The sequence below is a fragment of the Mustelus asterias genome, chromosome 14 (genome assembly GCF_964213995.1).
Source record: "Mustelus asterias chromosome 14, sMusAst1.hap1.1, whole genome shotgun sequence".
Taxonomy (NCBI): Eukaryota; Metazoa; Chordata; class Chondrichthyes; order Carcharhiniformes; family Triakidae; genus Mustelus; species Mustelus asterias.
In genome coordinates, this window is record NC_135814.1 from 100,461,272 (window position 1) to 100,533,360 (window position 72,089).

The 72,089-nt window shown below is 47.3% G+C and overlaps 1 protein-coding gene across 2 annotated transcripts; it reads right to left on the bottom strand.

The window, feature by feature from the left end:
- Positions 1-3,729: 3,729 nt before the first annotated feature.
- asb18 (ankyrin repeat and SOCS box containing 18) lies at positions 3,730-54,002 on the bottom strand. 2 transcript variants are annotated; one of them, XM_078228978.1, is made up of 6 exons: positions 53,715-54,002; positions 42,945-43,064; positions 20,441-20,708; positions 14,525-15,029; positions 10,159-10,272; positions 3,730-5,671 (listed from the first exon to the last, which is right to left on the bottom strand). In XM_078228978.1, exons 1-6 carry the CDS (start codon positions 53,956-53,958, stop codon positions 5,486-5,488), a joined length of 1,437 nt encoding a protein of 478 aa, XP_078085104.1. In that variant the 5' UTR covers positions 53,959-54,002; the 3' UTR covers positions 3,730-5,485. The 2 variants fall into 2 exon arrangements, with proteins under 2 accessions (XP_078085104.1, XP_078085103.1); XM_078228977.1 differs by lacking the exon at positions 42,945-43,064.
- Between the last annotated feature and the right edge of the window lie 18,087 nt (positions 54,003-72,089).

Here is a 72,089-nt window from a genome sequence, read left to right on the forward strand (position 1 = left end):
TTTTATGTAAGAGAGGTTCATGACTTCCCTCTTCGCCCTGCCTCTCATTCATTCTGAAACTGGGGGGCGCCCCAAAACAGCAGCACGTGGAGCGGTCTAACAAATCCAGCCCCCTGCGACCTCCACCCTCTGAGATGTCCCGTCGTTGCGGCTACGTGTGGAATTAATTCGCCTTCTAAGCGGTGCAAAGTGCAAACTCCCAAGTTGGGCATTATCTTTTTTTTAAAAAGATATGGTACCATCAAGCGAAGACATTCTAAATGCAGTGTTATTCAATTGGATATGACGGATTGAAACACATAGACTCGATATATTACTGCGAAATGAGTCATGGGTCATTTAAAAAGTGAATTTAATCGCACAGTCATTAGACAAATAGTATACCAGACACTTTGGAAATTGTAAATCATTATCCCAAACGCATCAATATAGGAACCGGAATCTTAATGATTTATGATAACATTAGAAAATGTTCGAGGAGAATACGCTTTTTTTCTCATCAAAAATTCTCTCTCAAAATATTTGCAATTTGCTGCATTCTTTGTAATGCCAGGCATTCATATTAATGCTAATGTATTTTAAATTGACAAAGTGGTTTGCCTCTTCCTTGGCGTGTTAAACATTATTAGAAAGACGAGATGGCGAGGATAAAATAGAATTACTTTTTTGTGATATTCAAAACTGGTGTCATTATCCTGCCTCCCCCCCCCCCCCCCTTGTCAATCCCCCCCCCCCCCTTCCTCCCCACATTCAAGTTTAATTTGCCAGGCTCGTTTTGTTAAGAAATAGGCTAATTTCATTAACAATAAACGGTTAACGTTTCTCACTTTGGAAAAGTATTGCAGAGGTGTTGATTTTTCTGAACTCATAGAGCGTAGTTGACACCACCTAAATATCGAGAGGGCCGTGGAAAGGATCGTTAAGCAATTTTTTTTTAAAAACAGGATTAATTCCCTCCCCCACCTCTCAGACCTGACCTTTGGTCCCCTGTGTCTCTTTTATCTGGGGAGTCAGGTAGCTAGACCTGCATTTGAACAGTCGATCAGAATCTGTGCAGACTGGATTCTTCACCCGTTAGCTTTCCTTTTACAGATATTCCCCGTTAATAGCTGAATTTACACAGGGGTAACCTCACACTTCCTGATCCGTGGCTGTGTATGAGAGAGAGAGCAGGAAAAGGTTTACAGTCTCATCTCACCTGGTCAATACCTGTAGCGAATTCTTTCCTCCAAATCCATCCCTTAACGGTGGTATGCACACATTTTATATATTGTGCCAATATGCATATGTTTCATATCTCTATGGGGATGTGTCATGTTGTCTTTGCCCAGTGACAGATCCAGTGAAATTTGTTTTAATTTAAGTGTTTAGGTGAGCTTAAGTGTCATAGGCTTAAATGCAAAGTGTGGTAAATTCAGTAGGTCATTGCAACATGACAGGACTGGAAAGAATCTGCTTTTTGTGTGCGCGCGTGTACACAGGTTGTGAAATCGCACCAAAGTGTGCAATCTCCATTCACTCCCTTGCAAGAGTTATCTGGTAGCAACTCCCAACTCTGTAACATCATCGCCCTCTGCAGGGCTGATAGTGCACGACAAGAAGGGCACGGGAGGAATTTGGGAACCATATAGCACAGTGATGGGCAGCAATCTGGTCTCAAGTAAAAAAAAATGTTTATGGTTTATTTATTATTAAAAGGTATGGATAAAATAGACGTGGAGCGGATGCTTCCTCTTGTGGGACATTCTAGGACGAGAGGTCACAGTCTTAGGATAAGGGGCAGCAAATTTAAAACAGAGTTGGGGAGAAACTACTTCTCCCAAAGGGTTGTGAATCTGTGGAATTCGCTGCCCCAAAGTGCAGTGGATGCTGGGACAGTGAGTAAATTTAAGGAGGAGTTAGACAGATTTTAAATTGGGAATGGGTTGAAGGGTTACCGGGAGAAGGCAGGAAAATGGGGATGAGGAACATATCAGCCATGATTGAATGGCGGAGCAGACTCGATGGGCCAAATGGCCTAATTCTGCTCCTATATCTTATGAACTTATTCGTGTCACAAGTAGGCTTACATTAACACCGCAATGAAGTTACTGTGAAAATCCCCGAGTCGCCACACTCCGGTGTCTGTTCGGGTACACTGAGGGAGAATTTAGCACGGCCAATGCCCCCTAACCAGTACATTTACTGGACTGTGAGAGGAAACCGGAGCACCCGGAGGAAACCCGTGCAGACATGGGGAGAACATGCAGACTCCACACAGACAGTGACCCAAGCTGGGAATCGAACCCGGATCCCTGGCGCTCTGAGGCAGCAGCGCGATCCACTGTGCCACTGTGCTTAGTGAGTGGGCAACGTATGTGGCCCCTCCTTTATCTCAGTGAGCCGCAAGATTGAAATCGGACTTGTTCACTCACCGTGACCCCATGAATAAGATTAAATCCATTTAATACATGCCGAATATTTCATAACCAGTTATAGAAAATGCTGAATCGTTTATATATTAATAACTGTCAACAACTTCAAATGGTAAAAACAAAAGAAATATTGACATTTTGGACACAGAGGGAGCGCGCGGCTCTCACAGTCAATGTTGTGAGCAATCAGCACCCACCTCACCTCACTCGCCCTCGCTTTACGTGTGAATCACTTCAGCCAGACCGGCAGGAAAAAAACTACATGGACGGGAATCAGTGGAATGTGGCAACACTGCACCTGGGCAACGGTCAACAAAATGTCCCGTGGGGGCCGCACTCAGACCCCAGATGGGCAGCATGTTGCCCCTGGGACACAGGTTGCCCAACACTGACATAACGTGATCACTGGTGGACTCCCAACAGCTCATTGCAATATGACAACATTGTAAATGGACAGGATTTCCCTTCAGTTAGAGAGAAAAATTAAATGTTCCAGCAGAAGTACAGAAAATATAGACAAGGAGACAAAATATATCTTTTTCTCCCCTTATATTTACTAAGTTGATACATGGGTTAAAAATCTTACGGTGTTTGTGATCACGCAATATAAAATTCTACGTTTATTTCATAAATTGGAAATTTAGGGCAGCATAGTGGCACAGTGGTTAGCACTGCTGCCTCACAGCGCCAGGGACACGGGTTCAACTCCAGCCTCTGGTGACTGTCTAAATCAAGTTTGTACATTCTCCCCATGTCTGCGTGGGTTTCCTCCAGGTGCTCCAATTTCCTCCCAGAATCCAAAAGATGTGCAGGTTAGATGGATTAGCCATGCTAAATTGCCCCTTAGTGCCCAAAGATGTGTAGGTTAGCTGGATTGGCCATGCTAAATTGCCCCTTAGTGCCCAAAGATGTGCAGGTTAGGTGGATTGGCCATGCTAAATTGCCCCTTAGTGCCCAAAGATGTGCAAGTTAGGTGGATTGACCATGCTAAATTGCCCCTTAGTGTCCAAAGATGTGTAGGTTAGCTGGATTGGCCATGCTAAATTGCCCCTCAGTGTCCAAAGATGTGTAGGTTAGGTGGATTGGCCATGCTAAATTGCCCCTTAGTGCCCAAAGATGTGTAGGCTAGGTGGATTGGCCACGCTAAATTGCTCCTTAGTGTCCAAAGATGTGCAAGTTAGGTGGATTGACCATGCTAAATTGCCCCTTAGTGTCCAAAGATGTGTAGGTTAGGTGGATTGGCCATGCTAAATTGCCCCTTAGTGTCCAAAGATGTGTAGGCTAGGTGGATTGGCCATGCTAAATTGCCCCTCAGTGTCCAAAGATGTGTAGGTTAGGGTGATTGGCCATGCTAAACTGCCGCTCAGTGTCCCAAGATGTGCAGGTTAGGGAGAATTGGACATGCTAAATTGCCCCTTAGTATCCAAAAATGTATAGGTAGGGGGATTAGTGGAGTAAATATGTGGGGTTACAGGGATAGGGCCTGGGTGGAATTGTTGTCCATGCAGGCTCGATGGGCCGAATGGCCTCCTACTGCAGTGTAAGAATTCTATGATTAATCTCAATACTGATGTTTTGGCAGCTCTGAACCCACATGTTATTTACATGCACAGGCATTTCATACAGTACATACGCTCCCAGACATGTCACTCCATCACTGTGCCATTTGTTACGTTACATTCATGTTTGCGAAAATGTTGAGGTTCAAATATTTCTCTCTTTCCACTTGAATGGAAAGATGCTTTACTTGCGTGACCACATCAAACCCTCCCATGCCAGCGAGAATGGGAGGGTTGAACAGAGAACGCATCTCTCTCTGAAATCAACGTCAATAGTGCTTTAACCTCACCCCCCTGGGAAAACATTCACTGTGATTTCTCCTGGACTGAAGGGCCATCTTGATTGGCGTCTCCTGGTGATTCATGCTATTGGCACTGCGCTGGAGGGTGGGCGTTATGTGTGGGGCAGCATATCCTTGAGCTGGATGCTGGGGAATCTCTGGCAGGAATGAAACTCATCCCAAGCAAGAGAGATTCCAACTTTTGGAGGGTCGGAGCAGGGTCAGGATGGGAGGGAGAAGTGGGTTTGGGGGGAGGGTTGTAAAAATAGATTTTATCATGACCGGATGGATTCACTGATGATGGCAGTATCATTTGAACTAATTCTAGCCTCTGTACCCTACCTGTAGAACCATCTTTAGTCAAAGGTCTCTTGGAGTCCTCTTGATTCCCAAGTTTAAAGTTGATTTATTAGTGTCATAGGTGGGCTTAAATTAACACCGCAATGAAGTTATTGTGAAAATCCCCTAGTCATCACACTCCTGTTTGGGTACACTGAGGGAGAATTTAGCACGGCCAATGCACCTAACCAGCACATCTCTGTGCTGGAATGTGAAGCTTCTTCTGAAGTTAGGAACAGGAGGAGCGAGGTGGCAGTTTAGTGGTATTAACAGCCCAAAAACCCAGGGTAAGATCTGGGGATCCGAGTTCGAATCCCACCATGGCAGATGGCGAAATTTGAATTCAATATAGAAATTACATTCCTATGTAGATAAAGGAATATCAATAAATTGCAATAAAGATCTGGAATTAAAAGATGACCAAGAGACAGACAGGCCTTTAGGGGAGGAAATCTGCCAATTCTTATTTGGTCTGACCTACACGTGGTTGACTCTTAAATGCTCTCTGTAATTGAGTGCACTTAAGGATGGGCAATAAATGCTGGCCCAGCCAGTGATGCCCAGTGAATGAATTAAAAAAAGGCTATTCAGCCCCTCAAGCCCGTCCTGATAGCTGCTCTGTATCTTAACTCTGTTTACCTGTCTAAGTTCACTTACTCTAAATCTTGTTCTGAGCAGATTCCATCTATTAACTTATTAAGTTGCTTAATCACCTTAAACATCACAACTGGATCAGCCCAAACACTAATATAAAAGTGAAATATGAGCGTAGTCTATTCAGCCTGACTTCCTACTTTAACCCTTTTAGTCCCAGTTCCAATGTTGGAGACTCCAGAAGACTCTTCCTTTGCGTTTGGCATGTCTTATGCTGAATGAGATGGTGGGTGGAGGATTAATATACCAGGCTCTCTGGCTCCAGGAGTAGGTACCCACGTAAGCATTTTGGAATTGGCAGCCTGGGGATGAGGGTATGGCACTGCTTGTCAAACAGCTTCCTGGCAGCGAACCGGCACAGGTGTTGCAGGGAGCGAGGACTGGAAGCCAAAGCAAAGAGGGACTCATAGAATGGGCGGTGAAGCTAAGGAAAGAGAAAAGAAACACCAGCAGAGTTAATATTTACTCTCAATTCCATGGAAAATTGTCTATCTACCTAATCAAACCCTACTCTGAAAAACCCCAGGGGAAAACACTCAGACTGTCACAGTTGTGACGATACTGTGCCTTTAAGAAAAGTATTTGTGTCGTGTTTCTTGTGCAGGATCTGTTTTAGTAGTAAGTTCTATTTATTGGTGCCGTTTTGTCTGTACCTGGCAGCTTCTGTTGATATTGCAGCCGATTAATTGACCTTAATTGCTAAAGTGTTTGTTTTTATCTGGACTAATGCAGTTCTGTTATTTTAGTGTTTTTCCCTAGGGTTTTCAGAGTAGGGTTTGATTCGGTTGATTGACAGAAAGAGAATCATGTGACTGGACAGGACTAAGTTTACACAGAAAAATCAGCTGTTTAGGATCTTTAGGGAGAGGTAGTTCTCTCTGTGTTTCTGTCCCTCTCTGGATTTGGAGCTGAATCTGCCAGAAAATGAGTCTCTTTCTCTGAGATTCTGTTGTTTGTGGACGGATCTTTCTCTGGAGGCTGCTGTGTGAGAGTCAGAAGACAGGTGTCTTTCTGTATTTGTCCAGAGGGGTTAAAAGGCTAGAAACATAATACCCATGTGAGCATATCTGTTTTTGTATTAACTGAGTCTGAAGAAGGATGTACGTCTGTGGGGATATTGCTCACATTGGAACTATGGAGATAGACAGCTGATAAGAATTATACCTTCTCATGTTTAAGTATTTCAATTGGTAAAGTTATGCTAATTCTTTTTGTTATATTTTAATGGTGTTGTTAAATAAAGTTTGTTTTGATAAAAGCTTCCCAGTGGGGAATCAAATCATACCTGGAGTGAAACATCTTATCATAGAATCATAGAATCTACAGTGCAGAAGGAGGCCATTTGGCCCATCAAGCCGGTACTGACAACAATCCCGCCCAAGTCCTATCCCCATTACCCCACATATTCACTCTCCGAATCCTCCTGACACTAAGGGACAATTTAGCATGGCCAATCCACCTAACCTGCACATCTTTGGAGTGTGGAAGGAAACTGGAGCACCCGGAGGAAACCCACGCAGACACGGGGAGAACGTGCAAGCTCCACACAGACAGTGACCCGAGGCTGGAATCGAACCCGGGTCCCTGGTGCTGTGAGGCGACAGTGCTAACCACGGTGCCACCGAGCCGCCCATGCTTATGCTCAATCTAATGCCAAAATCAAAAAATGTTGGGGTCGAGGCTAACTTTATAATGTACCTCGGAGTTTCTGATCTGGTCCCGAACACGGGTCCTGGCATATCTGACTTCTGTGACATGTGTGTCACAGAACATGAGATATTCATCAAAGAGCTTCTGAGATGTTTAGGGCTGTTTCCTTTTCTGGATCATTCCACCCTGTGTGACCTTCAGGATATAGAAACATAGAAGATAGGAGCAGGAGGAGGCCATTCGGCCCTTCGAGCCTGCTCCACCATTCATCACCATCATGGCTGATCATCCAACTCAATAGCCTAATCCTGCTTTCTCCCCATAACCTTTGATCCCATTCGCCCCAAGTGCTATATCCAGCCGCCTCTTGAATACATTCAATGTTTTGGCATCAACTACTTCCTGTGGTAATGAATTCCACAGGCTCACCACTCTTTGGGTGAAGAAATGTCTCCTCATCGCCATCCTAAATGGTCTACCCCGAATCTTCAGACTATGACCCCTCGTTCTGGACACTAGCAACAGATTTTACCACGATAAGATTAGATTGGGTGTGAAGTGGTTGTGCAAGTAGTTAGCACACTGTCTTTGACTTGTGGGAATTTAGTTGGTTTCTAACCCAGACTTGTGAATAAAAACTGTTCCCTCTCTGTTGATTCTTCAGACCCTATGCAGAATGAATGTGGGCAGTATTAACACAGTGGGCGAGATTCTCCGACCTCCCAGCCATGTGTCTCCCGCCAGCGGGAGGTAGCACCTTGTTTGTTAGCAGCGGGATTCTCTGGACCCGCCATTGTCAATGGGAATTCCCATTGACGCCACTCTGCATTGACGGGAAACCTGTGGGCCGGGTGCGCTCCCGGCAGGACCAGGAAATCCTGCCAGCTTGAACGGCCAGAGAATTCCGGCCGATGTTTCAGTGTGAGTCCCAGAACAACCCACAGTCCTCACATTGGTCAAGCTCTTCATCCTGCCCGACTGTCTGCCTGTTGACTACATTTGCACCCAGATGTCCTTGGAGAGGGAACATGCACTATCCACTATGTCTGAGGCTTTCAATTTGATTTGATTTGATTTATTATTGTCACATGTATTAATATACAGTGAAAAGTATTGTTTCTTGCGTGCTATACAGGCAAAGCATACCGTTCATAGAGAAGGAAAGAGTGCAGAATGCAGTGTTACAGTCATAGCTAGGGTGTAGAGAAAGATCAACTTAGTGTGAGGTAGATCCATTCAAAGGTCTGACAGCAGCAGGGCAGAAGCTGTTCTTGAGTCGGTTGGTACATGACCTCAGACTTTTGTATCTTTTTCCCGACGGAAGAAGGTGGAGGAGAGAATGTCCGGGATGCGTGGGGTCCTTAATTATGCTGGCTGCTTTGCAGAGGCAGCGGGAAGTGTAGACAGAGTCAATGGATGGGAGGCTGGTTTGCGTGATGAATTGGGCTACATTCATGACCTTTTGTAGCTCCTTGCGGTCTTGGGCAGAGCAGGAGCCATACCAAGCCCTGCAGGGGCTGGAGTTCTCCATCAGCCTCGGAAACAATATTTTAATTTAACTCTAGGTGTTTCCTTTAGAGTTTTGTCTTTTGTTACATTTCCCCCTTTAAGGGGCTGTCACATTGTTTAATTGGTACATTGGGTAATCAGTCTGCCTCACTTTATTGGTACTCCGGGGGGAGAGTGTAAAGCAACCTATTTCTTTGCACCTATCCTCTTCAATGTGGCGGCTGGGAGATTTAGAAATCCTGAAAGGGGTTTGACGGGAGAAAAGGTGGAAACGGAATGCTTCCTGGAGCAGCAGCAAAATGGCTCTAATTCCTCGCAAAGGAAGTTGAGGATGCAATAGAATCATAGAAACCCTACAGAGCAGAAAGAAGCCATTCGGCCCATCGACAACAATCCCACCCAGGTTCTATCCCCGTAACCCCACATATTTACCCCACTAATCCCTCTAACATACACATCCTGGGACACGAAGCGGCAATTTAGCATCTCCAATGTATGTAACTTGCACATCTTTTGGACTGTGAGAGGAAACCGGCGCATCCGGAGGAAACCCACGCAGACACGGGGAGAACGTGCAGACTCCACACAGAGACAGTGACCCAAGCACGGGAATCGAACCCGGGTCCCTGGCGCTGTGAGACAGCAGTGCTAACCACTGTGCCACCGTGCACAGAAAATGGAACAGAAAGGACAAATGGTATTCTCCAGTATTCTCTGCTGCTTTTGACAGCAGCATTGGGGCAGATTGATAAAAAATAAATTACTGCAGATGCTGGAAATCTGAAATCAAAAGTAGTAGAGGCGGGTACAATTCTGCCTTTTAAAAAGCGTTTAGACAGTTACATGGATAAGATGGGTACAGAGGGATATGGACCACATGCGGGCAATTGGGACTAGCTTAGTGGTTAAAAAAAAGGTGGCATGGACAAGTTGGGCCGAAGGGCCTGTTTCCATGCTGTAAACCTCTATGACTCGAAAACAGCAAATGCTGGAAACTCTCAGCAGGTCTGACAGCGTCTGTAGAGAGAGAACACAGCTAACGTTTCGAGTCTGGATTACTCTTCGTCAGAGCGTGTGCGCGCGGGCGCGTGTGTGTGTGTGTGTGTGTGTGCAGATTGAACTTTGCTCCCTAATGTGGGGGTACAGTGGGGGAAGAGGTGAATGTCTCAGTTCATTAGTTAGTTCATTAAATGCCTATGGGAGTGAGAGCAATAAGGAGTCATGCTCGAGTAAAGTTTTTAACTTTATTTATTAGTCACAAGTACGTTAACACTGCAATGAAGTTACTATGAAAATCCCCTAGTCGCCTGTTCGGGTACACTGAGGGGAATTTAGCATGGCCAATCCACCTAACCAGCAGACTGTGGGAGGAAACCGGAGCACCCGGAGGAAACCCATGCAGATATGGGGAGAACGTGCAAACTCCATACAGACAGTGACCCAAGCCAGGAATCGAACCCAGGTCCCTGGTGCTGTGAGACAGCAGTGCTAACCACTGTGCTACCGTGCTATTCATACACTGATGGGTTGCACAAAAAGAGGGTGGCAGGAGGTTCATTGGCATAGCCATAGGTACAGGTGTGGCTAAAGGGTGTAATCTCTCATGTAACTAGCGTGTAAGGTAGGTAGGGGCAGTTCCTTGAGAGAACCAGCATAGGAAGAATGGGCAGAAAAGCCTCCTTCCAGGCTGCAAGATTCCATGACTTTCTTTACACCAGGACAGGTCGGAGAGCTCTGGCTCTGAGTTGGTACCTGAAATAACTCCTCCGGGACCGCCTCCACCCATTCCTCAGTCACGTGGATTTGTTGATATGAGTTGAACAAGACTTCAATGGTTTTGGGGGAGCCAGCACAAGTCTTTAGAACCTAGAAGGAAGGAAACAACCTCTTGAAAACACGTTCAAGCCACCGGTTTATCTATTTCTTGCCCAGATTCTGACACGGTAGATAATATTGGCCCCTCGCTCAGGGATGTAGGCCACTGTCTGCAAGAGGCAGTGCTGATTTACACCCCTCCTTTCCGATAGATATTTCTTCACACTGGATTCCATCGGTACCAGGCACAGCCCACTTCCTTGGTGTGTGAATTGAGCCAGCAGACCTTGTCTAATGGTCTGAGTGTGGCAGTAAATATCACAGAGTCTGAGCATCCCCTTACCCAAAGGAGCCCTGGCTGAATGGCTAGCCCTCTTGCCTCAGAACTTTGGCTGGTTCAAATCCCTTTCTAATCCAGCGCTGTGGGAGTGCTGCACTGCTGGACTTGCTGCCTTTCGGATGCAATGTTAAACCTGAGGTGATAGTTCAGAGAACGAGTGTCTCCCTGGCCAATACTTATCCATGATGTGGAGATGCCGGCGTTGGACTGGGGTAAGCACAGTAGGAAGTCTCACAACACCAGGTTAAAGTCCAACAGGTTTATTTGGTAGCAAATACCATAAGCTTTCGGAGCACTGCTCCTACGTCAGATGGAGTGGATATCTGCTCTCAAACAGTGCAAATCTTGATTTCTGTGTCTGTGCACTGTTTGAGAGCAGATATCCACTCCATCTGACGAAGGAGCAGTGCTCCGAAAGCTTATGGTATTTGCTACCAAATAAACCTGTTGGACTTTAACCTGGTGTTGTGAGACTTCTTACAATACTTATCCCACATCAGACCATAAGATATCGGAGCAAAATGAGGCCATTCGGCCCCTTGAATCTGCTCCGCCATATAATTATGGCTGATAGGATTCTCATCTCCATTCTCCTGCCTTCTCCCCATGACCCTTGATCCCCTTATTAATCAGGAACCTATCTATCTCTGTCTCAAAGACACTCAATGACCCGGCCTCCTTTGTGGCAATGAGTTCCACAGATTCACCGCCCTCTGGCCGAAGAAACTCCTCCTCATCTCAGTTTTAAAGGAACATCCCTTCACTCTGAGGTTGTGTCCTCTGGTTCGAATCTCTCCCACTGGTGGAAACATCCTCTCCACATCCACTCTATCTAGGTCTCTCAGTATTCTGTAAGTTTTAATTAGATCCCCCCCCACCCCCATCCTTCTAAACTCCATCGAGTATAGACCCAGATTCCTCAACCGCTCCTCATATGACAAACCCTTCATTCCTGGGATCATTCTTGTGAACCTCCTCTGGATCCTTTCCAAGGCCAGCACATCCTTCCTTAGGTATGGGGCCCAAAACTGCTCACAATACTCCAAATGGGGTCTGACCAGAACCTTATACTGCCTCAGCAGTACATCCCTGCTCTTGTATTCTAGCCCTCTAGAAATTACTAAAAAAAAAGATTGTCCAATCGTGATCATGTCACTGTTTGTGGGATCTTGCTGTGCACAAATTGGCTGCTGTACTTCCTACATTACCACTGTGACTACAATTCAGGATTATGTATTTGATGTCCTGAGGTGGCGCTATAGAAATGCAGGTCTTTCTTTCTCTGAGTATCCACATGTGGAGCTGAGATCTCCCAGTTCCCGACGTGGGACCGTTCCTGGGCGGTCGGAGTGTGACGGGCGTCAGGGTTTTTCATGAGGTCACCAATTACTCAGCCACCTCCGTGTTGTCCATTCGATCGTGGATGGCGGGCACAATCTGGAGGCGGGAGCTGGTAGTGGTGGGTCCCGTTTTAAGGGCATTCGAGTTGGAGAGGGTCAGCCTTGAGGGGATAGTGTATTAATGTAGTGGCCTATCGAGGGAGGGAGGGTGGGCGGGAGGGTGGCGGCCCCATGGCTCAGTGATGCCTCCTGGAGGTCATGCCAGAGGTGGCCCCATCCCTCAATACAGCCACAATCACAAACTCTTTAGATGCAGGAATACCTGGCACCTTATAGTCACCACGATTAAGCTTAGGCCCAAGTATTCCCACTCCTTCAGCACTCCCAGTAAGACATTGATTTCCTCAGTGATCTTCGCTCCTCTTTGTTCTTCACCAACACCTTCAATGTCTTACGTCCTCCCAGCTCCCTCATCTGCTGGGACACAGCCCACTCTCCCTCGAGCAATCGCTCAAATTGAGGAGGACATACGCCACAGAGTACAGCCCATGTTAGGAGCTTTGCCTGTGGAGTCTTTTGCCAGTTGGAGGCTGTTGTGCTGCAGGGACCCCACGGTTCTGGCTGACGGAAAAACTCCCTCACTTTATTATTCATCCGTGGGACAAGGGCGTCGCTGGCTGGCCCACATTTATTGCCCATCTCGAGTTGCCCTTGGAGGGCAGTTGAGAGTCAACCACATTGCTGTGGCTCTGGAGTCACATGTAGGCCAGACCGGGTAAGGACGGCAGATTTCCTTCCTTAAAGGACATTGGTGAACCAGATGGGTTTTTCCAACAATCGGCAATGGTTTCATGGTCATCAGTAGATTCTTAATTCTAGATATTTTTTTATTGAATTCAAATTCAAAAATTTGTGGTTATGGGGATAGGGCCTGGGTGGGATTGTTGCCGGAGCAGACTCGATGGGCTGAATGGCCATCTTCTGCACTGTAGGGATTCTATGATTCTATGAATCTATGGTTGATGCTGAGTAGATCAGTCATGGTTGAGGCATTAGTTGAGGCATCAATATAGCCTTAGTGTCCCTTGTTAGACAGAGAGAAAGGAGGCCGGGATTATTGCCCCCTGTCGCACTTCCTGTTCTAATCTCGGGTGGCAGTAGGCTCTGACGAGCTCCTTCACCAATCCTCAACTTAGTTCAGATGAGATCTCTTCAGAGAAACGTAAGATCGGTTGAGGCCTTTCTATCCAGGAAGATTCCACAGGGATAATGATGTGAGCTTGCTAGTTTTCACAGCATGAACCAATGTGTTTGGGATTAACAAGCAAGAACATTGTGAAGAAGAATTAAACTCAAACACCATTCTTTGAATAGAGGCCGTAGCGTGTGGACCCGCTAATAACTGGGCCGAGATAGCTGGCTAGACGGTAAAAAGGAAATTTTGAGACATACCAAAGAGTGAAAGATGTTTTGATTAATCTACAATGCAAGATAACAGAGACAGATGCATCGGAAGTCAATGTATTAACGTCTGTACGTAACTCTCAGCAAGTCCCCGTGATCCATCACCCCTGTATTCATTAACCAACATTGAGTTCTTGGCCAGGTAATGCCTCGATTTTAAAATTCTCTTCAAATCCCTCCCTTCTCTATCTGTAATCTTGTTTTCAAATCCCTCCCTTTCCTATCTATAATCTTGCCCAGATCTGTCATCCTTCAAGATATCTGCATTCCTCTAATACCCACCTCCATCCTCCATTTTAATCGCTGCACCATTGGTGGCCATGTATGCAGATGCCAGGGGCCCTTAGCTCTGGAATTCCAGGGGGGTGGGTGGGGGTGAGGGCGGGGGTGGGGGGGTGGGGGGGGTGGGGGGGTGGGTGGGGGTGGGGGCGGGGGTGGGGGGGTGGGTGGGGGTGGGGGTGGACCATGCAAAAGTCAATTGACGTAAGGCGGGATTTTCCAGTCTTGGGGCGAGCGTGGCCAGAAAATTGTCACTGACCTAATATCTCCTTATGCATTTGGTGACAAATGCAGTTTGCTATCTCACCTGTAGAGCACTTTGGGACATTTTATGACATTGAAGTTACTTTTATGAATTTAAATTGCTGTAGTGAAAGTGCCATGGTGCGATAGTTAGGGTGAGGCATTTGATTGGCCAAATTAGCCTTAATTTAGGTTTCTGTATCATGGCTGCCCATCTCTGTGTAGTCCCCATTGTAAGAAGTCTCACAACACCAGGTTAAAGTCCAACAGGTTTATTTGGTAGCAAATACCATAAGCTTTCGGAGCACTGCTCCTTCGTCAGATGGAGAGGAAATCTGCTCTCAAACAGTGCAAACAGACAGAATCAAGTTGCAGAATACTGAATACTAATCAGAATACAAAATACTAATCAGTATTCTGCAACTTGATTCTGTCTGTTTGCACTGTTTGAGAGCAGATTTCCACTCCATCTGACGAAGGAGCAGGGCTCCGAAAGCTTATGGAATTTGCTACCAAATAAACCTGTTGGACTTTAACCTGGTGTTGTGAGACCTCTTACTGTGCCCACCCCAGTCCAACGCCGGCATCTCCACATCATAGTCCCCATTGGCCAGTGTACACGACCCCCAACCATTACCTTGGGAAAGGCAGCCGGCCACACCTTGCGGGACCCATAGTTGAGTAAGGTCTGGACAGTGCAATGAGGGTTAAGCTCTCCCTTGAAGGGCGCAGTCTGGATCACGTTGGCCAAGGGTGAGCACCCATTGTAGTCAATGGCGTTGACGTCAGCATTGTGTCTCAGCAGCAGCTGCACCAGCTGGAGGCTGGCATTCTTGGAAGCCTTGTGCAGCGGACTCCGCTTCTCGTGGTCTACGGAGTTGACGTTGGCACCGTACGTGATGAGGACCTTGCAGACTTGGAGGTAGTCTTCCTGTTCCTCCGGTCGCCAGGCGCTCGCGCAGGCGCTGGCCAGCGGCGACTCTTGGTGGATGTTCAAGATGTTGACGGTGGCCCCGTATCTGAGATAGAGGTGGATGTGATTGTGGAGGCCGTGTTTGGCCACCATGTGCAAGGGGGTTTCCTGATCCTCCTCGCTCAACTGGTTGACATCTGCACGGTACTTCAACAAGAGTTTGGCACACCTAGGAAGATAGGAAACGGAGAATGGGTTACTCCCTTATTTCATTATTTCCTGATGCGCGTTATCACACACGAGGCTTGATGCTCAGGAAATAAAGGCTTTTATTTGCTGTAACAAGGCAGCTACTAATTATATACACGATCCCAGACTGAGGGGTCCCAGACAGAGCAGAGACCTTTATACCTCTCCCAGGAGGCGGAGTCCGACTGGGATGTACCACAATAACTATAATACAAGGTGTAACAGCCCAACCCTAACCCCAACAGCAACAAGTAGAACAACCCATCCCTAACCCCAACAGCAACATATATACATACTTGTAGTACTGGCCAGACCCTGGCTCAGTACTATCTAGTGGGAACCAACGATGGTTCACCACATTTCCCAAGCTTTGGAATTTTCTCCCTACTCTTCTATTGATCCTGTGTATGGTTCGCTTAATTGATGCAATTAAGATTAAGATTAAGATATTTCTGCCCATGTAATTACATTTATATGCTAAGCATCAAAAAAAGCTAACCCGGCTTTAACTTTCATAAAACTTTCATAGAATCCTACAGTGTAGAAGGAGACCATTCGGCCCACAATCCCACCCAGGTCCTATCCCCATAACCCCTTGTATTTACCCTAGCTAGTCCCCCTGACACTAAGGAGCAATTTAGCGTGGCCAATCCACCTAACCCGCACACCTTTGGACTTGACTACATTTTAAGACTTGAAAGGCATGCTGGGTTAGCTAGAAAATTGACTGCATTTTTGAAAAGTACAATGCAAGCAAAAACAGGCCTTTTTAATAAGCGAAACAAAGTTTTTCATGAGCAACAGCTGTGAGGCAGCGAGATGAGGATGGATATATTGTGGAACTGTGAGTTCAGCTAGAAGTCTGCTTTCGAGACCTGTTCAATCTGTTTTGGAGTTCTGTTTTGATCAGTACAGGACTGGCAGGAGAAGCCAGTCTCTCTCTCTCTCTCTCTCTAGTTTTTTCTCTTTCTGTTTGCTTTTGTAATGATTTAATGTTAAGTTCTGTTCAATAAAAGAAATTCATCGTACTAGGACCATCTTCGTCTATTCAAAGGAATGAATGGACCCTGCACCTTTCCAATGTTAAGATGCTTCTTAAAACTTACCATGTTGACTAACCGGCGGCACGGTGGCACAGTGGTTAGCACTGCTGCCTCACAGCACCAGGGACCCGGGTTCGATTCCCGGCTTGGGTCACTGTCTGCACGCTCTCCCCGTGTCTGCGTGGGTTTCCTCCGGGTGCTCCGGTTTCCTCCCACAGTTTGAAAGACGTACTGGTTAGGGTGCATTGGCCGTGCTAAATTCTCCCTCAGTGTACCCGAACAGGCGCTGAAGTGTGGCGACTAGGGGAGTTTCACAGTAACTTCATTGCAGTATTAATATGACACTGATAAATAAACTTAAAAGCTTTTTTGCCTACCTATCTTAATACTTCCTTTATTCTTTCATGGGATGTGGGCATCCCTGGCAGGGCCAAAATATGTTGCCCATCTCTAATTGTCCCTGAACAGCCAGACCCTGCAGTGGGCAGTTCGGAATCACATATAGGCAAGCGGATTTCCTTCAAGGACATTAGCGAACTAGATGGGTTTTAACAAGAATGGCTTTGTGGCCACCATTACTGAAACAAATGTTATATTCTAGATTTTATTAACTGAGTCTCAGCTGCTCCTGGTGGGGATTTGAACCCATTTTCCCCACAGCATTAGTCTTAGTTTTTAAAATTCCTAGCCCAGCGATGTTACCACTACACTGCCACCTCCCTTACGCAGCTCAGTGGCACATTTATTTGGGAACAAACCAATGAAGTATCTCAAGATATTGATGCTATACAGAGGTAAGTTGTTACATTTATGTTGTATCGAAATTGTGTAGGAATTAATACCAAGCGCATCATATACTTAATAGAAACATAGAAACTAGAAGCAGGAGGAGGCCATTTGACCCTTCACGCCTGCTCTGCCATTCATTTTGATCATGGCTGATCATCAAATTCAATATCCTGATTCCCCCCCCTCTTCCTCCCATATTCTTTGATCCCTTTAGCCCTAAGAGCGATATCTAATTTCTTCTTGAAATCGCACAACATTTTGGCCTCAACTACTTTCTGTGGGAGTGAATTCCACACACTCCCCACCCTCTGGGTGAAGAAATTTCTCCTCACCTCAGTCCTAAAAGGTTTACCCCTTATCCTCAATCTATGACCCCCTAGTTCGGGGTACCTGGACGAGCACTCAGATCCTGCGCGGATCAGCTGGCGGGGGTATTCACAGACATCTTCAACCTCTCTTTACAACAATCTGAGGTCCCTATCTGCTTCAAGAAAACGACCATCATCCCGGTACCTAAGAAAAGCCAAGCAGTGTGCCTTAATGACTATCGTCCGGTGGCTCTGACATCCATCATTATGAAGAGCTTCGAAAGGCTAGTCATGGCACGAATCAATTCCAGCCTCCCGGACTACCTGGATCCACTACAGTTTGCCTATCGCCGCAACAGGTCCACAGCAGACGCCATTTCCCTGGCCCTGCACTCAACCCTGGCACACCTAGATAACAAGAACACCTATGTCAGACTCCTATTTATTGACTACAGCTCAGCCTTCAACCATTATTCCCACAAAACTCATCTCCAAACTCCGTGGCCTGGGCCTTGGCACCTCCTCTGCGACTGGATCCTGAACTTCCTAACTCGCAGACCACAATCAGTAAGGATAGGCAACAACACCTCCTCCTCGATCATCCTCAACACCAGTGCCCCACAAAGCTGTGTTCCCAGCCCCCGACTATACTTCTTTTACACCTATGACTGTGCGGCCAAATTTCCCTTCAATTCGATTTTCAAGTTTACTGACGACACCACCGTAGTGGGTCGGATCTCAAATAATGACGAGACAGAGTACAGGAATGAGATAGAGAATCTGGTGAACTGGTGCGGCAACAATAATCTCTCCCTCAATGTCAACTAAATGAAGGAGATTGTCATTGACTTCAGGAAGTGTAAAGGAGAACATGCCCCTGTCTCCATCAACGGGGATGAAATAGAAAGGGTCGAGAGCTTCAAGTTTTTCGGTGTCCAGATCACCAACAACCTGTCCTGGTCCCCCCATGCCGACACTATAGTTAAGAAAGCCCCACCAACGCCTCGACTTTCTCAGAAGACTAAGGAAATTTGGCATGTCCGCTACGACTCTCACCAACCTTTACAGATGTACCATAGAAAGCATTCTTTCTGGTTGTATCACAGCTTGGTATGGCTCCTGCTCTGCCCAAGACCGCAAGAAACTACAAAGGTTGTGAATGTAGCCCAATCCATCACGCAAACCAGCCTCCCATCCATTGATTCTTCTACACTTCCTGCTGCCTCGGCAAGTTAAGGACCCCATGCACCCCAGACATTCTGCCACCTTGTTCCGTTGGGAAAAAGATACAAAAGTCTGAGGTCACGTACCAACTGACTCAAGAACAACTTCTTCCCTGCTGCTGTCAGACTTTTGAATGGACTTAACTTGCATTGATCTTTCTCTACACCCTAGCTATGACTGTAACACTACATTCTGCACTCTCTCGCTTCCTTCTCTATGAATGGTATGCTATGTCTGCATAGCGCGCAATAAACAATACTTTTCACTGTACATTAATACATGTGACAATAATAAACCAGATCAAATCAAAATCAAATGAAAATTCTGGGCTCCCTCCACCATCGAGAACATTCTTTCTGAATCTACCCTGTCTAACCCTGTAGGAATTTTATAAGCTTCTATTAGACCCTCTCTCACTCTTGTAAACTCCAGTGAATATAATCCTAACCGATTTAATCTCTCCTCATATGACAGACCTGCCATCCCAGGAATCAGCCTGGTAAACCTTCGCTGTACTCCCTCTATAGCAAGGACATCCTTCCTCAGATAAGGACACCAAAACTGCACACAATACTCCAGGTGTGGCCTCACCAATGCCTTTCCATTGCTTCCCTTATTGAGGAAAGACAGTTTTCGAAATTTGGAATAATGGGCAGGCACACAGATTGTCAGAATGGGGCTTCAGCTATTCGCTGTATTCTGTTATGACCTTGGTGATGGGACAGAGAGAGAGACACAGTGGCATTGTGAATAGTGCTGATGGAATGGTGATATTGCAAAGAGATATTAATAGGTGAAGCGAATGGGTACAGCAGTGGCACATGGATTTCAATCAAAAATGCTAACAGAATGCTGGCCTTTGTATCGAGAGGACGAGAATACAAGAGTGTTGAAGGACGGCATGGTGGCACAGTGGTTAGTATTGCTGCCTCTCAGCGCCAGGGACCCGGGTTCGATTCTGGCCTTGGATGACTGTCTGTGTGGAGTTTGCACATTCTCTGTCTGTGGGTTTCCTCCGGGAGCTCAGGATTCCTCCCACAGTCCAAAGATACACAGATTAGGTGGATTGGCCACGATAAATTATCGCTTAGTTTCCAAAGATGCGCAGGTTAGGTGGATTGGCCATGCTAAGTTGTCCCCTCGTGTCCAAAGATGTGCAGGTTAGGTGGATTGGCCATGCTAAGTTGCCCCTTAGTGTCCAAAGATGTGCAGGTTAGGTGGATTGGCCATGCTAAGTTGTCCCCTCGTGTCCAAAGATGTGCAGGTTAAGTGGATTGGCCATGCTAAATTGTTCCTTAGTGTCCAAAGATGTGCAGGTTAGATGGATTGACCGTGCTAATTTGCCCCTTAGTGTCCAAAGATGTGCAGGTTAGGTGGATTGGCCATGCTAAATTGCCCCTTAGTGTCCAAAGGTGTACAGATGGGTGGATTGTCCATGATCGAAGCGCAGGGTTATGGGGACAGGTTGGGGAATTGGGCCTAGATAAGGGTGCTCCTTTGGCAGTTAGGTGCAGACCTGATGGGCCGAATGGTCTCATCTGCACTGTAGGGATTCTATGATCCTATGATTAAGTCACATTTCAGCCACACAAAATCCGAGTTAGACCTGGAGTAGTGTGAGCAAGCCTGGGTGTCACACCTTAGGAAGATTCTGCAGGAGGTGTGGTGTAGCTTACCCAGAATGATGGCCAAAGTTTTAAAGTATGAAGGGGAAAGGGGTAAGGTTGACAGAGAGAAACTATTTTGGCCCGCTGGGGAGTCCAGGTCTAGAGATAACAATAAATTAGAGGCAGACCTTTCGCGGGTGATATTAGGGAACACTGCCATACACAAAGGTCAATAACGAGGGGGTATAATTTTAAGGTGAGGGGCAGGAGGTTGAGAGGGGATTTGAGGAAATATCTTTCACTCAGAGGGTGATGGGAGTCTGGAATTCACTGCCTGGAACTTTCTTTTCCCTTTTAACCCTCTAGCTGCCACCATGTTGCATTAGGACGATGCACCAAGCTCAGACCAACACCACTCACCGGAAAGACTGTGCCGTGTCACAGAGGTGCAGCGAGGTCAGTCCCTCCTCCGTCAGCAGCCTGGGGTTGGCCCCGTATTCGAGCAGCACCTCCGCGCAGTCGGCGTGCGCATTCTCACAAGCAGAATGGAGGGCGCTCTTGGTTCCCACCACCATATTGGGCCTGGCTCCCCGTTGGAGGAGGTACTGCAGGCAGTCAGTGTAACCGTGGCTCGCAGCGATGCACAGAGGACTGGTCAGCTCCTGCTTGTACTCCAGGGACCAGAGACCTACAGTGAGAGAGCGAGAGTGTTAACACTCATGAGAGTGAGTGGCCACCACCCCCATACCATCTCTGCCTTCACTTCTAAGATTGCTCACAGCAAAAGATGGCTTCACTAACTCAAATTTTCAGGTGCCCTCTTTTTAAAATCTATTCTTCCATGGGTTGTGGGCATTGTTGGCAAGGACAGCATTTGTTACCCATTCCTAATTACCCCTGAACTGAGTATTTTTTTATTCATTCATGGGGCATCGCTGGCTGGCCTACATTTATTGCCTATCCCTAGTTGCCCAAGGGCAGTTGAGAGTCAACCACATTGCTGTGGTTTTGGAGTCACAGGTAGGCCAGACCAGGGTAAGGACGGCAGATTTCTTTCCCTAAAGAACATTAGTGAACCAGATGGGTTTTTCCGACAATGGCTTCACGGTCATTAGTAGATTCTTAATTCCAGATATTTTTTATCGAATTCAAATTCCGTCAACTGCCGTGGTGGGATTTGAACCCGGATCCCCAGAATGTTAGCTGTGTTTCTGGATTAATAATCTAGTGATAATACCACGAGGTCATCACCTCCCCTAAGTGGCTTGCCAGGCCATTTCCAAGTCAACCACATTGCTGAGGGTTTGGAGTCACATGCAGGCCAGACCCAGTAAGGACGGCAGATTTCTTTCCCTAAAGGACATTAGTGACCCAGATGGGTTTTTCCAACAATCAATATAGCTTCATAGAACCCCTACAGTGCAGAAGGGGCCATTTGGCCCATCAAGCCTGTACTGACTCTTTGATAGGGTGTCTCAACCAGGCCCTCTCCCCCGCCCTATCCCTGTAACCCAACATGGCGAATCCCCCTAACCTACACATCCTTGGACACTAAAGGGCAATTTAGCATGACCAATCCACCTAACCCGCACATCCTTGGAGTGTGGGTGGAAACCGGAGCTCCCGGAGGAAACCCATGCAGACACGGGGAGAACGTGCAGGCTCCACACCGACAGTGACCTGAGCCGGGAATCGAACCCGGGTCCCTGGCACTGTGAGGCAGCAGTGCGAACCACTGTGCCACCGTGCCGCCCTAGGTCCCTGGCACTGTGAGGCAGCAGTGCTAACCACTGTGCCACCATGCCGCCCTAGGTCCCTGGCACTGTGAGGCAGCAGTGCTAACCACTGTGCCACACTTCATGGCCACCATTATTTAGACTAGCTTTCAATCCCAGATTTTATTAACCGAATTTAAATTCCACCAGTTGCCGTGGTGGGATTTGAACTCAAAGGTCCTCAGGATTACTAGAGCAGTGACACTTTCATGCCACTGCCCCCCCATAATTCACCCCCCAAGTACCTCCCTGTGTGAGTTTGGGTAATGATTGAATGTGACTGGTTCAGTATTGCCTCATCCTTGTGTTCAAGTCTCTCCATGCCGTCCTGTATTTCTGTAGCCTCTTCCAGCGCCTACAATCCTCCAAGATCTCTGCACTCTGCCAAATTAGAATGGAAGACTTATCTAGATAGCCATATGAACGGAGTGGGAATGGAGGGATACAAAAGAATGGTCTAGTTTGGACCAGGGAGCGGCACGGGCTTGGAGGGCCGAAGGGCCTGTTCCTGTGCTGTATTGTTCCTTGTTCTTTGGAACTCATTCGAATTCCAACCGGTCAGCATTAGCTGAGTCAGCGCAAGCTGGGAATCGATCCTGGAAGAGTGACGCTGTAGTGGCCATGGGTGATAGGTCCCACCTGCACATAGGGACAGGGGTGAACCATTCAACCCCTTTGAGACTATATCACTATTCACTAACGCTGTGGCGCTTGTGCGAAATAACTTCATTTATCCGCCATAGTCCCGTAATCGCTAATGCGCCTTAACCCAACAAAAATCTATCAGTCTCAGCGTTGAAATTTTCAATTAACCCCCCCCCCCCCCCCCCCGCAACCCCTCCCCCCGCCACCCGCCCCCACAACCACTCCAACCTCAACAGCTTTGAGACCAGTGTTGGGCAACTGCATCCTGGGGGTGTCACATGCGGCCTATCTGGGGTCTGAGTGCGGTCCCCACGGGACATTTTGTTGACCGTTGCCCAGACGCAGGGTAGCCACATTCCGCTGATTCCCGTCCATGTAGTTTTTTTCCTGCCGGTCTGACTGAAGTGATTTGCATGTCAAGCGAGGGTGAGTGAGGTGAGGTGGGTGCTGATTGCTCACAACATTGACTGTGAGAGCCGTGCGCTCCCTCTGTGTCCAAAACAAAACAATTTATTTTGTCTTTGCCATTTGAAGTTGATAACAGTTCTATTAATATATCAATGATGAAGCATTTTCTATAACTGGTTATGAAATATTCGGCGTGTATTAAATGGATTTAATCTTATTCATGGGGTCACGATTAGTGAACAAGCCAGTGGCACAGTGGTTAGCACTGCTGCCTCACAGCGCCAGGGACCCGAGTTCGATTCCCGGCTTGGGTCACTGTCTGTGTGGAGTTTGCACATTCTCCCCGTGTCTGCGTGGGTTTCCTCCGGGTGCTCCGGTTTCCTCCCACAGTCCGAAAGATGTGCTGGTTAGTTGCATTGGCCGGGCTAAATTCTCCCTTGGTGTACCGAGCAGGTGTCAGAGTGTGGCAACCAGGGGATTTTCACAGTAACTTCATTGCGGCATTAATGTAAGCCTACTTGTGACACTAGTAAATAAACTTTAAGTTTAAAAAAAAAGTATTTTGGACTGTGGGAGGGAAAACGGAACACCCGGAGGAAACCCACGCAGATACGGGGAGAGTGTGCAAACTCCACACAGACAGTGACCCGAGGCCGGAATTGAACCCGGGCGCTGTGAGGCAGCAGTGCTAACCACTGTGCCACCGTGCCACCCACTTAAACAGGTGCACTTGGTTCAGTTAGTTTTGTGAATGGGACAATCAGCTTATTCTTCTCATACAGCCGGGATGTTGAGCAGTCCTAGTAATTAAACACACCAGGATTAGTGTAAGTGTCTGCCTCGAATAATCCTCCAGTTCATTAGCATGAACACTGTTTAATTATTATGATACAGAGCCCTTGGGGCACTCGCCAATTTTAAGTAAATTAATTGCGTTGCAATTTAACACTACAACAGCCTCTGTGCTAAACAGCAAATTGTGTTATGGTGTGAGCTGTAGCCTGGATGTATATTTACAATGGGAGATGTTAACAAGATATATACTGAGCATTTACCTTCCCTATCAGAGAGTGACAATAAAATTGCCACAATTCCTTTTTGACAATTCCTTCCAGAAACATAGAAATTAGAAGCAGGAGGAGGCCATTCGGCCCTTCGAGCCTGCTCCACCATTCATTTTGATCGTGGCTGGTCATCGAATTCAATATCCTGATTCCCCCCTCCCCCCCATTCTCTCTTCCACCTTCTTCCGTCAGAAAAAAGATACAAAAGTCTGAGGTCACATATCAACCGACTCAAGAACAGCTTCTTTCCTGCTGCCGTCAGACTTTTGAATGGACCTACCTCGCATAAGTTGATCTTTCTCTACACCCTAGCTATGACTGTAATACTACATTCTGCGCCCTCTCCTTTCCTTCTCGATGAACAGTATGCTTTGTCTGTATAGCACAGAAGAAACAATACCTTTCACTGTATGCTAATACATGTGACAATAATAAATCAAATCAAATCAAATCATTATCCTTGATCCCTTTAGCCCCAGGAGCGATATCTAATTTCTTCTTGAAATCACACAACGTTTTGGCCTCAACTACTTTCTGTGGGAGTGAATTCCACACATTCACCACCCTCTGGGTGAAGAAATTTCTCCTCACCTCAGTTCTAAAAGGTTTATCCCTTATCCTCAAACTATGACCCCCTAGTTCTGGACTTCCCCATCATCGGGAACATTCTTTCTGAGCCTACCCTGTCTAATCCTGTTAGAATTTTATAAGTTTCTATGAGATCCCCTCTTGCTCTTCTAAACTCCAGTGAATATAATCCTAACTGACTTGTCTCTCCTCATATGACAGACCAGCCATCCCAGGAATCAGCCTGGTAAACCTTGGCTGTACTTCGTCCACAGCAAAAGCATCCTTCCTCAGATAAGGACACCAAAACTGCACACAATACTCCAGGTTGGCCTCACCAATGCCCTGTACAATTGCAGCAAAAGATCCCTATCTCTATACGAGACAAGTTTTTCACACAGTGGGTGGTGGGTGCCTGGAACTCGCTGCCGGGGAAGGTAGTGGAAGCAGATACGATAGTGACTTTTAAGGGGCGTTTTGACAAATACATGCATAGGATGGAAATAAGGGATATGGTTCCCGGAAGGGTAGGGGGTTTTAGTTAAGTCGGGCAGCATGGTCTGTGCAGGCTTGGAGGGCTGAAGGGCCTGTTCCTGTGCTGTAATTTTCTTTGTTCTTTGTACTCAAATCCTCTCACTACAAGGGCCAATATACCTCTTAAACCCCTTTCTCCACTCCAATTGGTCCTCCAATTCTAGTGTCAAGTGTGTCTCCCTCACTATAGATGGCCCCAGCTTCAGCTGCCTCGGCCTCTGGTCTGGAAATTCATTCCTCAATCTCTCTCCTCCTTAAACCCTACCTCCCTGAGCAAACCTTCGACCACCTGCCCTAACAGTGTCTGTGGCTCATTGTCAAGTGATGTTTGATATTCATTCTGACAATGAAGTGAATTGTGATGAGCAGTATTTTAATGCTCCTATTGTAAACGTGAGGTATCCTGCAAATGTGCCATGCTTCTGAAAAATAGCAATTGAAGTTCCATTCCGATTGAGTATTTGTTTTGGAATTCTGTTTGAATTTCTTTTTACACGTTCTCCCCGTGTCTGCGTGGGTTTTCTCCGGGTGCTCTAGTTTCCTCCCACACTCCAAAGATGTGCGGGTTAGTTGGATTGGCCATGCTAAATTGCCCCTTAGTGTCAGGGGGACTAGCTAAGGTGAATGCATGGGGTTATGGGGATAGGGCCTGGGTGGGATTGTGGTCGGTGCAGACTTGATGGGCCGAATGGCCTCCTTCTGCACTGCAGCGTAGGATTCTATGATTCTATGAATGACGATCTTGATTCCATTTGGACTGGGATTCTCCTCAGAGTGGGATATTGCCTGGATCAGGAGTAGGCCTCAGGCTTTGGCCTGCCTCTGTTGTTGAGCTAAGGGGCCAGGGGTGAGTGGAAGTGGTTAGGCCAGGTCCCTTCGCCTGCTAACTTGGGCTTCAGTGGGGTTGTCAGCTGTGGTTATATTTATTTTCCTGGAGGTTTCATCACATGACCCCTCCCCCCCCACCCCGCCCCCCCCCCCCCCCCCCCCCCCCGCACCGCCCCAACCACGCTCCAGCCATTAGTCGGCCAACACATCCATCCTTGTGAGACATTGTCTTCCCACACCAACTGGAAAGCACACTCATTACCTAATTGGATGATGCTTCACTGTCAGTCAAACAGCCTTGATTCCCACATTTTTAAACCTGTCTTAAAATCTTGTAGATGGAAATCTTCAAAGATAGTGACAAATACACCCAATCTTTTTTTAATATCTTGACGGTTTTGCTCCAGGGACAGACGCAGCAGTGTCCTGGAGAATCATCTTCAATTTCTGGAGACTCCAGACAGATCCTGGAGAGTTGGCAACCCTAAAAGTCAGTAAAGTGTGCGACTGAAGGAAGGAGTAAACATGCATTTCTGTAGCGCCTTTCATGACCCCAGGATGTCACACGATGCTTCACAACCAATGAAGAACTTCCAAAGTGCAGGACAGCCTTGGTTGAATGTGTGGAGTTTGCACGTTCCCCCAGTCTCTGCGTGGGTTTCCTTTGGGTGCTCCAGTTTCCTCCCACACTCCAAAGATGTGCAGGTTAGGTGGATTGGCCATGCTAAATTACCCCTTAGTGCCCAAAGGTGTTCAGGTTAGGTGGATTGGCCATGCTAAATTGTCCCTTAGTGTCCAAAGGTATGCAGATTAGGTGGACTGGCCATGCTAAATTGTCCTTTAGTGTCCAAAGGTATGCAGGTTAAGTTGATTAGCCATGCTAAATTGCTCCTTAGAGTCAGGGGGATTAGCAGGGTAAATACAGGGATAGGGTGGGATTGCTATAGTTTTGATGGGCTGAATGGCCTCCTTCTGCACTGTAGGGATTCTATGAAATGTGTAAATTATGTCTTGATAAAATGGGTCATTTAAAAAAATGTAAATAAACGAGAGACAAGGATCAGTGATATATATAATGGTGATGTAACACAGATCTGGACTTAACTGAGAATAAGGGACGATTTTGAATGCCACCTTTTTATATCCTATTTGCGTCTGATCTGTGTTTTGATTCTTCTTAATGCTGTCTCTAACTCCATGACACTCCTGCTCTGTACCGCCCTCTACAGCATTCCAGTGGAACTTCGACAGCCTCAGCAGTCACTTGTGTTTGGAGTCAGCATTGACACTTTGCTGGGTCCCCCACCTCCCCCAACCCCACCTCGCGCTTTCCCCGCATCCCCGGGATCGCCAGCGAGATAATTGATGTTCTGTTCAACATTTGAGATGTGTGGTGAGCGTACATCCAAAGGTACAGGGGGGAGACCTACAAACCCTGGAAACTTGAAAATAATGTGGGTCGTTTTAGCTCAGTTGGCTGGACAGCTGGTTAGTGATGCGGAGGGACACCGACAATGTGGGTTCAATTCCTGTACCGACTCAGGTTATGGGTGGCACAGTGGTTAGCACTGCCACCTCACAGTGCCAGGGACCCGGGCTTGATTCTGGCCTCGGGTCGCTGTCTGTGTGAAGTTTGCACGTTCTCCCCGTGTCTGCGTGGGTTTCCTCTGAGTGCCCTGGTTTCCTCCCACAGTCCAATGATGTGCAGGTTAGGTGGATTGACCATTAAGGTCCAAAGGTATGCAGGTTAGGTTTATAAAAAATTATTATTGTCACATCTTCTATGTTTCTATAGTACTTGGGGTGAACGGGATCAAAGGTTATGGGGAGAAAGCAGGATTAGGCTATTGAGTTGGACGATCAGCCATGATCGTAATGAATGGGGGAGCAAGCTCGAAGGGCCGAATGGCCTCCTCCTGCTCCTATCTTCTATGTTTCTATGTTTCTGCAAGTAGGCTTACATTAACATTGCAATGAAGTTACTGTGAAAATCCCTAGTCATCACACTCCGGTGCCTGTTCGGGTACACTGAGGGAGAATGTAGCACGGCCAATGCACCAAACCAGCACGTCTTTCAGACTGTGGGAGGAAACCATGGATTGGCCATGCTAAGTTACCCCTTAGTGTCCAAAGATCTGCAGGTTAGGGGGATTGGCCATGCTAAATGTGTAGGGTTTTGCGGATAGTGCAGGAGCTGGGTAAAATACCCTGTCATGGAGTCGGTGCAGATTAGATGGGCCAAATGGCCTTTTCTGCACTGTCGGGTTCTGTGATTCTATCCTCTGATTCCTTTTCATTGATAGATAAATTCAGTGTCTGTATTTTAGTTATTAGAGAGGCACATTCTCCCAGGGACATTCAGCATTCATTTTGGTTTGAATATTTGCAATAGTCTGAAATAAAAAGGCTTTTCAGGTCAAAAAGAATGGTTTCCAAGCATTGACCTAAAGGAAGAGTGAGTTTGCTAATAATCATTCAGCCCTTGTTTTCTCGATGATCCTCACCTTCTGCAGCTGTCTTCAACACTTTTGAATAGCGTAAGTTGAGATATAATATCCAAGCCAGCGAACCAAGCAACTGCTGAGAGGCGTCGCAGTTAAAGCCTGCTCAAAGGTTATTTACTCAGTGGTGGCGGGGTAGAGGGGCAAAATATTGTCATCATTTTCCTCAGTTGCTGCTAACTTTGTCTTTTGGAATTATCTCAACAAGGCCCAGGAGGTGGGCCTGATGGAGTATGAGCTCCCTGATTGAGGTAATGATTACCTGTCCAATTAGGGAGCCTTACCTGTATATATATATATATATACATATATAATAATGAGGAGTGTCAGGGCTACTGACACTTCAGATTCTGATGTTGTGCCTGAAGCACTCCTAAGAGTGGGTGACACGGTGGTACAGTGGTTAGCACTGCTGCCTCACAGCGCCAAGGACCCAGGTTCAATTCCGGCCTTGAATCACTGTCTGTCTGGAGTTTGCACATTCTCCCCGTGTCTGCGTTGGTTTCCTCCAGGTGCTCTGGTTTCCTCCCGCAGTCCAAAGATGTGCGGGTTAGGTGGATTGGCCATGTCTAAATTGCCCCTTAGTGTCAGGGAGGCTAGCAGGGTAAATAAATGGGGTTACGGGAATAGGGCCTGGGTGGGATTGTGGTCAGTTCAGGCTCGATGGGCCGAATGGCCTTGTTCTGCATTGGAGGGATTCTATGAGTTAAAGCCTGGAAACCCATGAAGACACGGGGAGAATGTGCAAACTCCGCACTGACAGTGATCCGAACCGGGAATCAAACCCGGGTCCCTGGTGCTGTTCTTAGATCAGTGGTGGTGGGGGAGGGTTGCAAAATATTGTCATCATTTTCCTCAGTTGGTGCTAACTTTGTCTTTTGTAATGGCCTCAACAGGGCCCACGAGGTGGGCCTGCTGGAGGATGAGCTCCCTGATTGAGGCCCTCGATGGGCTGAATGGCCTCCTTCTGCACTGTAGGGATTCTATGATTGTACAAGTGGAAATGAGATGGTAAATAAAGGGAATCTGGTGAGGGGACAGCGACCTCTGAGGAATTATTCCATTTTTCATGGCTCCCTGTCAAAATGGAAGTGCCGTCGGTTGTGCAATATCTGTTCTTTGTGTGTGATAAGAATGCACTGATGGGAGTTTGAGAACAATTGCCAGTTGCAGTGCATTAACAAGCCCATTTCATACTTTGCAAGCACCTAATGATCCAGCAAACTAGAAGCAAAGATGGGAATGCGGTTGGTATGTAACGAACACACTGCACCAAGGTTCACTTAATGGAATCATAGCCATTCCTGTTTGGATTATTGGTGAGCGCGTGTCCGGCAGTCAATAAGACCTTAAGAGGTTTACCAAAATCTTACAACTCCAGCAGTATCCGGGCAACACAGTGGCACAGTGGTTGGCACTGCTGCCTCACAGCGCCAGGGACCTGGGTTCGATTCCCATGTATTTCATAGTAACTTCATTGCAGCGTTAATGTAAGCCTGCTTGTGACACTAATAAATAAACTTTAAACTTTTCTGTTGGTCACAGCTGAAGTATTTGTCCCCGTGTAGAGGGTAAAATAGGCCTTCAGTCTTATCATTAGTGCAGCAATGAATGACACGGTAACTGATTACAGGGATTACAGATTGAGGGCGGGATTTTCTGGCCTTTCCTGCCGGCGGGATTTCCCCCCCCCCCCCCCCCCCCCGCCCCCCCCTCCCCCCCTCCCCGTGGCAGAGGGTGTGAACAAGGGGAAATCCCTCTGGTATTTTTTTGAGAATGTAACTAGCGGAATAGATGAAGAAGAACCACTGGAGTCAAGTAGGGTGGTGGAGGCAGACACGCTGACATCGTTCAAGACTTACCTGGATAGTCACATGAGCAGCTTGGGAATGGAGGGATACAAACGATTGGTCTAGTTGGACCAAGGAGCGGCACAGGCTTGGACGGCCGAAGGGCCTGTTTCCTGTGCTGTTCTTTGTTCTTAGGATTTGGACTTGTGCCAGGAGCTAGAGGATCCTGCTGCTGGCCAATGATGGGTCAAATCCTCCGGGGGCTGAGCGGGGGGCTGGGGGCGGGGGGGGGGGGGGGGGGCGGTGGGGGTGGATGGGGGGTGGGCTGGTGGTGAAGAGGGTGTGTGTAGGGGGTGTGGGGATGGGGGCAGGAATTTGGGGGTGAAAAATCCTGCCTTATGGTTATTCCCCCCATGCACCCCCAATCATTCAAAACTCTACTGCCCATACCCTAACTCATGCTAAATCCCGTTCACCCATGACCTCTGACCTATGCTCGACGCCAGACCAATGTCTTCATTTGAGCTTAGTTTCAAATCCGTCCTTCAATGGCCTCACCCCTCCATATCTCTGTAATCTCCTCCAGATCCAACACCCTCTGGCATCACTGCGCTCCTCCAATTCTGCTTTCTGTTTGCACATTCCTGGTTTCCATCCCTCTGCTGTTGATGGAAGTGCCTTTAGCTGCCTAGACCTTAAGCTCTGGAATTCCATGCATAAACATCTCCCCTCCCCAACCCCACCAACGCCTCTACTTTCTCAGTAGACAAGAAAATTTAGCATGTCCGCTACAACTCTCACCAACTTTTACAGATGCACCATAGAAAGCATTCTTTCTGGTTGTATCACAGCTTGGTATGGCTCCTGCTCCGACCAAGACCACAAGAAACTACAAAGGGTCGTGAATGTAACCCAATCCGTCACGCAAACCAGCCTCCTATCCATTGACTCTGTCTACACTTCCGCTGCCTCGGAAAAGCAGCCAGCATAATTAAGGACACCACGCACGCCGGATATTCTCTCTTCCACCTTCTCCCATCAGGAAAAAGATACAAAAGTCTGACGTCACGTATCAACTGACTCAAGAACAGCTTCTTCCCTGCTGTCATCAGACTTTTGAATGGAACTACCTCTCATTAAGTTGATCTTTCTCTACACCCTAGCTATGACTGTAACATTCTGCACTTTCTCCTTTCCTTCTCTATGAACAGTACGTTTGTCTGTATAGTGCGTAAGAAACAATACTTTTCACTGTATACTAATACATGTGACAATAATAAATCAAATCAAATTAAACCAGCCTCCCATCCATTGACTCTGTTTACACTTCCCGCTGCCTCGGAAAAGCAGCCAGCATAATCAAGGACCCCACGCACACGGGATATTCTCTCTTCCACCTTCTTCCATTGGGAAAAAGATACAAAAATCTGACGTCACATACCAATCAACTCAAGAACAGCTTCTTCCCTGCGCTGTCAGACTTTTGAATGGATCTACCTTGCATTAAGTTGATCTTTCTCTACACCCTAGCTATGAATGTAACACTACATTCTGCACTCTCTCCTTTCCTTCTCCTCTATGTACTCTGTGAACAGTATGCTTTGTCTATATAGTGTGCAAGAAACAATACTTTTCACTGCAAACTAATACATGTGAAAGTAATAAATCCAATCAAAAATCACCAGTTCTCTCTCCTTCTGTAAGATGCTCTATAAAACCTGCCTCATCTGTCCCACTCCCTATAAACGTGAGTCACAGAAGTCTACAGCACAGAAAAAGGCCCTTTGGCCCATCAAAACGGTTTGATGCCAAATTTATTTTGATAAGTGCTCCTGTGAAGCACCTTGGGCAGTTGCACTGGGCTAAAGCTGCAAAATAGACACATTGTTGTTTGAAGTCAATACTGATTGAGTAATAACTGATCATTGTGAAACAGAATTGCTGTATAACTTGATTCTGTTTTTTTCATTCGTTCATGGGACCTGGGCGTCACTGGTTGGACAGCATTTATTGCCCAGCCCTAGTTGCCCGAGGGCAATTGAGAGTCAACCACATTGCTGTGGCTCTGGAGTCTCATGTAGGCCAGACAGGGTAAGAATGGCAGATTTCCTTCCCTAAAGGACATTAGTGAACCAGATGGGTTTTTCCGACAATCGACAATGGTTTCATGGTCATCAGTAGATTCTTAATTCCAGGCATTTTTAAAATTGAATATCACCATCTGCCGTGGTGGGATTCGAACCCAGGTCCCCAGAACATTGCTGAGTTTCTAGATTAATAGTCGGGCAATAATACCAGTAGGCCATCACCTCCCCACATCGCTGTCCTTCTGTTAATACTTAATGAAGTATTACTGGAGATACCTCATATGTGAAAGAATATTGTCCCCACGGATCTATATTTCTTTATTTACTCTGAAACATTTATCCATGATTTGAGTGTTATAGGCACAAGTGTGATTCGAAGGGCTGAATGGCCTACTCCTGCCCGTAAATCTTACCTTGTTACGTTTTCTATATCTTTATCCACATAGAGTTAGAATCATAGAATCATAGAAATCATAGAAACCCTACAGTACAGAAAGAGGCCATTCGGCCCATCGAGTCTGCACCGACCACAATCCCACCCAGGCCCCACTCTCATATCCCTACATATTGACCCACTAATCCCTCTAACCTACGCATCTCAGGACACTAAGGACAATTTTTAGCATGGCCAATCAACCTAACCCGCACATCTTTGGACTTAGAGGGTGGAATTTTCCTGTCCCGCCTGCCCCGGGGATTGTAGTGGGCAGGACACGGGCCATGCAAAGGTCTGCTGACCTCGGGTGGGATTTTCCAGTCTGGGGGCGAGCGCGGCCAGAAAATCCCATCCACAGAGCCACAGAGATATACAGCACGGGAACAGGCCCTTCAGCCCAACTCATCCGTGCCGACCAGGTTTCCAAACTGAACTCATCCTATTTGCCTGCGTTTGGCCCATGGTGGCACAGTGGTTGGCACTGTTGCCTCACAGTGCCAGGGACCTGGATTCAATTCCCGGCTTGGGTCTCTGTCTGTGTGGAGTTTGTACGTTCTCCCCGTGTCTGCATGGGTTTCCTCTGGGTGCTCAAGTTTCCTCCCACAGTCCAAAAGACGTGCTGGTTAGGTGTATTGGCTGTGCTAAATTCTCCCTCGGTGTACCCGAACAGGCACCAGAGTGTGGCGACTAGGGTATTTTCACAGTAACTTCATTGCGGTGTTAATGTAAGCCTACCTGTGACACTAATAAATAAACTTTTTACATTTATCTGCCTAAACCTTTCCTATCCATGTACCTGTCCAAATGTCTTTTCAATGTTGTAATTGGTGAGAAGGTGATGGCCTAGTGGTATTATCGCTAGATTATCAATCCAGAAACTTAATGCTCTGGAGACCCGGGTTCAAATCCCGCCACGCCATATGATGGAATTTGAATTCAATAAAAAAAATCTGGAATTGAGAATCTACTGAAACCATTGTCAATTATCGGAAAAACCCATCTAGTTCACTAATGTCCTTTAGGGAAGGAAATCTGCCGTCCTTATCCAGTCTGGCCTAGATGTGACTCCAGAGCCACAGCAATGTGGTTGACTCTCAACTGCTCTTGGGCAACTAGGGATGGGCAATAAATGCTGGCTAGCCAGCGATGCCCACAGGAGGCTGGGTCATTGAGTGGATTCAAGGCAGAGATAAATTCTTGATTGGCAAGGGAATCAAAGTTTACGGGGTAAAGGGGGAGAATGTGGTTGAGAAATATAGTCGCCATGATTGAATGACAGAGTAGCTCGATGGGCTGAATGGCTCCTATATCTTATGGTCTTGTCTCCCACGTATTCATTTTTTAAAAATTGATAGCCGTTGACACAGTGGAACTTGGCTCCCTCACCCCACCTTTCTATCTCCCTTCAACTTGTATCAAAATAATATTTTGTTGGTTAATGTTCTGGGGCCCCGGGTTCGAATCCCACCATGCCAAATGATGGAATTTGAATTCAATAAAAAATATCTGGAATTAAGAATCTACGGATGACCATGAAACCATTGCCGATTGTTGGAAAAACCCATCTGGTTCACTAATGTCCTTTCGGGAAGGAAATCTGCCGTCCTTACCCGGTCTGGCCTACATGTGACTCCAGAGCCACAGCAATGTAGTTGACTCTCAACTGCCCTCGGGCAATTAGGGATGAGCAATAAATGCTGGCCAGCCAGCGACGCCCATGTCCTGCCTCCTCTGGCAGCTCATTCCATACCCGCACCATCCTCTGTGTGAAAAAGTTGCCCCTCAGGTCCCCTTTAAATCTTTCCCCTCTCACCTTAAACCTACGCCCTCTAGTTTTGAATTCCCCGATCCTGGGGGAAAAGACCTTGGCTCTTCACCTTATCTATGCCCCTCATGATTTTAAAAATCTCTGTAAGGTCACCCCCTCATCCTCCTACGTTCCAGGGAAAAAAGTCTCAGCTTATCCTGCCTCTCCTTATAATTCAAACCTTCCAGTCCCAGTAACATTCTTGCAAATCTTTTTTGCGCCCTTTCCAGTTTAATAACATCCTTCCTACAGCAGGTGAAAGATTGATCAATAGTTTTTGACTGATAGTATTTGATCAATAGGATATCATTGAGAGTATTGCGCCTCTCTGTAGACTGGTAGGATTTTATATCATTTATTATATATAATACAAAATAAAAACAGAAAGTGTTGGAAAATCTCAGCAGGTCTGGCAGCATCTGTGGAGAGAGAAACAGAGTTAATGTTTTGAGACCACACGAGTCTTCTTCAGAGCTAAAGAGAGGGAGAAATGTGATGGATTTTAACCTGTTGAAGTAGGTAGAGCAAAATAGGTCAGGGATAGGTGGAGCCAGGAGAGATTGACTCCAGAGGCAGAAGACAGAGAGAGTGTTAATGGCAGTGTTAAAGACTAAAGAAGGTGCGAATAGCGGCATATTGGATTTTATATTTTCAAAGAAGAACAAAGAACAGCACAGGAACAAGCCCTTTGGCCCACCAAGCCTGCGCTGACACATGACGCCTTGCTAAACTAAAGATCTTTTGCCTCTACGCGGTCCGTATCCCTCTATTCCCGGCCTATTCATGTATCTGTCAAGAAGCTTCTTGAATATTGATATTGTATCTGTTTCTAACACCTCCTCTGGCAGCTCATTCCAGGCACTTAGCACCTTGCATGTAAAAAAACTTGGTCTCACATCTCTTTTAATCTTTCCCCCTTTGTGGATGTGAATGGAAGTCTTTTGAAGCAGCAGCAAACAGTGATGAATGAATACATTACATAGAAACATAGGAAAATAGGAGCAGGGGTAGGCTATTCGGCCCTACGAGCCTGTTCCACCATTCAATCTGATCATGGCTGATCCTCTGTTTCTCCCCACACTCCCTGACATCTTTAGAGTCTAGAAATCTATTTCTTTCTTGACCACATTCAGTGACTTGTCCTTCAAAGAACAAAGAACAAAGAACAGTACAGCACAGGAAACAGGCCCTTCGGCCCTCCAAGCCTGTGCCGCTCCTTGGTCCAACTAGACCAATCGTTTGTATCCCTCCATTCCCAGGCTGCTCATGTGACTATCCAGGTAAGTCTTAAACGATGTCAGCGTGCCTGCCTCCACCACCCTACTTGGCAGCGCATTCCAGGCCCCCACCACCCTCTGTGTAAAAAAAACGTCCCTCTGATGTCTGAGTTATACTTCGCCCCTCTCAGCTTGAGCCCGTGACCCCTCGTGATCGTCACCTCCGACCTGGGAAAAAGCTTCCCACTGTTCACCCTATCTATACCCTTCATAATCTTGTATACCTCTATTAGATCTCCCCTCATTCTCCGTCTTTCCAAGGAGAACAACCCCAGTCTACCCAATCTCTCCTCATAGCTAAGACCCTCCATACCAGGCAACATCCTGGTAAACCTTCTCTGCACTCTCTCCAATGCCTCCACGTCCTTCTGGTAGTGCGGCGACCAGAACTGGACGCAGTACTCCAAATGCGGCCTAACCAGCGTTCTATACAGCTGCATCATCAGACTCCAGCTTTTATACTCTATACCCCGTCCTATAAAGGCAAGCATACCATATGCCTTCTTCACCACCTTCTCCACCTGTGTTGCCACCTTCAAGGATTTGTGGACTTGCACACCTAGGTCCCTCTGTGTTTCTATACTCCTGATGACTCTGCCATTTATTGCATAACTCCTCCCTACATTATTTCTTCCAAAATGCATCACTTCGCATTTATCCGGATTAAATTCCATCTGCCACCTCTCCGCCCAATTTTCCAGCCTATCTATATCCTGCTGTATTGCCCGACAATGCTCTTCGCTATCCGCAATTCCAGCCATCTTTGTGTCATCCGCAAACTTGCTGATTACACCAGTTACACCTTCTTCTAAATCATTTATATATATCACAAATAGCAGAGGTCCCAGTACAGAGCCCTGCGGAACACCACTGGTCACAGACCTCCAGCCGGAAAAAGACCCTTCGACCACTACCCTCTGTCTCCTATGGCCAAGCCAGTTCTCCACCCATCGAGCCACTTCTCCTTGTATCCCATGAGCCTTAACCTTCTTAACCAACCTGCCATGTGGGACTTTGTCAAATGCCTTACTGAAATCCATATAGACGACATCCACGGCCCTTCCTTCATCAACCGTTTTTGTCACTTCCTCAAAAAACTCCACCAAATTTGTAAGGCACGACCTCCCTCTTACAAAACCATGCTGTCTGTCACTAATGAGATTGTTCCGTTCTAAATGCACATACATCCTGTCTCTAAGAATCCTCTCCAACAACTTCCCTACCACGGACGTCAAGCTCACCGGCCTATAATTTCCTGGGTTATCCCTGCTACCCTTCTTAAACAACGGGACCACATTCGCTATCCTCCAATCCTCAGGGACCTCACCCGTGTCCAAAGAAGCGACAAAGATTTCCGTCAGAGGCCCAGCAATTTCCTCTCTCGTCTCCCTGAGCAGTCGAGGATAGATGCCATCAGGCCCTGGGGCTTTGTCAGTTTTAATGTTCCCTAAAAAACCTAACACTTCCTCTCTCGTAATGGAGATTTTCTCTAACGGGTCAACACCTCCCTCCGAGACACTCCCGGTTAACACGACCCTCTCCTTCGTGAATACCGATGCAAAGTATTCATTTAGGATCTCCCCTATTCCCTTGGGTTCTAAGCATAATTCCCCTCCTTTGTCCCTGAGAGGTCCGATTTTCTCCCTGACAACTCTTTTGTTCCTAACGTATGAATAGAATGCCTTAGGATTCTCCTTAATCCTGCCTGCCAAGAACATCTCGTGCCCTCTTTTTGCCCTTCTAACTCCCCGTTTGAGATCTTTCCTACTCTCTCTGTATTCCTCCAGAGCTCCATCTGTTTTCAGTTGCCTGGACTTAACGTACGCCTCCCTTTTCATTTTAATCAGATCCTCAATTTCCCTGGTTATCCACGGCTCTCGAATCCTACCTTTCCTATCTTTCCTTTTTACAGGCACATGCCTATCCTGCAGCCTTATCAATAGTTCCTTAAAAGACTCCCACATGCCAGACGCGGACTTACCCTCGAACATCCTCTCCCAATCAACATCCACCAATTCCTGCCTAATCCGGCTATAGTCAGCCTTCCCCCAATTTAGCACCCTGCCCGTAGGACAGCACTCATCCTTGTCCATTACTATCCTAAAGTTAACAGAGTTGTGGTCACTATTTGCCACATGTTCCCCTACCGAAACTTTGACGACCTGACCTGGCTCATTTCCCAGAACTAGGTCCAGTATAGCCCCCTCTCTAGTCGGGCTATCTACATACTGTTCCAAAGAACCTTCCAGTACGCATTTTACAAATTCCTCCCCGTCCGGTCCCCCAGCTCTAAGCACTTTCCAGTCTGTGCCAGGGAAATTAAAGTCCCCCACTACAACAACCCTATTTTTTCTGCACCTATCCAGAATCTCCTGATGGCAGAGCGTTCCACAGGTTCACCACTCTCTGAGTGAAGACATTTCTCCACATCTCAGTCCCAAATGGCCTACCCAGTATCCTGAGACCGTGACCCCTTGTCCTAGACACCCCCAGCCAGAGGAAACAACATCCCTGTATCCAGTCTGTCCAACCCTGTAAAGAATTTAATACATTTCAATGAGATCCCCTCTTATTCTACTAAATTCCAGGGAATACAAGCTCAATTGACCAAATCTCTCCTCGTATGATAATCCTAACTGTTCCCCTTACGACAGAACCCCTTTCACTATTGCTCCCCCACTCTGTTTTCTTGCCCACCTGCGTAGCTGAAGTACTCGCATTGCCATAGACTTGACTCTACTGCGATCCCTGGAGGAACCACCTCACCCAGCAGTTAGAGAGAGAAATAGAGTCAGGGAACTCCTCCATTGTCTGCCTAGTGCTTTAGCTCTGTCTGGCAGACACCCATTCCCTTTCTACCTGTGCACTCCTTACCTGTGCCATGACCACCTCACTCTACGTGCTATCCGCGAAGATCGTGTCCTGGCGGATGCTCCACAGTGACTCCAGTCACACCTCAAGCTCTGAAACATGGATCTCAAGGAACTGCAGCTCGAGACACTTCCTGCACACCTGGCCACGCTGGACACTGTAAGCGTCCCTAACTTCTCACGTCTCACAGGACAAGCATTCCACATGGCCGAGCTGCCCTGACTCACTCTTAAATTGCTCCTTTTACTGTTGCTTCCTCTAGTTTAGAGAATGTTAAGGAGAGGAGAAATACTCACCAGGCCCTACTTACCAAGGTCACCGCTCTTCTTTCAGAGAGCAGGTAGAAAAGGAAAGGATCACTGTACTCCTTGCTCATCGAACACCCAGAACTATCAAAACCCCTCAATCACCAAACTCCCCCAATCACCAAACTCCCCCAATGACTAAACTCCCCCAATCACCAAACTCCCCCAATCACTAAACTCCCCCAATCACCAAACTCCCCCAATCACCAAACTCCCTCAATTGCCGAACTCCCTCAGTCACCAAACCCCCTCAGTCACCAAACTCCCTCAATCACCAAACTCCCTCAATCACCAAACTCCCTCAATCACCAAACTCCCTCAATCACCAAACTCCCTCAGTCACCAAACTCCCTCAATCACCAAACTCCCTCAGTCACCAAAACTTCTTCAATCACCAAACTCACCCAATCACCAAATTCCCATTATCACCGAACTCCCTCAATCACCAAACTCCCTCAATCACCAAACTCCCTCAATCACCAAACTCCCTCAATCACCAAACTCCCTCAGTCACCAAATTCCAACTTCAGCACTCTACTGCAGTCCAAAGCAACACTCGAGTGCAGACATTGCATCAACTGTGCTGGAACCGGCCATTCAAATGTTCTATGTTGGTGTCAATGCTCCATCACTCCCACAGCGAATGTCAAGTCACTGAATATATTTATTACGGAGGAATTAGATAGGTTTCCAGACTCTAAATGTGTCAATGATAAAGGGGAGAGCGCGGGAGCATGGCCTGGAGATAGAAGATCAGTCATGATCTTATTCAATGACGGAACACATTCGAAGGGCTGAATGGCCTACTCCTGCTCTTATTTTTTATGTTTCTATGTTTCTACACCTCTTCATTGCGCCCATTTTTAGGAAGCGTATTCCTTTCTCTGTCATCTTTCTCTGAAATGCATCACTGTTTGTCTTAACAACTCCCTATGGTAGCGTGTTCTACATTCTAATCACCTGTTGGATTTGTGGATCTTATTTTTGAATTCTCCCACATGGGGAAGTATCTTCCCTGCAGTCAAAAACACCACAAAGTGAAACACGGTGAGAAACACGGTAAGAAGCACGGTTTGTTGCCAAGTACCCTGGAAAGCTCCCTGTGACCTCCCCCCAACACTATTCTCCCCATCCTCCAGCTACTCAGAATCCCTACAGTGCAGAAGAGGCCATTCGGTCCATCGAGTCTGCACCGACTCTCTGACAGAATATCTTACACAGGCCCTATCCCCATATGGACGGCACGGTGGCACAGTGGTTAGCTCTGCTGCTCACAGCACCAAGGACCCGGGTTCGATTCCCGGCTTGGGTCACTGTCTGTGTGGAGTCTGCATGTTCTCCTCGTGTCTGCGTGGGTTTCCTCCGGGTGCTCCGGTTTCCTCCCACAGTCCAAAGATGTGCTGGTTAGGGTGCATTGGCCATGATAAATTGGCCCTAATGTCAGGGGGATGAGCAGGGTAAATATGAGGGGTTATGGGGATAGGGCCTGGATGGGATTGTGGTCGGTGCAGACTCGATGGGCCAAATGGCTCCTGCTGCACTGTAGGGTTCTGTGGCTGGAGCCTGCAGCCAGTGCTGAATGCCTTGCTGAGTGACTGCATGCCCTGGCAGTGAGGGAAAGGTCATGAGAGGCTATCACCACTTAAAATGGGAGGCGCATTTCAGCAGCAGAAGGTGTTGGCAGTTTCTGGCTCACTATAGGAGAGGTTATAGGGAGAGGTTGGCTAGGCTAAATTCCAAGGGCTCCGTGAGAGGCATGGATAGGATGAATGCACGTAGTTTTTTTCCCAGGGAAGGGGAATTGAAAACTTGGGGACATAGGTTTAAGGTGAGAGGAGAAAGATTTGAAAGGGACCCTGGTGGGCAAACTTCTTCATGCATTGGGTAGTGCATCTATGGAATGAGCTGCCAGAGAAAGTGGTTGAGGCAGGTTCAATAGCAACATTTAAAAAGCATTTGGATAAGTGCATGGATGGGGAAGGGTTAGAGGGATATGGGCCAAGTGCGGGCAATTGGGACTAGCTGGGAGGGCGCCATGGTCGGCATAGACTGGTTGGGCCGAAGGGTCTGTTTCCATGCTGTATTGCTCTATGATGCTAAGATTGTTTGTGGTCACCAACCTTGCACATGGCTTTGACATTTTGGGGGATGGCCTAGTGGTATTATCTGCTAGATTATGAATCCAGAAACTCAGCTAATGTTCTGGGGGCCCGGGTTCGAATCCCGCCATGGCAGATGGTGGAATTTGAATTCAATAAAAAATATCTGGCAGTAAGAATCTACTGATGACCATGAAACCATAAAGGCGGCACGGTGGCACAGTGGTTAGCACTGCTGCCTCACAGCAGGTTCGATTCCCAGCTTGGGTCACTGTCTGCGCGGCGTCCGTGTCGCCACTCTTTAGTGGTGGAGGTGATGGCAGGTGCTGAATACATCATTACAAAAGACAAGGCTGTCGGGGGAGGCGTGGCTTAGTGGTATTGTCACTGGACTAGTAATCCAGAGAGCCAGGGTAATGCTCTGGGAATCCAGGTTCGAATCCCGAGACGGCAGATGGTGAAATTTGAATTCAATAAAAATATCTGGAATTAAGAATCTACTGATGACCATGAAACCATGGTCGGAAAAACCCATCTGGTTCACTCATGTCCTTTAGGGAAGGAAATCTGCCGTCCTTACCTGGTCTGGCCTACATGTGACTCCAGAGCCACAGCAATGTGGTTGACTCTCAAATGCCCTCAGGAATGGGCAATAAAGGCTGGCCCAGCCAGCGACGCCCACATCCCATGAACGAATAAGAAAACAGTTACGACCATCTTCAGCCCGAGGTGCCGTGAGGAGGATCCTGAGGACCCCAGCGTCACTGATGTCAGCCAATTGGATTCACTCTATGTGATAGGATTGTTGTCAGTGCAGGCTCAATGTGCCAAATGATGTCCTTTTGCACTGTTGGGATTCTATGATTCTATGATGGTGAAATTTTCCCAGGAATGTCCTGTCCATGACAAAGCGGGACAAATCCATTCCAGGCAATTACCACCTCAGCAGCCCACTCTCATTCCTCGGAAAAATGATGGAAGGTGTTGTCAACGGTGCTATCAAGCGGCATTCACACAGCAATGCCCTGATCACTCAGTTTGTGTTCAGCTAGCGAACATAGTGTTCATTGACAATTACACAATTTTCAGTACTCTACGTAACTCCTGAGACAGTGAAGCTGCCCGTGACCAGGTGAGGCAAGACCAGGACAATATTGAGGCTTAGACTGCTAAGTGTAACATTCACTCCACACGCCAATAAACATCACCAACAAGAGAGATTCTAACCATTTCCCCATGGCATTACTATCACTGAATCCCACCACCATTAACAAGAGCAGGTCAGAAACTGGGACTTCTGCAGCGAGTAACTCACCTCCTGACTCCCCAAAGCCTGTCTACCATCTACAAGGCACAAGTCAGGAGTGGGATGGAATACTCCCCAGTTGCCTGGATGGGTCCAGCTCCAACAACACTCAAGAAGCTCAATGACATCCAGGACAAAGCAGCCTGCTTGATTGGCACCTCATTCACCACCTTAAACATTCAATCCCTCCACACAGCAGTTAGAAGATTTTACCATCTCCAAGATGCACTGCAGCAAGTTGGCCTGCTTTGACAGCACCTCCCAAACCCATGACAACTACAGCTAGATAACAAGGGCAGCAGATGCATGGGAACACCACCACCTGCAAGTTCCCCTCCAAGCTGCTCACCATTCTGATTTGGAAACATATCGGCCATTCCTTCACTGTCGCTGAGTCAAAATCCCGGAACTCTCTGCCTAATGGCATTGTGGTTGTGCCCACACCACTTGGACAGCAACGGGTTCAAGAAGGTGGCTCACCACCGCCTTCCCAAGGGCAATTATGGGATGGGCAATCCACAAGGCCAATATTACGCGCAGGCAATAATATCGGACGCCTACCTCCTGTGCTGTGCGTTCAATGTTGAGAGCTAGCAAACCCAGAGGGCCTCCCTCAGCGGGTACCTGAAATGCCCAGGGCCAGCGGTTTGGCTTGCCACTCCATCTCCTTGCTGCGGACTTCGAAGATCAGGTTGACGTCTTCCCGGTACTCGCTGACCATGACCTTGAGGCCCCTCAGGTCGCCTTGCACCAGCACCTGGTGGAAGGCCTCAGGGCCCCTACGCTTCATGGTGCGAGAGGGCCCGAGGTGCTGGGTCTTTTCAAAATCTAGGAATATCTGTGAACGCTGCACAATGTCTCTATCCATTGCCTGGAGAGCTTTGTTTCTGGGGCTTATTTTAGCACCGGTTGCTTTATTATATACTCAAGGACACAGGCTATTGTTGATCTATTAATATGTCCATGGTGAGGAGTTAATGAGCTCACCAGCCATTGTGCCTCTATAAATACTTGGAAGTTAAGCGATTGGCAGGACTGGAGGTGGTGCATGACTTATTTCATTGACTGATTTATTACTGTGAAGTAGATCTTATTGAAAGCTGCTGGAGGATTCCGTCTGCCACTTGTCCATCTGTTGACAGCTCCTCTGGTCAAATGCTTTTGACAGGGGAGTTGTGTTTTGTCAGTTGTGCGGGGATTTGCCTTAAATCTATCCGCCGCGACTGACCTTTCGGAGCCTGACTGCAGGCCGGCCATTTCCTGCTGATTTAAGCCGTTGTGGATGTTGGCTAAGGAAGCAAGTCACTCACCATCCAGGTTTCCATGTCAGATGCAACACATCGGGATATAGTCCTGCGATACAGGGCCAGGATATGGAAGCAGTCCACAAGGAGCGAGGCCTGGACAATATTCAGGCTCGAGGGGGATATGTGGCAAGTAATGTTTGTGCCACGCTAGTGCCAGGCAATGACCATCACCAGCGAGTAGGAATCTAGCCGTGCCCCCCCATGACATTTAACCACATCATGTTCTCTCTTCCTGTCACATGTATAATCTTCAAATTATGTGGCTCTAACAATAAGCGCCATCTAAACAGTTAGACATTTTTATCTTTAAAGAGGTTAGGTGGATTGGCCATGCTAAATTGCTCCTTAGTATCCAAAGATGTGTAGTTTAGATGGATTGGCCATGCTAATTTGCCCCTTAGGGTCCCAAGATGGGAAGGTTAGGTGGATTGTCCATGCTAAATTGCCTTTTAGTGTCCAAATGTGTAGCTTAGGTGGGTTGGCCATACTAAATTGCCCCTTAGTATCCAAAGATGTGCAGGTTAGGTGGATTGGCCAGGCTAAATTGCCCCTTAATCTCCCAAAATGTAAAGATTAGGTGGATTGGCCATGCTAAATTGCCTTTTAGTGTCCAAATGTGTGGCTTAGGTGGATTGGCCATGCTAAATTGCCCCTAAATTGCCCCAAAGATTTGAAGCTTAGGGGGATTAACGGGGTTACGGGGGTAGGGCTGGGGGTGGGATTGGGTAAAATGCTCTGTTTGAGATTTGGTGCAGGCTTGATGGGCTGAATGGCCTCCTTCTGCACTGTAAAGATTCTATGATTCTCCAGAAACTTCAATGGATTTTGGTCTGTGTAAACAATTGTCTCTGGTGAATTGCTGGCAACATCAATGTTGAAATATTGCAATGCCAATAGCAAACTCAGTGAACAGAATTTTCCCATCCCGCCTGCACCGGAATCGTATTGGGCGGGACACGGACCATGGAAAGGTCCGTTGACCTCGGGCGGGATGTTCTGGTATTGGGGCGAGAGCGGCCGGAAAATCCTGCCCAATGTCTCCCTCTCAACGGGTGAATATTTCTTTGAATGAATATTAAGTTTTTTGGAAAAATAGCCAATAGGTCTTTCTATCCTTTTGTCGTTTTCTTGTAACAATCCCGCATCAATGCCCACATCACTTGCACCAATGGCCACCGTGAATGGCTTTGCATAATTCACTGTTGCCAAGATTGGTGCGGTGGTTAACACAATTCTCAGGTTGTCAAATGCCCCCTCACATTCTGATGTCCACTGAGATTTCCTGTGCTTTTTCAGCAGTTCAGTCAGTAGAGCAACCACTCTGATAAAATGTGGCATGAACTTCCTGTAGAAGTCACTCCTTCCCAGGAATCTCAACACTTAAAGTTTATTTATTAGTCACAAGTAGGCTTACATTAACACCGCAATGAAGTTACTGTGAAAATCCCCTTGTCGCCACAATCCGGCACCTGTTCGGTTACGCTGAGGGAGAATTTAGCATGGCCAATTCACCCTAACCAGCATGTCTTTGGAGTGTGGGAGGAAACTGGAGCACCCGGAGGAAACCCACACAGGCACAGGGAGAACGTGCAGACTCCGCATAGACAGTGACCCAAACCGGGAATCGAACCCGGCTCCCTGGCGCTGTGAGGCAGCAGTGCTAACCACTGTGCCACCGTGCCGCCCTATTATGTGGGCACCATAGAAAAATCAATGCCGTTACAAAGTCAGATTCGTATCCTATTCCTCGATTGGAAGACGATATTGGAAAGATGGGACAAGCAAATTTCATTACCACACTTGACTTATTTAAAGGGTACTGGTGAGTACCTCTATCCGAAAGAGCAAAGGAAGTTCCAGCTTTTGTGTTGCCAAATGGCCAGTATCAGTTTAAAGTCCTGCTTGAAAAATGCGGCAGCAACATTCCAAGGTCATTTCCAGACTAAGTAATTGTTCAGTGTACATTGATAATCTGGTGATTTTCAGTCAGATGTGGAAGGAGCATTTGAAACATTTAAAGGAATTGCTTCTTTGACCTCAGGTGGTGGTAAACTTAGCCAAAGGTGAATTTGCAAAATTCCAAGTCAAATTGTTAGGCCACCAATTGGACATGGACAGATGGCCTTGGATCACTGTCTGTGTGGAGTCTGCATGTTCTCCCCGTGTCTGCGTGGGTTTCCTCTGGATGCTCCGGTTTCCTCCCACACTCCAAAGATGTGCGGATTAGGTGGATTGGCCATGACCTTAGTATTGGGGGATTAGCAGGGTAAATGTGTGGGGTTACGGGAATGGGGCCTGGGTGGGATTGTGATTGGTACAGACTCGATGGGCTGAATGGCCTCCTTCTGTACTGTAGGGAGTCTATGATTTGATGATAATCATTGTGTACCATTTGGTTTTGGTACCATCAGGATAGGTGAACTCCAATCACTGCAACTCACTTCAATGATATCACCCTTTAGCCTGTTTTCAATGTCCTTTTGAACCAATACCAACTTTAGTGGATTGAGTCTTTATGGACGTTGCTTAATTGGAACAGCATTTCCTACATCTAAATTATGCATGATTACTTTTGTACTCCCTAATTTGTTCCCATGTATAACTCTATGGGATTGTAATAACTCTTTCAAGTCATTTCGATTTTCCTCTGGAAGGTAACGCAGCAATTTATACCAATTTCTGATTGTCTACTCATTGTCCAATCTAATTTGAGGAATGTCAAATTCAGAACCATCTGGATTATTTTTCTCGCTCTGAGTTGCAACAACGAACATATCCTCCTTCAGCTTTTCTTCGCTATCGAAATACATTTTGAGCAGATTGGTATGACACTCTGTGAGTTTTCCTGCGATCAGGCATTCTTATCAAATACTCAACTTACTCAATTTTATTTTGATTTCATAAGACCTGCTAAACCTTGTTTTTAATAGTTCACCTACCACTGGTAAAAATACCAATACTTTCTCCCCACTAACAAAACACCAAATTTTTGATTACTGATGGGCGGCACGGTAGCACAGTGGTTAGCACTGCTGCTTCACAGCTCCAGGGACCTGGGTTCGATTCCTGGCTTGGGTCACTGTCTGTGTGGAGTTTGCACATTCTCCTCGTGTCTGCGTGGGTTTCCTCCGGGTGCTCCGGTTTCCTCCCACAGTCCAAAGATGTGCAGGTTAGGTTGATTGGCCATGCTAAAATTGCCCCTTAGTGTCCTGGGATGTGTAGATTAGAGGGATTAGTGGGTAAAATGTGTAGGGATATGGGGGTAGGGCCTGGGTGGGATTGTGGTCGGTGCAGACTCGATGGGCCAAATGGCCTCTTTCTGTACTGTAGGGTTTCTATGATCTGTTTTTTTTCATCACACGTTGTACCGAATGACGTACTGGTTAGGTGGATTGGCCGTGCTAAATTCACCCTCAGTGTACCCGAACAGGCACAGGTGTGTGGCGACTAGGGGGATTTTCACAGTAACTTCATTGCAGTATTTAAAATTTATTTATTAGTGGCACAAGTACACTTGTGCACTGCAATGAAGTTACTGTGAAAATCCCCTAGTTGCCACACTCCGGCACCTGTTAGGGTACACTGAGGGAGAATTTAGAATGGCCAATGCACCTAACCAGCACGTCTTTCAGACTGTGGGAGGAAACCAGAGCATCTGGAGGAAACCCACACAGACACGGGGAGAACGTGCAGACTCCGCACAGACAGTGACCCAAGTCGGGAATCGAACCGGGTCCATGGCGCTGTGAGGCAGCCATGCCAACCACTGTGCCACTGTGCTGCCGTGCTGCCCTTAGAAGAATCAATCATAGAAACCCTACAGTGCAGTGTGGGAGGAAACCGGAGCACCCGGAGGAAACCCACGCAGACACGAGGAGAATGTGCAAACTCCACACAGACAGTGACCCAAGCCGGGAATCGAACCCAGGTCCCTGGAGCTGTGAAGCAGCAGTGCTAACCACTGTGCTACCGCTTGTTAATGTAAACCTACTTGTAAGTGTGACATGAATAAATAAACTTTCAAATGTTGTCTAGCCAACTTACCAGCCCTAGCTAACCTCTCCCTAATGTTTGACACATAGTCAGAATGCTGACTCACCAATTTTTCCTTAACCAATTGATCCTCTGACCTCATGACCAAAAATCAATTCAAATGGACAGAATTTGGTTGACTCATTAGGTGCATTCCTAATTGCAAAGAGTACAAATGAAATTCCTTTATCCCAATCCTCTGGATAATCCTGACTATAGTCATAGACTCCGAGATCTCCCACCCACCTGACGAAGGAGCAGCGCTCCAAATGCTAGTGGAGTTTGTTACCAAATAAACCTGTTGGACTTTAGCCTGGTGTTGTTAGACTCCTTACTGTGTTTACCCCAGTCCAACGCCGGCATCTCCACATCATATAGTCATAGAGTCATAGAAGTTTACAGCATGGAAACAGGCCATTGGACCCAACTTATCCATGCCGCCCTTTTTTTCACCACTAAGCTAGTCCCAATTGCCCGCATTTGGCCCATATCCCTCTATACCCATCTTACCCATCTAAATGCTTTTTAAAAGACAAAATTGAACCCGCCTCTACTACTACCTCTGGCAGCTTGTTCCAGACACTCACCACCCTCTGTGTGAAAAAATTGCTCCTGTGGGCCCTTTTGTATCTCTCCCCTCTCACCTTAAGCCCTCTAGTTTTAGACTCCCCTACTTATAGGCCCTCAACGTGGCCTTTAAAGTTTGATGCACCCATTCTAACACTCCCTGTGATACACAGTTGATTTAAATTGCTTTAGTCCTAAGCTCTCCATAACTTCCCTCAATAAGTTTGACATAAACTTGGATCCCTGATCTGATCGGATTTCTTTGGGCAGTCCGGATGTGGTCAGAAAAGGAACTCCTGTGCAAGCTCTCTTTGCGGTGATATTATATAATAGAATGGCCTCCAGAAATCTAGTAGACACATCCATTGTGGTCAGTAAATACTGATTCTCACTTTTCGGGGATAGAGGGAGGAAAGACTGAGGATGAGGGGTGACCTAATAGAGGTGTATAAAATTATGAAAGGCATAGATAGGGTGAACGGTGGGAAGCTTTTTCCCAGGTCAGTGGTGACGTTCACGAGGGGTCATAGGTTCAAGGTGAGGGGGGGGAGGTTTAACACGGGTATCAGAAGGACGTTTTTTACACAGAGGGTGGTGGGGGCCTGGAATGCGCTGCCGGGCAAGGTGGTGGAGGCGGACACACTGGGAACTTTTAAGACTTATCGAGATAGCCACATGAACGGAGTGGGAATGGAGGGATACAAAAGAATGGTCTAGTTTGGACCAGGGAGCGGCGCGGGCTTGGAGGGCCGAAGGGCCTGTTCCTGTGCTGTATTGTTCTTTGTAAGAACAGTCACCAAATACTTTGGCTGCAAGTCAAACTGCACTGCGCCCTGCAAAATCCCAGAATAGTGCAGCCTCTGTGCCCCTGGAGCTGTAAGTCAGCTTACATTCACACTGCAATGAAGTTACTGTGAAAATCCCCCAGTCACCACCTTCTGGTGCCTCTTCGGGTCAATGCACCCTAACCAGCATGTCTTTTGGACTGTGGAAGAAACCGGAGCACCCGGAGGAAACCGGAGCACCCGGAGGAAACCCACGCAGACACGGGGAGAACGTGCAGACTCCGCACAGACAGTGACCCAAGCCGGGTCCCTGGCGCTGTGAGGCAGCAGTGCTAACCACTGTGCCATGTGTACAGATGCATCCATTCCTTTCTGACCTTACTTAATTCAGTCAAAGCAGGAGGTGGGTCACAAGGTCCGACTTTGATCTGCTCTCTTGTTCCAATGTTTGCATATCTTTTTCCACGTACGGCGCATTCAGCTTCCCTGACAGCAGTGATTGAATGTATTTCCAGCCCCATGGTGCCAGTGTTGTAAGTGGCTGGAAATAGAACATGAGGTATGCGTGTTTTCGACACGTTTATATCTGTGCTCCAGGCAGTTTCTGACCCGGGGCTGTGAACCGGCTGGAGGTGAGAGTTACACCGGTGACATTCCCGTGGGAACGCTTAACGGGGATCCTTAACGAGCTGGTGATGAACAATCTGCACTGTTTTCAAAACGTGGCCTGTAACTTCCAAACTCCGGAGGGTGGAACCCGGGAGGCATCCCAGAAGATATGGCACCCTGTCATTCACGCCACGCTCCCACTGCGGTGAGGCCGGAGAATTTGGCGGGCAGCCAAATCTCCGTCCACTGCAGCGGGATGGGAAAATCCCACTGGCGTGAATGGTGGTGACAATCTGTTTATAGTGTCCGTGGGAAAACGCTGCGCGGGAATTACCCGGGAAGTTTAAACTTCCGATGGGTCGTACCCTGAACAAAGAACAAAGAACAGTACAGCACAGGAACAGGTCCTTCGGCCCTCCAAGCCTGCACCAATCATGATGCCTGCTTAAACTAAAATCGTATGCACTTACGGAGTTTGTATCCTTCCATTCCCACCCTATTCATGTATCCATCTAGTTGCCCCTTAAATGCCGCTATCGTACCTACTCCCACCACCCCCCCGGGCAGCGCGTTCCAAACATTCACCAACCTCTGTGTAAAAAACCTGCCTCACACATCTCCTCTAAACTTTTCCCCACGCACCTTAAACCTATGTACTTGACTTTTCTACCCTAGGGAAGAGCACTGGGATTCATCCGAAATTCCTGTTTAAATTGAAGACTTTCCAACTCTCTTCACTGATTTAGTCACCCAGAAAAAGTTAGAAGCATTAAAACTACTTCTGACTCCAACCCCAACCTTCCCCAACTGCCAACCGCATCCAACCACTCCTCCAGCCCTCTGACTACTCTCCCTGACTAACTCCCACCGCTGACTTCCCTACTGATCCCTTGCTCACCTGAACCTCCGCCCGCTGACCACCTGACACCCCCAACACATCGTACCTTCCCCCCCCTCCCCCCCCCCCCCCCCCCCCCCTGCACAACTGACGACCCAACCCCCTCATCCTACCCCCTCCACCCCACCGTACCTACTTCCCTCACACACTTGTATCCCCTCCCCGGGCTTCTTAAAGTGGCACGACATTTAAACCTACCTGCTTTACAGCAGGGAGTGTCGTCAAAAAGGGGAGGGTGCCTTCCTTTCCTCTGACTTTGCCACACTTGACTAAAGGCCTCGGCAGTCTGTGGCCCTCCCCTGTTCTCACCTGTGGGAGTGGGAAGGTCGGACAAGAAAGGGACATTTGCATTTGATGTGTGGGTACAGAGGAGTGTATCGGCATTGTGACTCACTCTTAGAATCTTAGAAACCCTACAGCACAGAAAGAGGCCATTCGGCCCATCGAGTCTGCACCGACCACAATCCCACCCAGGCCCTACCCCCATATCCCTACATATTTACCCACTAATCCCTCTAACCTACGCATCCCGGGACACTAAGGGGCAATTTTAGCATGGCCAATCAACCTAACCCGCACATCTTTGGACTGTGGGAGGAAACCGGAGCACCCGGAGGAAACCCACGCAGACCCGAGGAGAATGTGCAAACTCCACACAGACAGTGACCCAAGCCGGGAATCGAACCCAGGTCCCTGGAGCTGTGAAGCAGCGGTGCTAACCACTGTGCCACCCTCGGAATCTTTCCATTCCATTCTAACTCCTCGGAACCTCTGCTCCAACATGTGCACTGATGGCAAGTTTGGCATTTATTGACCATCCCTAATTGGAGCCTCTTCACGAGCCATTGCCACCCCTGTTGTACAGGTGTCACTAAAGTCATAAAATCCCTACAGTGCAGAAGGAGGCCATTTGGCCCATCAAGTCTGTACCAACCACAATCCCACCCAGGCCCTACTCCTGTAACCCCCATGTATTTGCCCTACTAATTCCCCTGACATGAATTGTCAATTTAGCATGGCCAATCAACCTAACCCACACATCTTTGGACTGTGGAAGGAAACTGGAGCACCTGATGGAAACCCATGAGACACGGGGAGAATGTGCCAACTCCACACAGACAGTGACCCAAACTGGGAATCGAACCCGGGTCCCTGACACTGTGAGGCAGCAGTGCTAACCACTGTGCCGCCTCACCATTGTGCCACCGTGCTGTCTTGTGGATTGTACACACTGTTACCACTGTGCGTCGGTGGCAGAGGGAGTGGATGCTTGCAGATGTGGTGTCAATCAAGCAGGCGGCTTTGTCCTGGATGGTGTTGAGCTCCTTGGAGCTGCACCCATCTAAGCAAGTGTGGAGTATTCCATCACACTCCTGACTTGTGCCTTGTCGATAGTTTGGGGAGTCAGGAGATGAGTTCTTTGCCAGACAATGACCAAATCCTCACCATATCATGTCTGGAGGTCACAAAGACAGCGGTGAGGGTTTCAGCAGAAGATGAGATTTCATCAAACCTGCTTCTTAATAAAGGGGCTATTCTTAGTTTACTGTGTCCCAGTGCTTTGACTGGCCATCAATTCTCAGCACAAGCTTGTAAATCATTTTCTAGCTTTCTTTTATCCACGATAATAACTTGCATATATATATATATGTCGCATAGTAAAATACACAAGGCACATCTCAGGAATGACACTGTATCACACACAAGGGCAGGGAGCCAAAAGATCAATCGATGAGGTAAGTTTCAAAAAAGAGGAGAGAGGTTGATGAAGAGATCTCCAAATACATTTCAAATCCAATGCTCTGTTAACTCGACAACTCTGATATCTGACCCACGTTTATCAGAGACAAATGAATTAAAAAGCTCAACAATGCTTTAACAGTGGATAAAGTTAGGCACGGATGAGAAGAATGGAAAGATTAAAGGTTTCGGAACCATTCAGTGTCAGTCATGGCTGACTGGTGGACACAGTTTGCCTTGCAGTCACGAGGCTGTGGGTTCAAGTCCCACTCCCACTCCCGAGACAAAGGGTGGGATTTTCCGGCCGGGTTCGCCCCCGAAACCGGCAGATCCTGCCCGAGGTCAACGGATCTTTCCAAGGTCCGCCCCTCGCCCGCTACAATTCCCATGGTGGGCGGAATGGGAAAATCTGCTCTACCACAGTACTGGGAGGGGTGCTGCGCTGTGGGACTTGCTGTCCTTTTGGGTGGATGTTAAAAGACCCCACAGCATTAGGTCAAAGTTGACGAGGGGAGTTTTCCCTGGTGACCATAGAATCCCTACAGTGCAGAAGAGGCCATTCAGCCCATCAAGTCTGCACCGACTCTCTGACACAGTATCTTACTTAGGCCCTCTTCCCTGCCCTATCCCTGCAACCCCACACATTTATCATGGCCAATCCACCTAACCTGCACATCTTCGGACACTATGGGATAATTGAGCATGGCCAATCCATCTAACCTGCTTATCATTGGACACCAAGGGACAATTTAGCATGGCCAATCCACATAACCTGCACATCTTTGGACACTAAGGAGCAACTTAGCATGGCCAATCTCCCTAACCTACACATCTTTGGACACTAAGGGGCAATTTAGCACGGCCAATCCACCTAACCTGCACATCTTTGGACACTAAGGGGCAATTTAGCATGGCTAATCCACCTAACCTGCACATCTTTGGACACTAAGGGGCAATTTAGCACGGCCAATCCACCTAACCTGCACATCTTTGGACACTAAGGGGCAATTTAGCACGGCCAATCCACCTAACCTGCACATCTTTGGACACTAAGGGGCAATTTAGCATGGCTAATCCACCTAACCTGCACATCTTTGGAGTGTAGGAGGAAACCGGAGCACCCGGAGGAAACCCACGCAGACACGGGGCGAACGAGCAAACTCCACACAGACAGTGGCTGGAATCGAACCCGGGTCCCTGGCGCTGTGAGGCAGCAGTGCTAACCACTGTGCCACAGTGCCACCCCAACATTGCTATATGTGGATCTTGCTGTGCACTGTGTTTCCTCAGTGGCTACATTTCTCCGGCTCTGGCCGTCCTGAATACGGTACTATAGAAACGCACAGTCTCTCAACCAGGCAAACAGGGAAACTGCGGAAGTGGCTCAAACATCCCCATTAAAAACAGTAACATCTAACTTTCATTTGGCAGGAATGAACTGTGGCAGGAGTCTGACCGAGCAAGATGAGTGGGTCCAATTGTGCAGACGGGTCTTTCATCCAGTCATCATTGGAGAGTTCAATAACAGCATCCACATGTTGAACCCGATGCTGGAGGAGGTGCCTCACCAGTTCCTTGTCCTGCCGCTCCAGGGCGCGATTTAGATCCCGCACGAACCTGGAGCCGACGGGGTGATCGGGAATGGAGCCAGGCCCCGTGTGAACCTGACGCCTTTCTTCCCCCTTGCCCCCAGTGGCCATTGGAGGGATCGAGAGATCGGGAGTGCATGTAGCTAGCTGCTCGCCTTAGCTCCAGACTTCTGAGGCTGCCCTAAGAATAGAAATATCCAGCTCTGATTACAAAAACACACCACATATAGAAACAGTAATCTGTACATAAACCGCCAACGTCGAACAGGCGCAGGTCTTACGGTGGCACAGCGGTTAACACTGCTGCCTCACAGCGCCAGGGACCCGGGTTCGATTCCGGCCTTGGATCAGTGTCTGTGTGGAGTCTGCACATTCTCCCCGTGTCTGTGAGGGTTTCCTCTCACAGTCCGAAAGACGTGTTGGATAGATGGATTGGCTAAATTCTCCCTCAGTGTACCCAAACAGGCACCAGAGTGTGGCAACTAGGGGATTTTCACAGTAGCTTCATTGCAGTGTTAATGTAAGCCTACTTGTGACACTAATAAATAAACTTTAAACTTTTCCTATTTGAGCTTGTGGTTATTTGCACTTTCATACTAAAGGGAGGCGATGGCCTCGTGGTATTAACGCTCGACTATTAGTCCAGAAGCTCAACTAATGTTTTGGGGACCTGGGTTCAAATCCTGCCACGGCAGATGGTGGAATTTGAATTCAATAAAAATATCTGGGATTAAGAATCTACTGATGACCATGAAACCATTGTTGGAAAAATCCATCTGGTTCACTAATGTCCCTTTAGGGAAGGAAATCTGCCGCCCTTACCCGGTCTGGCCTACATGTGACTCCAGAGCCACAGCAATGTGGTTGACATTCAACTGCCCTCCAAGAGCAACTAGGGATGGGCAATAAATGCTGGCCAGCCAGCGACACTCATGTCCCATGAGTGAATAAAAGACACAGGGGTTGCCTTGATGTTCTGAATAAGAATAATTCAAATTGATGTTATGTAGGAACCTACTGACTGGATTATATTTTTATCCCTGGGACTTAAAGCCAAACCTTCACTGACCAAACTCTCATCAACTCCTATTCGCCCATCCCCCCTCCCCCCCTTGTTAAATATATTAATTACTGGTGCTTTTCTTTTAAACTTCACATTTGTGATTTCAATTCCCTTCCTGTCTATGTGACCTCCCAGAACCTTCCAGAATATCTCTTAATCGTACCTGTAGCACTAACACTATATTCTGCACCCTATCCTTTTCCTTCTCTTCTATGTACTCTATGAACGGTATGCCTAGTCTGTATAGCGCGCAAGAAACAATACTTTTCACTGCACCCCAATACATGTGACAATAGCAAATTAAATCAAATTCTGGCCTCTTCCACATTCCCAATTTCGTCCTATTCACCATCGGTGACTGTGCCTTAAGCTCACGAGGGCCTAAACTCTGGAATTCCCTCTATAAATTCCCTGACTCTCTCTCACTCTCTCTCTTTCTCTCTCACTCTCTCTCTTTCTCTCTCACTCGCTCTCCTCCTTTCAGACTCTCCTTAAAACCTACCTCTTTGACCAAGCTTTTCATCAACGGTCCTACTATCTCCTTATGTGTCACTTGAACCGCCTTGGGATTGTTAGGGTACGGGATCAGAAACCCCGCGGTATGTTATGGAGTTAGACTAGACTCCAACTATTTGCTATTTTGGCATTAATGTACGATAGGATGTTTCACTCCAGGTGTAATTCTACAGACAAACTGGGAAGCTTTTATCAAAACAAACTTTATTTGACAATGCAGACTAACTATAACAAATGATTAGCTTAACATTTGAACAATGCTTAAATGTGACAAGATACAATTCGTAACTGCTAAACTATCTCTATTAGCTCCAATTCAAACAACATTCCTCTTATAGGCTTAAAACCCCTCTTCAAAATCAGTTAGCAAACACAGGCTAACATGCTTATAATTAGATAGCCAGACCTATAGCTCTCAGAACGCTTCTGGAGAGAGAGAGAGACAGAGAGACACCTCTTGCTTCTTTTAGAACAAGGCAGAAACTGACTGTTTTTAAAAAAAGAAACTGCGTATCTTCTCTGCAAGCTTAGTCCCTCCCACCAGCACGTGACTCAGTTTCCGTCAATCAACCCAATCAGAACTCTACTCTGACCCTGAGGGAAACCGAAGTGAACAGAAATGCATTAACTCTTTAAACAAACATTCCATTAGCTAAAACCAGTTATTATCCTGCATTCTCAACATGTGAGCTGCCTGTTGCCCAGACAAATGGGCACTGTGTAAAACAGAGCTGAATTTTAAACATATCCCTTACAAGAAATATGATAAAAAATGCATTTTTTAAAGGCACGGTATCAGCACAGAATGTCTCATCTTAAAAGTAAAGACGTTATGTTGAACTTGTACAAAGCACTGGTTTCGCCTCAACTGGAGTATCCGGTTCTGGGCACCACACTTGAGGAAGGATGTGAAGGCTTTGGAGAGGGTACAGAAAAGATTCACAAGAATGGTTCCGGAGATGAGGAACTTCAGTCATGAGGATAGCTTGGAGAAGTTGGGATTGTCTTCCTTGGGGGAGAAGGTTGAGAGGAGATTTGATAGAAGTGCATCACTGGCAAGTTCAGCATTTGTTTTCCAGCTCCAATTGCCCTTGAACTGAGTGCCTGACCCAGCCATTTCAGAGGGCATTTAAGAGTTAACCATATTGCTGTGAATCTGGAGTCACATGTAGGCCAGACCGGGTAAAGACTGAGATTTCCTTCCCTAAAGGAGATTAGTGAACCAGATGGGTGGCATGGCAGCACAGTGGTTAGCACTGCTGCCTCACAGCACCAGGGACCCTGGTTCGATTCCGGCCTCGGGTCACTGTCTGCGTGGAGTTTGCACATTCTCCCCGTGTCTGTGTGGGTTTCCTCCGGGTGCTCCGGTTTCCTCCCACAGTCCAAGGATGTGCGGGTTAGGTTGATTGGCAATGCTAAATTAACCCTAATGACAGGCGAATTAGCAGGGTAAATATGAGGGGTTACAGGAATAGGGCCGGGGTGGGATTGTGGTCAGTGCATGGGCCGGATGGCCTCCTTCTGCACTGTCAGGATTCTTTGGTTCTAGATGAGTTTTAAACAAAGACGAATAAAGTCACCATTTGATTTATGAATTGAATTTAAATTCCACCCAATTGCCACGGTGGGATTTGGACCCATGTGCCCAGAGTATGGCTTGGGCCTCTGGATTATTGAATACAGTGAACTATGCCACCATCTGTGCTAATCTGGATGCTCTTACTGAGAAGAAGAAGGTGCAGGGCTATGGGGGGAAGGCGGGAGGGTGGCATGAGGTAAATTGTTCCTTGGGAGAGCCGGGATAGACACAAAGGGGCTGAATGGCCTCCTTCTCTGCTGTGGCCATTGTTCTATCTCCATTTTCATTGAGCACTTTCAACGATCAAAGTATTGCAGGTGAGAGAACAAGGCTGTTTGAACGGACGGTGAGTGGGAGATCATGCTGATGGGACTTCCCGGGGTGCACACTCAGAGAGCATTGGCAACGCTACTGCGAGTGTAACCCTATATCCCCCTGCAGCTACAGCATAATAGGATTGGCATATGAGGAGAGATTGAACAGTCTTGGCTTATACCTACTGGAGTTTAGAAGATGAGAGGGGATATGATCGAGGTATATAAAATTTTAAAAGGGATTGATAAAGTAAATGTGAACCAAATGTTTCCCCTTGTGGGGCAACCTGGAACAAGAGGTCACAGATATAGGTTGAGAGGCGGTAGATTTACAACTGAGATGAGGAGGAACTACTTCTCGCAGAGGGGGGTGAATTTGTGGAACTCGTTGCCCCATCGCGCGGGGGAGTCTGAATCATTGAATGGTTTCAAGAAGGAGAGAGATATATTTCTAATGAAAAAAAGGGATAAGGGGAACAGGTGGGGAGGTGGATTTGGGACCGGGGAGAGATCAGCCATGATCTAGATTCATAGAATTCCGATGGTGCAGAAGGAGACCATTCAGACCCACGTCCCATAACCCCATATAGTTACACTGCTAGTCCCACAGACACTAGGGTCAATTTAGCATGGCCAATCTACCTAACTCACACATCTTTGGACTGTGGGAGGAAACCGGAGCACCCAGAGGAAACCCACGCAGACACAGGGAGAATGTGCAAACTCCACACAGATAGTGACCCAAGGCCGGAATTGAACCCGGATCCCTGGCGCTGTGAGGCAGCAGTGCTAACCACTGTGCCACCCCAGGTTCAATCTGATTGAATGGCGGAGCAGGCTCGAAGGGCTCCGATGTTTCTATGTCCCTAATAACAATCACAGCAAACAGCCAGAAGTGGAAATCCAGCACTCAGTCAGTTAATACCTTGTGTTTACAAAATGTTTGCGTGCCGGCTAAAATAAGACTGCCCCTGACTCCAGCCGAGCGTACTTATCCAAAAGCTCTCCCTGGCTTGTGATCGAAGGGCAGGCATGAGACACCCTGTTGGTCCCTTTTCAATCTTTTCCTGTGACAAGCCTCCTCAAAACATTCTCTGTACACTGTATTGTTCTGTCAACAAACGCAGGGTACTCTCGAGAAAGTCCAGAACCGCCGCCTAGGGCTGCCAATTGTGTTTCAATATATTCCTGGAGCTTTCATCACATGACTTGACCTCCCCCCACCTCCAGCCATGATCATAGAATCATAGAAACCCTACAGTGCAGAAGGAGGCCATTCGGCCCATCGAGTCTGCACCGACCACAATCCCACCCAGGCCCTACACCCACATATTTACCCACTAGTCCCTCTAACCTAGGCATCCCAGGACTCTAAGGGGCAATTTCTTTTTTATAACCTGGCCAATCAACCGGACCTGCACATCTTTTGGACTGTGGGAGGAAACCGGAGCACCCGGAGGAAACCCATGCAGACACGAGGAGAATGTGCAAACTCCACACAGACAGTGACCCGAGCCGGGAATTGAACCCGGGACCCTGGAGCTGTGAAGCAGCAGTGCTAACCACTGTGCTACCGTGCCACCCTGATCCTGAACTTCCTAACTCACAGACCCGCAGTCAGTAAGGATAGGCAACAACACCTCCTCCACGATCATCCTCAACACCGGTGCCCCACAAGGCTGTGTTCTCAGCCCCCTACTATACTCCTTATACACCTATGACTGTGCAGCCAAATTCCCCTCCAATTCAATTTTCAAGTTTGCTGACGACACCACCATCATGGGTTGGATCTCAAACAATGACAAGACAGAGTACAGGAATGAGATAGAGAATCTGGTGAACTGGTGCGGCAACAATAATCTTTCCCTCAATGTCAACAAAACGAAGGAGATTGTCACTGACTTCAGGAAGTGCAGTGAAGAACATGCCCCTGTCTCCATCAACGGGCATGAAGTAGAAAGGGTTGAGAGCTTCAAGTTTTTAAGTGTCCAGATCACCTTGTCCTGGTCCCCCCGTGCCGACATTATAGTTAAGGAAGCCCACCAACGCCACTACATTCTCAGAAGACTAAGGAAATTTGGCATGTCAGCTACGACTCTCACCAACTTTTACTGATGCACCATAGAAAGCATTCTTTCTGGTTGTATCACAGTTTGGTAAGGCTCCTGCTCTGCCCAAGACCGCAAGGAACTACAAAACGTCGTGAATGTAGCCCAATCCATCACGCAAACCAGCCTCCCATCCGTTGACTCTGTCTACACTTCCCGCTGCCTCGGCAAAGCAGCCAGCATAAATAGGGACTCCCGGACATTCGCTCTTCCACCTTCTTCCGTCGGGAAAAAGATACAAAAGTCTGAGGTCACGTACCAACCAACTCAAGAACAGCTTCTTCCTTGCTGCTGTCAGACTTTTGAATGGACCTACCTCGGATTAAGTTGATCTTTCTCTACACTCCAGCTGTGACTGTAACACTACATTCTGTACTCTCTCATTTCCTTCTCTATGAACGGTATGCTTTGTCTGTATAGCATGCAAGAAACAATACTTTTCACTGTATACTAATACATGATCTCACCTGATGAAGGAGCAGCGCTCCGAAAGCTCGTGATTCCAAATAAACCTGTTGCACTTTAACCTGGTGTTGTGAGACTTCTTACTGTGCCCAATTGGATGATGATTGCCATCAGTCAAAGAGCCTTTATTCCCCATTTTCAATACGTTTTAGATCTGGGAGCAAGAAATGTTCAGTTTAAAGTTTATTTATTAGTGTCACAAGTAGGATTACATTGAAGTTACTGTGAAAATCCCCCAGTCGCTACACTCCGGCGCCTGTTCGGGTACACTGAGGGAGAATTTAGCACGGCCAATGCACCTAACCAGCACATCTTTCGGACTGTGGGAGGAAACCGGAGTACCCGGAGGAAACCCACGCAGACACGGGGAGAACGTGCAGACTCCGCACAGACAGTGACCCAAGCCGGGAATCGAACCCGGGTCCCTGGCGCTGTGAGGCAGCAGCGGTAACCATTGTGCCGCCGTGCCGCCCAAAGGTCGGAAAAAACCTAATATTTTTTAATGCCCTGTGGATTTTCCTTCAGGGCCGCACCAGCGATGATTTATAATTCCTGGAGACTCCGGGTCAGTCCTGGAGGGTTGGCAACCTCTACATTCGCCCCCCCACCCATTTCCCCCTCACCCTCAGGAATTCTGTCAGATTAGTTGTCATGTCCTTGCAGTAGTAATCTAAAGACCTGGACTAATGTTCAGAAAATTATTTCAAATTCCATAATTAGGGTGGCACGGTGGCACAGTGGTTAGCCCTATTGCCTCACAGTGCCAGGGACCTGGGTTCGATTCCTGGCTTGGGTCACTGTCTGTGTGGAGTTTGCACGTTCTCCCCGTGTCTGCGTGGGTTTCCTCCGGGCGCTCCGGTTTCCTCCCACACTCCAAAGATGTGTGGGTTAGGTGGATTGGCCACACTAAAATGCTCTTTAGTGTCCAAAGATGTGTAGGTTAAAGAGATTAGCAGGCTAAATATATTGGATAATGGGGATAGGGCTTGGGTAAGATGCTCTATCAGAGAGACAGTGCAGTCTTGATGGGCTGAATGGCCTCCTTCTGCACTATAGGAATTCTATTCTATGAATTAGGGGACGTGCATCCAGTTGATAAATTAAATCTGGGGTTAAAAAAGTTGGTGAATATAATGAAATCACTGGATTGACACAAAAACCCACCTGGATCACTAATGTCCTTTAGGGAAGGAAATCTGCCGGGCCTTACCCGGTCTGGCCTACATGTGACTCCAGAGCCACAACAATGTGGTTGACTCTCAACTTGATTCCTGGCTTGGGTCACTGTCTGTGTGGAGTTTGCACATTCTCCCTGTGTCTGCATGGGTTTCCTCCGGGAGCTCCGGTTTTCTCCCACAGTCCAAGGATATGCGGGTTAGGTGGATTGGCCATGATAAATTGTCCCTTTAGTGTCCAAGGATGTGTAGGTTAGGGGGATTCGCCATGTCAGGTTACAGGGATAGGGTGGGGGAGAGGGCCTGGTTAAGACACCCTATCAAAGAGTCAGTGCAGGTTTGATGGGCCAAATGGCCTCTTCGGCACTGTAGGGATTCTATGATTCTATGAAACTATTATTGATTGTTGGAAAAACCCATCTGGTTCAGTAATGTCCTTTAGGGAAGGAAATCTGCTGTCCTTACCCAGTCTGGCCTACATGTGACTCCAGAGCAATGTGGTTGACTCTTAACTACCCTTTGAATTGGCCGAGCAAACCACTCCAATCAGATCTGGTTATATCCAGATCTTCTGAATGTATTTACAAAGAGTGGCTTCTTCCTTGAGACATCTTCTGTGTAACTGGATAAGGGCAGTGGCTCTGGACACCTTAGTCTCACTGAAGCTGCTCAGTTTACCGGGATTTCCCAGTGACATTCCTTCATCTATTTCTATTTGAGGCATTTCATGAATGTTGACCCTCTGCCCTATAAACTCCGTCCAAAACTCTGCCATCTGCGTCATAATTTGCACCCAACACCCCTGTGCTCGCTGGCTTACATTGGCTCTCCATTAAGCAAACACATTGGGCGGGACACGGACCATGCAAAGGTCCATTGATCTTGAGCCAGGTTTTCCAGTCTTGGGGAGAACGCGGCTGGAAAATCCCGCCCATCGATTTTAACGTTCTTATCCTTGTTTTCAATTCCCTCCATGTTTCGCCTTTCTCTCTATCTCTGCAATCTTCCTCAACCCTCCGAGATACCTACGCTCCTCCAGTCCTGGCCACTTGCACATGTCCGATTTTAACTGCTCCACCACTGGCGGTCGTACATTCAGCTGCCAAGGCTTTAACCTCCGGAGCTCCCTCCCTTACCCTTTTTAAAATTCTTTTGTGGGACATGGGCGTCGCTGGCTGGCGAGCATTGATTGCCCATTCCTTGTTGCCCAACGGCAGTTGAGAGTCAACCGCATTGACTCTCAACTCTGGAGTCACATGTAGGCCAGACCACGTAAGGATGGCAGATTTCCTTCCCTAAAGGACATTTTAGTGAACCAATGGTTTCATGGTCTTCAGTAGATTCTCAATTCCAGATTTTCTTTTCTTTGAATTCAAATTCCACCATCTGCCGTGGCGGGATTTGAACCCGGGTCCCCAGAACATTAGCTGAGTTTCTGGATTAATAGTCTAGCGATAATACCACTAGGCCATCGCCTCCCTCTCTGCCATCGCCTTCCTGTCCTTCTCTCTACCTCACTCTCCTCCTTGAAGATGCTCTTTCGAAGATTCTTTGCCAAGCTTTTTTTTTGGTTAACTGTCCTAATATATCCCGAAACAAAGGAAGCGGAAAAGGCTGCCAATATTCAGAGAGCATCCTTGAAGTGAAACTCAAAGCTAGTGGCCGAGTTTCTCCGATCTCATTCGCCCTGCCGCCGCTGACAGCACGATGAGAAACATAGAAACACAGAAGATAGGAGCAGGAGGAGGCCATTCGGCCCTTCGAGCCTGCTCTTCCATTCATCATGATCATGGCTGATCATCCAACTCAATAGCCTAATCCTGCTTTCTCCCCATAACCTTTGATCCCATTCGCCCCAAGTGCTATATCCAGCCGCCTCTTGAATACATTCAATGTTTTGTCATCAACTACTTCCTGTGGTAATGAATTCCACAGGCTCACCCCTCTTTGGGTGAAGAAATGCCTCCTCATCTCCGTCCTAAATGGTCTACCCCGAATCCTCAGACTGTGACCCCTGGTTCTGGACTCCCCCACCATTGGGAACATCCTCCCTGCATCTACCCTGTTTGGTCCTGTTAAAATTTTATTAGTCTCTATGAGATCCCCCCTCATTCGTCTGAACTCCAGCGAAAACAATCCTAACCGAGCCAATCTCTCCTCAGACATCAGTCCCTCCATCCCCGGAATCAGCCTGGTAAACCTTCGCTGCACTCCCTCGAGAGCAAGAACATCTTTCCTCAGAAAAGGAGATGAAAACTGCACACAATACTCGAGGTGTGGCCTCACCAAGGCCCTGTATAATTGCAACAACACATCCCTGCTCCTGTACTCAAAACCTCTCGCTATGAAGGCCAACATACATTTGCCTTCTTTACTGCCTGCTGCACCTGCCTGCTTACCTTCACTGACTGGTGCACAAGTGCACCCAGGTCCCTCTGCACACTCTCCTCTCCCAATTTACAGCCATCCATTTGGCGCTCAGCCAAAACACAGCTAACTGCAGCAGGACCGGAGAATCCCAGCCGCGGGCGAGGTCGGAGAATTTCGGTCAATGTTTCAGGTCAATTTAGTGGCCATCTTTGGCAGGACTGGAAGATCCCGCTGGCGGGAAAGTCTGGAAAATTCAGCCCAATGTCTTTTCGTCAATGTTTCTCCGTTTTGGGAATGTGTTTGGGAACAAACGAACTCACAGGTATGTTGGCCTTCATTGCGAGAGGTTTTGAGTACAGGAGCAGGGAGGTGTTGTTGCAACTATACAGGGCCTTGATGAGGCCACACCTAGAACATTGTGTTCAGTTTTGGTCACCATTTCTGAGGAAGGATGCTCTTGCTCTCGAGGGAGTGCAGCGAAGGTTTACCAGGCTGATTCCGGGGATGGCGGGACTGATGTTTGAGGAGAGATTGACTAGGTTAGGATCCTCAAAGGAAATCCGGCATTGTTTCCATAGTTTTGACTACTGGTCACGTTACGCTAAGTATACATAATGAGGAAACGTTGCAATAAATAACATGACATGAAACTTCAGTAAATGATAAAAAATTGATTGTGTTATAAATATTTGGATTTTAAATGTATAAATATTGCAAGATGTAAAACATTTGTGCTTTGTCCTCAGGGTCATTGGAAGAATTGCCTCATCGCTGTGAAATTTACAGAAGAAAACTCTCGCTGAGATGATCAGATAGAAAGCAATCTTGTTTTCACCGTGACTATATTTACATTGGCTCTTTGGGATGGAGCTGATACCTCGCCCTCTGATTGTAATGTGTGGCCCTGCCAACCATCAGCTTTGTTTTGCTTTCAAGGCCAAAGATCCCGTGACCTGAGCTGCTTTTAATCATAAGGATGTGGGAAAGGGGGTGGGGGGGGGGTGCATTCAGTCCATCGAGCCAGCTCTCCTGTTCAAGCATCATCTGATCCGAACTCCACTTTTCTGCCTAGCCTTCCCTGTAACCCTTGACTGTTTATTCATTTATTGGCATCTGTAACGGCTTCAATCAGGCAATTGAGGTGGGCCTGTTAGAATTTGAACTCCCTGATTAAGGGCCAAATTGATGGATCAGTCAGAGAACCTCTTGCTCTGTATTTAACCAGGTGTGTCAGTCCCTCTGGGACCCTGAGTGTAGACTGCTCACTGAAAGCACTCTGTGTGCTGTTGTCGGGCTTGTAAACAAACAGATTTTAGCGAAGGGACTTTTGCCTCCAAAAGTGTCACAAGTCGGCTTACATTAGGCATAGGTTTAAGGTGCGAGGGGCAAGGTTTAAAGGGGATGTACGAGGCAAGTTTTTTTACAGAGAGTGGTGGGTGTCTGGAACTCGCTGCCGGGGGAGGTAGTGGAAGCAGATACAATAGTGACTTTTAAGGGGTGTCTGAACAAATGCATGAATAGTTTAGGAATAAAGGGATATGGTCCCCGGAAGGGTAAGGGGTTTTAGTTCACATGGGCAGCATTGTCAGTGCGGGCTTGGAGAGCCGGAAGGCCTGTTCCTGTGCTGTAATTTTCTTTGTTCTAACGCTGCAATGAAGTTACTATGAAAATCCCCTAGTCGCTACACTCCGGCACCTGTTCGGGTACACTGAGGGAGAATTTAGCATGGCCAACGCACCTAACCAGCACGTCTTTCGGACTGTGGGAGGAAACCGGAGCACCCGGAGGAAACCCACGCAGATGCGGGGAGAACGTGCAAACCCTGCACAGACAGTCACCCAAGGTGGGAATTGAACCCAGGTCCCTGGCGCTGTGAGGCAGCAGTGCAAACTACTGTGCCATTGTGCTGCCCAACCTTTGATTTATATGAATAAACCTTTGTGTTACACACAGTTGTTTGGCAGTACAACACTTGCTGAAGAAAGGGAGATTTTTTTTGTTGAATGTTCAATGAGTACAAGGGAAAGACTTCACCAAAAAATGTCTCTTTCTTTCAACAATGCTGAACTTTATAGTAATAATGGCAATGGCTACATTATTTTGTGACCTTCATTACGGGTTTTGTTTGTGCGGTTTATCCGTTTCGGGACCGTTTGTAACCTTTTTTCCGATTGATAGTGAAAAGTGCACGGTTCCAACTTCTTGGTTTAGTGATCTGAGCAAATTCAAAAAGGGCGGCACGGTGGCACAGTGGTTAGCGCTGCTGCCTCACAGCGCCAGGGATCCAGATTTGATTCCGGCCTCGGGTCACTGTCTGTGTGGAGTTTGCACGTTCTCCCCGTGTCTGTGTGGGTTTCCTCCGGGTGCTCCGGTTTCCTCCCACACTCCAAAGATGTGCGGGTTAGGCAGATTGGCTATGCTAAATTGCCCCTTAATGTTAGCGGGACTAGCTAGGGTAAATGCATGGGTTGTGGGGATAGGGCCTGGGTGGGATTGTGATCGGTGCAGACTCAATGGGCTGAATGGCCTCCTTCTGCACTGGAGGGATTCTATGAAGACTTTGTGGCTCACCAGTAAATAAGTAGCCCAGCAGATGGAAAAATAATTAACTACCAGGGGATTGTTCATCTGCAGTTCAAAATACCTTGAAAAGGACTCGTTGGTTCTAAAGGTCCTCCACTTCAATGTTTACTGTGCTCGCTTCCCGAGCAAAAGAAACAATTCCACCTTTAAAGGAAAATTCTGTCATTACTTCTAAGAAAATTACAGATTATCTGTGGTTTGGTTAATTCTAAAGGTAATATTAATGGAACCAAATAATTCTCACTCCCCCTACACCTCACTCCCCCCTCCTTCAAACTAGTTCAAATTGTCCTACACTCGGTCCCTCCACCCCTCCCAGCAGCCCAGCAGCAGCGCAGCGTCAAGTGAAACTGACCTGCCAGACCTGCTTTAAAAGAACCCAAACTCTAAATTCTGTTTTTTTTTTAACAGCTGGTCTGTCAGGTCCTTAGCTCTGGCTGTTCTGTGTGGATGATGGGTACTGCCACAGTCCATTGTTTGAGTATAAAACATTGATCAGAGTTTTCTGGGATCCAGGAAGTCAAACCTGGTCCAACGCATCCTGTCCATCTGGGTTGCTTTGGATTTAACCTAGTTCAGTGGCTGATGTAGGGGGGCTAATTAGGCGAATAAAAACACATAATCATGGGTTTAAGAACATTAACTCAATACTGGCTGAAGAGTGAATGGACTTAGGTGATGGAGAGCCCTGACAAGGCCGTTGCTATAGAAGACAGCTCTATATGAATAACAAGTTTTTCTCATTTAAAACATGTATTTTGAATTTATATAATGGACGCAGTTTGCTTTTAGTGACATTTTGTGAAAGCTTCAGCCAATGGCAAAACACAAAAGGGCTTGATGGGATAAAGCCTGCATTTCAGAGGACAATAGTTCGACTGAACGCAGGCTATGTTATCAGCAATTGTCAGGAACAAGATGGCTACCAATGCCAATTTGATGAACAGAGCTATACAGCTCTGAGTTGATAACGCAAGTGGAAGGCAGACATTTCTGAGGGTCGGACGACAGTCACGTGGGTTCAATTCAGTGGAAATTATTCTCCCGTCTCACTGTCCAGCGTCCCATGTCGCTGGGCAACAGAAGGGAGGTAACCTCCGTAATTAATGACAAATGAAATCCCATGAGGTCAGGGTGTGTATTGTTATTGGCTGGAGTTAATGACAGAATGATTATTGGCTGATGTGTATTCATGGTTACTGGACAATGCCCACTGGAAAGGGGGGCAATATGATTATGGGAATGTATGCTTGCCTTCACGGGGGCATTGTTCTTCAGAGTGATATTGGGCTGCCTGCATTCTACCTTGAGTGCTGGGCTGCCTTTTATCATTCTCCCATTTGATCAGTTGGTTAAATAAAGTCATGTCTTAAAATCAGTGCACTGCATTTCATGAATCTCTGTATTAGCTTAAGTTTAGCAAAACATAGCCTCGAGAGGAAATCCCCCCATCTACAGTGACTTAAGTTTAGACCTTTCCCATGCTTAGCGGGACATGAGACAGACAAAGCCCACGCATACATCTTCTATTCCGTCGCTAGTTTTTACCGGGATGGGTTGCATACCAGTGTAGGAGGGAAATAAAATGAGTCAAGTCTTGGAGACCGTGTTGAATTTCAAGAAAAGTTTTTATTCCACATGCATGAGGGAGAGCTGGACTCCGGCCTGACATCTCAGGTTTTCTGCGAGTCCTTCTCTGGTAGATTGGTACAGGTTAATATACTTTTGCGAGTCACAAAAGTTTATATTAGCATATTAATTCCTCGAGATAGATACAAGATGGTTCTCTTAATCTCATTATGCAGACTGCATTGTTCAGTACAACTTTGTTAATCAGTTCTTGGACTGTTCCGTTTGCCCGATTATAATGTCAAAGCATTGTATTTGCCCAACCAATTTACGACAATGTGTGAATCGTCCCCCCCCCCCCCCCCCCTCTGCTAGATGATCATGTTTTACAGAAGACTATACCCTCTCTAGACTATATGGAGCCTGGCTGCCTTAATGCCGGTTCTCCTATTGTCATGATAAGTCGGAGAGATCTCCTGCACATCAGAAGTTGATAGCATGCATTAATCATTATCTGTCACCAGAGCAGGCCTCTAGCTGTCTGCATTAACCCTTTCCTTCCCTCTGGTGAGGCCCAGCTCTCTGGACTTGCTCTATGTAGCCCTACATGTATTATACTGAAATTAAATAAAATATGAATGGATATATAAATTAAAATATAAAAGGCATGATTCCTGATATTGTCCTTCAACACCTGTCACCAGGGGTTATAGCTTGAGGGACGCCAGGTCTACATCAAGTGTGTTTGGCTCTGCCACTCTGACCCTCGAACTTTCAAAGTATCGGAGAGAATTGTGAGGCTAGGGACTAGAATCCTTCTTAAATTACATTGAGACCCAGTAACCTGGCGGCTAAAGTTACCAAATTAACCTGTACAGAACAGTGTTGGTCCCTAGAGTCGGGGGAGAGCCAGCTGATTTTGGCAGTCAGGATGCTATGATTGTCTTCATTGCGTTAGGAACTTTGGGGCGTTGGTCGAAGGGGGTTAACTGGTAAGAATAATCCCTGGAATGAAGAGCTTGTTATATGAGGAACAGTTGAGGACTCTGGGTCTGTACTCATTGGAGTTTAGAAGGATGAGGGAGGAATCCTAGTGAAACTTACAGGATACTGCGAGGCCTGGTTAGAGTAGACATGGAGAGGATGTTTCCACTAGTAGGAAAAACTAGAACCAGAGGACACAACATCAGGCTAAAGGGATGATCCTTTAAAACAGAGATGAGGAGGAATTTCTTCAGCCAGGGAGTGGTGAATCTGTGGAACTATTTGCCGCAGAAGGCTGTGGAGGCCGGGTCATTGAGTGTCTTTAAGACAGAGATAGATAGGGTTCTTGATTAATAAGGGGATCAGGGGTTATGGGGAAAAGGCAGGAGAATGGGGATGAGAAAAATATCAGCCATGATTGAATGGTGGAGCAGAATTGATGGGCCGAGTGGCCTAATTCTGCTCCTATGTCTTATGGTCTTGTGATTGGCCCACTGTTGCTGTTACAAAAGCGACCCACCACCACCCTCCCTCGGAAATTCCTCTGCACATAAGCCTGGAGATAAAGAGACTTGTGCTTAACTGTGAAGCCCTCTCAAAGCCCTCTCTTTGTTCCCAGGAGCAGGCTGAGGGTAAGAGAGTGGGTCTTCTGACTGTAATTAATTATTTATTTTTTCAGTTAATTTTGGGTTTAAAATCGGAGGTTTTTTTCAAAACCGGAAGTCAGGCCAGGAGTGGCCAGGGGAAGTTTTTGGAGGGTTTAAAAGTGCACCAAAGTATACAGCGGGCAGCATAGTAGCGGGCAGCAGAGTGAGTGGGAAGTTGAGTGAGCTGTCAGGGCTTTGGCTCACAGGGCTTGGACGAGCAGGGGTGAGTTTTTGTTTCCTTACACTCTTATTAACTTTTCACTGTCTTACTTGACATAAAGTGTCCAGTATGAGTGTGAAACCAATGTGTTGTTCCCAGTGTAGGATGTGGGAGGTCCTGGAGGCATCTGGCCTCCCGGACATCCACATCTGTGAGGGGTGTGTCGAGCTGCGGTTCCTGAGAGACCGTGTTAGGGAGCTGGAACTGCAGCTCGAGGATCTTAGGCTGATGAGGGAGAATGAGGAGGTGATAGACAAGAGCTATCATCAGGTGGTCACACCAGGGCCACGGGAAGAGGCCAAGTGGGTGACGGCCAGGAAGGGTAAGGCTAGGGTGGTTGAGAGCACCCCGGTGGATTTGCCCCTGCACAACAAGTACTCCTGCTTGAGTACTGCTGGGGGGGACAGCCCACCTGGGGGAAGCAGCAGTGGCCGTGTCTCCGCAGTGGAGTCCAGCCCTGTAACTCAGAGGGCTAAGGAAAAGAGGAGGAAGGCGGTATTAATCGGGGACTCGATGGTGAAGGGGACAGACAGGCGTTTCTGCGGAGGTAGGCGGGATTCTCGCATGGTGGTCTGCCTCCCTGGGGCCGGGATCCAGGATGTCGCTAGTCGCGTCCCGGAAATCCTGAGGTGGGAGGGAGAGGAGCCTGAGGTAGCGGTACATATTGGTACCGCTGATGTGGGTAGGAAGGGAGAAGGGGTCATGAAAAGGGAGTACAGGGAATTAGGGAGACAGCTGAGAAAGAGGAAAGCAAAGGTAGTAATCTCAGGATTACTGCCTGTGCCACGGGAAGGTGAGGGCAGGAATGGAGTGAGGTGGAGGATGAATGTGTGGCTGAGGGACTGGTGCAGGGGGCAGGGATTCAGGTTCCTGGACCATTGGGACCTCTTTAGGGGCAGGGGTGATCTGTATACAAAAAACGGGTGGAACTTGAATCACACGGGGACCAATATCCTGGCCGGTAGGTTGGCTAAGGCTACTGGGGAGAATTTAAACTAGATAGGTTGGGGGGAGGGGAGCTAGAAGAGTTGACTAGGATCAAGGAACTAATTGATGGGGGGGAGGATGCAGGGGTAAGGGGAATTACAAAATTAATGGTAGAGGAGAGGGTGCAAGTGAATGAAGGCGGTAATTTAGATAAGGGAGTAGAGGGAGACGGTGTTCGCGACTCATCAAAGCGGGTCTAGATAAAAGCTGGAATAAGGACACTTTGCCTGAATGCACGAAGCATTCGGAACAAGGTGAATGAGTTGATGGTGCAAATCAGCACAAGTGGGTACGATCTAGTGGCCATTACAGAAACGTGGCTGAAAGGTGACCAGGACTGGGAGATGAATATCCAGGGGTATCAGGCGTTTAGGAAGAATAGACAGGAAGGAAAAGGTGGTGGGGTCGCGCTATTAATAAGAGATAATATCAGGGCAGTACTGAGGGATGACATAGGCTCTGAGGAACAAAACGTGGAATCATTATGGGTAGAGATGAGGAATAGTAGAGGGAGAAAGACACTAGTAGGTGTGGTATATAGGCCCCCAAATAATAATGTTGAGGTAGGGAGGGCTGTAAACAAGCAGATAAGGGATGCGTGTAAAAACGGAACGGCAATAATCATGGGGGACTTCAACATGCACATTGACTGGCAGACTCAAGTCGGTAAGGGTGGAATGGAGGAAGAGTTCTTAGAATGCTGTCGGGATAGTTTCCTTGAACAGCATGTTACGGAACCGACGAGGGAACGAGCTATTTTGGATCTGGTATTGTGTAACGAGGTAGGTAGAATTAAGGATCTTATTGTGAAGGACCCTCTTGGGTCTAGTGACCACAATATGGTCGAATTTCTGATTCAGATGGAAGAGGAGAAAGTTTGGTCTCAAACCAGTGTCCTCTGTTTGAACAGAGGGAAATATGATAGGATGAGGGATGAATTGGCTAAGGTAGACTGGGAGAGCAGGCTGGCAGGTAGGATAGCTGAGGAACAGTGGAGGATTTTTAAGGAGATCCTTTTCAGTTCTCAGCAAAAATATATTCCAGCAAAAAACAAGGATTGTAAGAAAAGGGAGAACCAGCCGTGGATAATGAAGGAAATAAAGGAGAGTATTAAAATAAAAACAGCTGCGTACAGAGTGGCCAAAAATAGTGGAGAAACAAGTGATTGGGAAAAATTTAAGAAACAACAAAGAGAGACTAAGAAAGCGATAAAGAAAGGAAGGATAGACTATGAAGCTAGGCTAGCAATTAATATAAAAAATGATAGTAAAAGTTTTTATAAATATATAAAAAAGAATAGAGTGGCTAGAATGAATGTTGGACCCTTGGAGGACGAGAGGGGGGAGTTAATAGTGGGAAATGAGGATATGGCTGAGTCTTTAAATACGTTTTTTGTGTCGGTCTTCACGGTGGAGGACACAAATAGTTTGTCAAATATTAACGATAGAGGGTTGGCAGCAGGAGAAATACTTAATACGATTAATGTTACCAGAGAGGCAGTGCTGGGTAGACTAATGGGACTGAAGGTGGACAAGTCCCCGGGTCCGGATGGAATGCATCCCAGGGTATTGAAAGAAATGTCAGAGGTAATAGTGGATGCGTTAGTGATTATTTATCAAAACTCGTTGCATTCTGGGGTAGTGCCGGTTGATTGGAAAACGG

What these genes read in the sequence shown, in the direction of transcription:
- asb18 (XM_078228978.1), bottom strand. Translation starts at nt 53,958, where the DNA reads ATGGCCACTGGGGGCAAGGGGGAAGAAAGGCGTCAGGTTCACACGGGG. An exon ending in GGACCCACTCATCTTGCTCG is followed by an intron (nt 43,065 to 53,714) that starts GTCAGACTCCTG and finishes TGCTGGTGCAAG; the next exon opens with GCGACCTGAGGGGCCTCAAG. An exon ending in GGCCGGCTGCCTTTCCCAAG is followed by an intron (nt 10,273 to 14,524) that starts GTAATGGTTGGG and finishes CCTTCCTTCTAG; the next exon opens with GTTCTAAAGACTTGTGCTGG.